Source organism: Dipteris shenzhenensis, chromosome 29, assembly GCF_047967505.1.
Source record: "Dipteris shenzhenensis isolate YYH24624 ecotype China chromosome 29, Dip_SZ_1.0, whole genome shotgun sequence".
NCBI classification, from domain to species: domain Eukaryota; kingdom Viridiplantae; phylum Streptophyta; class Polypodiopsida; order Gleicheniales; family Dipteridaceae; genus Dipteris; species Dipteris shenzhenensis.
This window is the reverse complement of record NC_141624.1, coordinates 30,837,665-30,909,753: the sequence shown is the minus strand read 5'-3', so window position 1 is coordinate 30,909,753 and position 72,089 is coordinate 30,837,665. Positions and strand designations below refer to the sequence as shown.

At 41.2% G+C, this 72,089-nt stretch overlaps 2 protein-coding genes across 6 annotated transcripts in view; both read right to left on the bottom strand.

The window, feature by feature from the left end:
- The window catches only part of LOC147882696 (uncharacterized), a 2,346-nt gene extending 711 nt beyond the window's left edge, over positions 1-1,635 (bottom strand). Inside the window, exons 1-2 of the mRNA XM_087401146.1 lie at positions 1,519-1,635; positions 1-1,014 (exon numbers count right to left, since the gene is read on the bottom strand). The exon at positions 1-1,014 is cut by the window's left edge and continues 711 nt beyond it. Of these exons, the coding sequence (XP_087257272.1) occupies positions 1-941 (941 nt within the window). The 5' untranslated portion in view covers positions 942-1,014; positions 1,519-1,635. The remainder of the gene's footprint in view (positions 1,015-1,518) is intronic.
- A 36,771-nt stretch (positions 1,636-38,406) lies between these two features.
- LOC147882695 (bifunctional 3-dehydroquinate dehydratase/shikimate dehydrogenase, chloroplastic-like) lies at positions 38,407-67,254 on the bottom strand. Of its 5 annotated transcripts, XM_087400737.1 has the most exons (10): positions 66,568-67,253; positions 65,783-65,888; positions 65,368-65,586; positions 64,375-64,721; positions 55,797-55,860; positions 40,594-40,702; positions 39,456-39,593; positions 39,190-39,338; positions 38,918-39,080; positions 38,407-38,811 (listed from the first exon to the last, which is right to left on the bottom strand). In XM_087400737.1, the coding sequence occupies exons 1-10, from the start codon at positions 66,771-66,773 to the stop codon at positions 38,759-38,761; spliced, it is 1,554 nt and encodes a 517-aa protein (XP_087256863.1). In that variant the 5' UTR covers positions 66,774-67,253; the 3' UTR covers positions 38,407-38,758. The 5 variants fall into 5 exon arrangements, with proteins under 5 accessions (XP_087256863.1, XP_087256862.1, XP_087256864.1 ...); XM_087400736.1 differs by having other exon boundaries at positions 38,759-39,080; positions 66,568-67,254; XM_087400738.1 differs by having other exon boundaries at positions 38,759-39,080; positions 65,783-65,893; positions 66,568-66,707.
- Between the last annotated feature and the right edge of the window lie 4,835 nt (positions 67,255-72,089).

Sequence of the window (72,089 nt, the reverse complement as noted above, 5' to 3'; positions counted from 1 at the left end):
GAATAAGGGGCCGATGCTACAGCACCTGCAAGATTTAAAACCCCATTTCTTTGTAGTAAAACTGGAGGCCTTGCTGGGATTGCATCATTATATCTTTCTTGAAAGCCTTCTGAAGTCTGAGAAGCACCAGCCTGAGGTGCAGAAAGCACCAGCTTGGGATCAGTTTTATGCATTGGCCTTCCATCACTCTGTTCACTTTGACCCTGTGCTTTATCTGCATTTGGCACACCTCCTTGATGTTGTGTCAAGTTACTTTCAAGAGGGGGAGAGCCGGTGGAGACCAAACTTACCTGTTTATCAGCTTGACTCCCATTCTGCCCGCTAGACCTGGGACTAACAGAGCTAGTTTGATCTCTTCTAAGAAGGATTTTTTCACAGTCAGACTTCTGATCCGGAGATGCAGTACTATTAAGCCTGTGATGTATTGGACTCACCGACTGGGGGCTACCTTGAAAAGACGGCCTGGCCTCCTGTGTGGTTGTCAGTGACGCTTCCTGAGCCGATCCATTGTCTGCAGTGCCTTCAGGCTTAGGTCGCTCATCTTTAGGAGATAAGTCTCCCCTAGGAGAGAGAGACTCATCATCATCTCCATTCTCCGCTTCTGCACTTCGCCTCCTTGTTCCCTTCCGCTCTTTCTTAGACTTCTTCATGGAGACCAAGAAATGACAGTCTTTTTCCCAGATCGGATTGTGCTGATTCAATATAATATTGAAATTCGTATTGTCGTTGATAGGTAGCTTCTGCCGCTTTTCAGTATCTTTTGCGGTTCGTCTGCATACAAAGACGGCTGATAACTGATTCGCTGGGAGGCCTATCTTCTGGCTTAAAAGTGCCTGAAACCTTTTGAAGGTAAGAACAGAATGCACGCCAATCTGCCCCTTATCATGCTCGCGTTCACCATCCTGGAAAATCACTGGATACGGGGTAGCAAAGCTTTCCATGGCTATTGCATGTATAGACTTGAAGACTCCAATTCAAAATGAAGCACCGCTAATCATCCGACTTTTCCGCACCCTGCATCATAGACAGAAGGCCAAACGAGATCAATCAAGCAAATCCAGCAAGCCAACAGGAGCCCGCCCAAGGGAAATCCTCTGCCGTGATACTGTGCTAGAATCCAGTGCCCTAAGTTATGAACGGACCGGCTGTAATGGCATGCAATATCCTTCAAGGCAGAAATCTTCACGCCAATGCAGATCTACGATCCGCAAAAGATATAGCGGAGAGCGAGGCGCGAAAGCCGTAAACAAGCACGCACACCGATCGAGCCTTCAAACGGCAAATGCCAGATCCCCAATGCGGGGGGAGCGAGCTGCACGGCGCTCCTAAAGCACGAGAGGAGCAAGCAAAATGGATCTAGGGGGCAGATCCGAGAATTCAGCAGATCGGGGGAAGCAAAAGCGCAAGGATGATGCAAAAGGAGCGTGGCGAATGAGAGATCTATACCGGCGATGCAATGAGAAGGCCACGAAGAGAAAAAAGATGAGGGAAGGGAAGAGAGGGAGGAGGAAGAAGTACCTGGGGAGGATATGGAGATGGGGAAGGTGCTCCGGAAACGGCGATGGCGATGAAAGCTATGGAGAAGGAAGGTGAAACTGCAAACTGAAATGAAAAGCAAAGCTATGGCGATGAAGGCGACCTCATATATATATATATATATATATATATATTTATATATTTATTTATATATAAACAAGAAGAAGAAACATACAAACCCAACAAGGGTTTCAACACACATCCCCTCACTTCTAACCTCCCCTTACATTTCCACTCTTCTTGTTTTGATTGGCCTCTTGCTCAGGTTTGCTCCCCCCCTCCTCCCCTTCCGTTTTCTCACAAAACCCTCCACACTATATACAATGCACCTCTAACATTTTCTCATTCTCACCTGTAAAAAAATATTTTCTCAATCCTGTAACATCTGCGGGATTTCAGGCAGTTCGGTTATATTTTAGCTTTAAAAATCGGTAAATTCTCATGAAAGGCCTTCGAAATCTGAAACCCCGAGTTTTCTGATCTGCTGAGAAAATTGTTTCTGTGACCATTGCGAGTCTGCTCCCCCCACCCTCGTAGTAGCCATCGCTCCCACTGCGGGATCGTCGCCCACGTCCGCCATCCTCTCACTCACATGTTGATCACTTGACACCTCACCGAGATTTAACCAAGAAGAAGAACAAGGGTTCCGAAAATACCCCCAAGCTTTCTACACGTAACATGTACCCTCCTTTTATACACATGCCTCCCCCCCCCCCCCAACCCTAATCCCCACTTTCCCTTCTAGTCAATGCTTGTTGGCTCTCCTACGAGTGCATTCACCACAGCTCTGGCAGTCCTACCCGAGCAGCTTCCCTCGTTTGAATCCTACTCAGAGAACCTGAATCCCAGGCAAATGTGCCCCTTGTAGTGGTCCACGGGTATGTGAGTGGGTAGGTGGGTGGAAGGGGAGGGGATAGCATAAGGGGGTGGTTCACACTTGTCGAACGGGTGACGTGAGTATCCCCATCCAGCCAAGTGTTCCGTTCACACGTAGGTGAAGGGAGGTGGATGGATGTAGAGGTAATGTCACAAATTTTTTAGTTGTCCATGGCCAATTGATATCATACAAGATCTTGCATAGCGGACAGGATTGTCCTTTTGACAAACAAATGGGATCCTGCCACAATAGTAAGCAACCGTACAACACACACTCGTCCTAACAAGTGTGAAACTAATCTGAATACCACTTTCTAACAATGTTTTTGAAACCTTGCAATGGTCCCACTAGCAGCCCCTAAAATCAAGGTGCCACAAACCAGCAACTCACTATCCCACGGTGGGAGACACGAGCATTTCGAGGCCAACTTGTTATGATGGCAAGTTGAAGGTTGATCTAGGCCTATTGTAGCAAGAAGAATGCTCACAAACATTGCTTGAGCCTTGCCAATTCACGAGGAGAATGGCAATTAGGGGAGATAATTAGTTTTCTGTCTTCCATGGTTTTAATTTGTATTAAATATATTTTTTTAATGAAACATAAATCAACTGACTCATATTATTTAAAAAAAGAAGAATATACAAACTTGGTCCCCCAAAATGAGCAAAGTGCCCGAGACATATGCCACATAGGCAAAAGTTACACCAACCACAAGCTTAGTTCTCTAAGACGTCCTCCCACCAAAAAGTCTTTTTTAACAACCCACTTCCCCATATCAGCTAACAAGGATTAACACTTTCCCTAACCCCAACCCCTTCCATAAGAAGAATCCTGCCTTCCTAGATTGCGAACCTTGCCACATGCTCATAAACTTTTGTTTCCACCATGTCTCCGACTGTCTCAAGCACCATTTATGGTTCAGGTCCTCCACTAGGGACAACTCACATGTTAGGTTCATGTACACCACCCTTGCTGAGACTTTCCTCCACTTTGTGTTACCCATCATCCACTAATTAATGTTCCACAAACCGGATTGCACACAATTCGTATGCCAACCATCATCGATACCCATCTAATCCTATCATAGGCTTGATCGAAATCAAACCAGCTGCTTCAAACAACACTTGCACTCAACCAACACTTTCGTATATTGCACTTTCTCTTGCCCAATTATCCTCTCCCACTTCGTCGATACTCATACCACTACTTTGATAGCTTTATTCCATCTCTCAAAGGGGTGCAACACTCCACACATTTCCATCACCCACACCCTATTGATTTCGTCAAAAAATAATCGAGACCCCAACATTTGCTTATTAAACTTAAACGGTATATCAAAGGAACGACCTGCTTCACATGCGATAAAGAAAGGCCACTCCATAGAACAATGATCAGACATACATGAATTCTAAATAACCCTTCCCCCCATAATAGCACATAACCACCACCCTTCCCTTGACAGGTAAAACATTTCAATCCGACTCACCCTAAACTCTTTCCCCCTTCTTCTATTATTTTGAGTATACCCCTTCAGACCTACAAGATCAATCTCATAACATTCAATCAAGCCTTTATATAAATACACCTCACCCCCCAACTCGGCATCCATCACAAACACAAACCTCTCCCCAAATGAGATTTATTTGACTCATATTCACTCATATTGCAATCCTCACCAACAATAAACATCTCCCAATTTCTACCAAATCAAATTGAAAGAAAATCTAGCCGCCTCACAAGCAACTACCCCTAAACTACCACGAACATATCTCTCATCAATTTCGTTCCTTCCATTGGGCCCCGAATCTAGATAGCTACCCCTCCTAGGCCATTGATGATTTCACAAAGGCCTCATACTCCATTTTTCTGGCAACCACCCACACCCCCTCAGACTCCCCACACTTTATCTCCTGAAGCAAAACAATCTCCGCATTCCACCTCCTGAGTACAGCTAATCATACTTTTTGGTTGCCTTTGTCACACAGCCCTCAAATATTTCAAGACACTAAGGACACATCTAATTTTTGCCTCCCCCTTACACTATTATGCCAAAGCCTTCTATGCATCCCTAAGAAAATTGAATGTGTTTTCCTTGCACGTCCCAACATTCCTCATCATGTTCTTAATCCTTCTTTTATGCATCCTTCGCACCCGATTTACCCTCACCACCTTCCAACAGTGTTTCAAGTTTTGAGACTTCTCCTCTAGGAGTCTCTTCTTGTGATTTGTATCTGTTGCCTCCACCTTTTCCACTTAATGGTGGCCCTCAATGCAAACTACCAGCTTATCAACAATATCAACATGTATTTTCCATTTTTGGCCAACAATCTTTTCAAGAATTATCAGATGCGACATCCTTCACTGGAAAATCTTTCTCCTTAGACCTCTAATCCTCCCCCCCCTTCCATCATCATGAACCTCATGCATGTCGCTCACCCCCTGAACAACTTCAATCGGTTGATGCCAAAATATCAGACCTGACAACATCTGATCTAGCATTAATCGGTCCCGTCTTGTCAACAATATCAACCTTTCCATGCATGTCATCAGAACTCCGATGTTTGTTCATGAAATCATCACTTTGTGCTTCCTTATGTTCTTCCATATTCTCACCACGAGCGATTGTTGTCAGACAAGATCTAGCATAATGCCCCATTTTATGGCACAAGTAGCAAGAACACTTCAAAATGTCAAGTCTTCTTGTTATCCATCTACTCATTTAAAAATTCATTAACAGCAGGGCCATAGTGTGAATTCATGAGGAAGCAATGAGGCACATGATGTAAATCTTTATTCCAAGAGTGGTTACATATATAGGCAACTGCCTCCATGTAGGTAGATCCCAGATCCACAATCATCTCCACGATTATCTCAATCAATCACCTCCTATGATCACTCACTCATCATACCAACCTGACACACCTAACTAATGAGTCACTAGAACCTTCTAGCACACCTACACTCACACACTCCTTGCATAGGACTCCAAGCCCATAGGCACACACACACACATCAATTTGCCCCTTCATTTCCCCCCACAAATTGATGAGCTCATCCCTTAGTAGTAGTACATGGGATGCTCCATGGCTTGCCCACCATCATGTGGCAACACACATGGCCCTAACCTGTGACTCACTCTTAGGATTCTTGGTTTACAACTGGGAGATAGACAATGACTATGTATGTAAAGCCCAATGAGTCCAACAAGAAAAAAATCTCAAAAGACTAACAATCATTCAAGGATGGACTATCCATGGCAGAGAACCATTATTGACCTCACACACAGATAACTTAGAAAACATATGGATCCTCACCCTAGTCCGAATTGACTTGGGTGTTGTAAGCAGTGAGAGCTTTGACATTCTTTGGTTCTTCTTCTTCTTCAGTTTCTGCTTCCTCAACAAGATTGGCTGAACATCTCTTCTTGGCATAACATTCCTTTTCAAAGTGTCTAGGTTTGCCATAAAAGTTACATTTCATTTTGCTCTTTTCCTTGAAGTTGCTTTTGGGCAAATATGCCCCTTCTATGTAATCACTTCTTTGTTTGATTTCTCTCCTCTTCCAAGAGTGATGCTTCAATTTCTACCAGACTTTTCTCTAGAATATTGGTGAGTGTGGTTACAATAGTGTCATATTCTTCAGTGAGACTTCTAAGTAAGATGGCAATTACAATATCTTCATCAAGATTAAACTTGATGCTAGATAACTGTGTCAAAATGCTCTTCATTGAATTTAGATGTGAAGAGATGGACTCCCCTCTATCCAATTTAAAGTCAAAGAGCTTGATAAGCAAGTTAAACTTAGAGCATCTTCCCTATGCTCCAAACACATGCTCAAGATGAGTCCATGCAGCATGAGTAGTCTCACATCCATCAATGTGATGAATAAAGGAGTCACTCAAACCAAGAGCAATTGTAGCAAGCACTTTTTCATCTTTTGGAAGCCATGAAGCTTCTCCTTCTCTAGTTGTAGGTTTAGTTTCTTTTCCATTTGCTACCTTCCATATTACCTTTTTCATGAGAATAAACTTTCGTTTTGTTTGCCAAGTGTGGAACCCCTCTCCTTCAAACTTATCTATTTTCAGTTTGGAAGCCATTTTGGGAAGGTCTTACCAAATTAATGGTTGTGTCTAATCCCTTTACAAAAGATCAATCTTTCTAAACAAAAAAATAACTTCACCATATAGATGCAAATTGCAAGATAAGAATTCTGAAAATCCTAATTGTTTGGCATATTCATAACCAGTTGGCTTCTCCCACAACCTCTTAACTAGAGTCTTCTTCACCTTGTACTTTGTCTTTGTAGTCTTCTTGACATTTGAAGAGCTTTGAGAACTTGAAGTTAGCATGTTGTCAAGAGATTAACACCAATTGAACTTGGAAGAACATTCTTTAAACTAAAAGGGCACACTTTGAATTGAAACTTGGAAGAACAATCTCTGAACTGAATGTTTTCTCCTCAAGCATTTAGTGTAGCATAAAAAACTCCAAAAAATACACTAGAAATGCTTGCAGAGTACATGAAAACTTTGGAGGCTTGATACCTCACTCCAAGCATCACCAAGATAAGGGCTTTTGTTGTGCAATCATAGATCTATATGCAAGGAAGGCTCATAACAAACCATAGCTAAAATGGTGCATTATAACTCCTGGGGCAGCAGCTTCTTATTCACTTGAGGAATCTCTGTCTTCTCAGAAGTCAATTGGTTTTTTGCTAAATACTCCCTCATCTCTGGACCAAATCACTCCAAATCTCTACAGTAGGTAGCTCTAGTAGTGGAGAAGGTTGGCTTAGAGGACTTGCGAGGTAAGTGACTGTAGTGAGCAACATTGCAAAAGTGGCATAGAATAGACAGAGAGGCGGTGCAAATATGGTGATGAGATTCATCAATCCCTTTGGTCAGATAGGTCACCCATATGAGAGGAAGGTCTAGCTGAAATGGTTTCTCAAACCATTGCGTGGATGGAGAGAACTACGCTTCCCAAGTTCAAGGTAGAAGAAGGAAGCATTTGGGAAGAAGATGGAATCTATTGAGAATCTACTTGGAATCTCATTCTAGGCACTTAGATTCTAACCAAGCTCTCTAATAACATGTGTGAATTCATGAGGAAGCAATGAGGCACACAATGTAAATCTTTATTCCAAGAGTGGTTAGATATATAGGCAACTGCCTCCATGTAGATCCCAGATCCAGAATCATCTCCATGATTATCTCAATCAATCACCTCCTATGATCACTCATTCATCACACCAACCTGACACACCTAACTGATGAGTCACTAGAACCTTCTAGCACACCTACACTCACACACTTCTTGCATAGGACTCCAAGCCCATAGGCACACACACATACACATCAATTTTCCCCTTCACATACTGGTTTTGCCACCTCCTTTCATGGCATTTCCATCCCTCCCCTTTTCACTTGCACCTTCCTCCCTTGACATAAACCACCATTGTGATTGCATCGCCACGATCACTCTCACAGCAACAAAGCAATGATGCCCTCATAGCTACTACAACAATATCGGATTGAAGAAGTAGGGAAAAAGGGGCATGAGGCCTCTAAAATCATAATAAGAAAGCAGAGCCCGATTTAATTAGTTAAGATCCAAACCCTAGCCCTAAACTCTAAAGACAAATATATTTGCATTACAAACAAAGATAATTAATTTAGTAATGGAAATGAAGAATACAGTTTAATTACCTTTAAAATAATTTAAGTGGTTAAGATCTAAACCCTAACCCTAAACTCTAAAGACTAAAATAATATATTTAGTCACAATACAAACCCTAATTTTATGGTATAAAATGAGGGGAAATGTTAAAATCTACAAACATTTTTAAAAAATCCCCAATTTTTTGCATGAACTTGATAAAAAAAAGCAAAATAAGAAAACACATTTTAAAAACCTCTAATTTTTTTAATGAAATTTAAAAAAAATCAAATATTTTTTTAAAAAACTCTCATTTTGTTATTTTAATTTGATTAAAAAATAAAAAAGTGAAGATATGTTTTGAAAACTCTAAATGTGAAGATGCCCAACATAAGGCTTGAGCCTTATGTGGGCACATAAGACACACGCCTTGTGTGTCTACATAAGGCCCATGGCTTAAGTGCCCACATGAGGCTCAAGCCTTATGTAGGCACATAAGGCTTTGAGCCTTATGCACATAAGACTCCCTTATGTGAGGCTTGAGGCTTATGTGCCTACATATGCTCACATAAGGCATGCATCTTATGTGAGATGTGTGCCTGCATATATATACAATTAAAAAAAAAAATCTCATTGAAATTAATATAAAATGTATTTATTTAGTATTAAATTAAGAGAGAGATATATATAAAGTATTTAAATTAGGATTTAAATGCAATACTTGTTATATTTAATAAAATTTATCAATATTTTAATATATCAAAATATATTAAGATTAAATTATATTTATTTAGTATTAAGTTAGGATGTATTTATTTCAAATATATTAAGATTTCAATATATTAGAATATATTAATATTTAAAACTTCCATTTGAATTCAAATATATTTTAATTATATGTATATTTAAAATATATACAAAAGTCTACTATATCCTATCAATATTATGAAACTTAAAAAATTAGCTTAATAAACTTTTGCTAGGATTTTATATTAATATATAAACAACCTTCGATAAAAATATCCATGGTCACAATTTCAACCACCGGGCTCGTTTAGGGCATGTTTAGGATAGTCACAATTTCAACTACTGAGATGGTTTAGGACAATCACAATTTCAGCCATTAGGACATAGTCATAATTTCAACCATTGGGCTAGTTTAGCCTGACGGTCTTAACTTCACATATTAGACAATAACAAGTATATTGCTTTTCATTTCTAAATTTTACAATTAGAAAATAACAATAGATTGCTTTTCAATCTTAAATTATGGATTGTGGAGAATGGCATTGGTGCCATTCTCCATTCTCCATGTGATGAATGGCACTGGTGCCAATCTCCAAATATGCCTATGATGTTGTGGAGAATGGCATTAGTGCCATTCTCCATGACTTCATATGATCTTTTGAAGAGTGGCATTGATGCCATTCTCCATGTGAGTTTGTGGAGTGCCATCATCCATGAGAGTTTGTGGAGAATGGCACTGGTGCCATCTTCCATGATATTATAGAGACATTCATCACATGAATTGCACAGAATGGTACAGGTGCCATTATCCAGATGTCAAGGTTGTCACATGAGAGTTTTCTCATATACAATTTAGAGGAACCTAACACATAATGATTTGGTAATGGCATTGGTACCATTGTCCACAACACCTTATAATTATTTGGAGAATGCCATTGGTGCCATTCTCCACAAAATCATATCATTACTAGGAGAATGACACCAATGCCACTCTCCAATCTCCATGTCATGAATGGCACTAGTGCCATTCTCCTAGTAATGATATGATGTTGTGGAGAATGGCACTAGTGTCATTCTCCACAACTTCATCTGATCTTTTGGAGAACACCATTGATGCCAATCTCAATGTGAGTTTGTGGACGATGGCACTGGTGCCATCATTAATTTCACTGGTGCCATTCTCCATGAGAGTTTGTTGAGAATGGCACTGGTGACATCCTCCATTATGTTGTGGAGGATGACACTAGTGCCATTTATCACATGAATTGCCAAGAACGGCCCAAGTACCATTCTCCATATGTCAAGGTTGTAACATGGAGTTATCTCATAGAAATGTCAGAGGAACCTAACATATGATGGTTGGAGAATGGCATTGGTGCCAACACCATATGGTTATTTGGAGAATGGCACGAGTTCCATTCATCACATGGATTGTGGAGCCAATGCCTTTCTCCCAATAATCATATGATTATTTGGAGAATGGCACCAGTGCCATTTATCACCAGTTCCATTCTCCCAATAATCATATGATGTTGTGAAGAATGGCACCAGCGCCATTCTCCATACTTCATTTTATCTTTTGTAGAATTGCATTGATGCCAATCTCAATGTGAGTTTGGGAGAATGGTCCTGGTGCCATCCTCCATGAGAGTTTGTAAAGAATGGCACTAGTGCCATCCTCCACTATTTCATCTGATCTTTTGGATAATAGCATTGATCCCAATCTCAATGTGAGTTTGTGGAGAATGACACTGGTGCCATCCTCCATGAGAGTTTGTGGAGAATGGCACTAGTGACATCCTCTATGATGTTGTGGCACTAGTGCCATTCATCACATGAATTGCAAAGAAAGGTAGTAGTGCCACTCTCCAAATGTCAAGGTTGTCACATGAGAGTTTTCTCATAGAAAATTTAGAGGAACCTAACATATGATGGTTGGAGAATGGCATTGATGCCATTGGTCACGACATCATATGATTATTTGGAGAATGTCATTGGTGCCATTCTCCATTCTTCATGTGATGAATGGCACTATTCTAAATAACATCATATTATTATTTGGTGAATGGCATTGGTACAATTGTCCACAATACCATATGATTATTTGGAGAATGACACCTATGCCATTCATAACATGGATTGTGGAGGATGGCATATGATATTATTTGGTGAATGGCATTGGTACAATTGTCCACAATGCCATATGATAATTCCGAGAATGGCACCTATGCTATTCATAACATGGATTGTGGAGGATGGCACCAATGCCATTCTCCATGTGATGAATGACACTAATGCCATTTTTCGAGTAGCCATATGATGTTGTGGAGAATGGCACTAGTGCCCTTCTCCACAACTTCATCTGAGTGCATTGATGCCGATCTCAATCTGCGTTTGTGGAGAATGGCACTAGTGCCATCCTTTATGAGAGTTTGTGGAGAATGGCACTAGTGCCATCCTCCATGATGTTGTGGAGAAGGGCACTAGTGCCATTCATCGCATGAATTGCAGAGAATGGCACTTCATCAAGCACCCTCTCATAAAGTGCCAAAGGTTCTCTTGAAGACCAAACTATTGGTAGTGTCATAAAGTGTACCATTGTGGCGAATGTACCATTTTTTGAATTCATGAGAGCTACATATGGGAATATATTAATTATACGGTATAATTATTACCCTATCTCTCTCCTATCCTCAAGCACTTCCTATTACATCAATCCTATCCCTCAATCACTTTATTCCAAATCTATCACCCAATCTCTTTATTTCAAGTCTATCATGTATTTTATTTGAACGCTTTCACTTCACACTAAGAACTACATCATTCTCCCTCCCTCAAAGTCATTACTTAAGCACTTCCTCTCTCATTCCTTCTTCCATCTCCCCTTCTCCCATCGTCCTCATTGTAAACTTTTCACAATCTTGCATTCATTTCTTACACACTTCCTCTCTCGTTCCTTCTTATGTCTCACCTTTTCCCACCCTCCTCATTGCAAACATACCCCAGTATTTCTCTCTCCATAGCATTGACTCCTAGCCTAGTCTTTGAGTTTTTTGCACATTAGGGATCTCTTGGACGTCATATCTCAAGTGGTTTAACAAATTAGTGACAATTTAAATTGGATTGCAGAGAATGGAGCGAAGAGAGTGGAGCGAAAAGAGTAGACAACGTACCGAAACATTATCACAATTCAAAAAAGACGAATTTGCGACTCAAAAGAGACTAGAGAAGGAGGAAAGAGACAAAATAAGAATGCGCATGCAAGAAATAAAATTTTATTATCACTTAGATGAGAGGTAGTATCTTTTTAAACTGATATTTCTCATCATAGTACATGTTATGGATAATATCCAGCAGATGAAAAAGAAGCTATAAGGAGACGACAAATATCTTTACAGGATAGAATCTCCAATTCCTTGCTTGTCTTATGTAGTCGTGAGTACATTAATGGTGAAGAGATTCACTATGCAGAGGAGTGGGTCACTTCATGTATAGAAAGAACTAATATGCAGGCCTTCCTGGACCCATGTGTATTATGGGGTTCTAGTTTAGGGTTTAGGGATGCAGGTTTAGGGTTTAGTGCTTGGGTTTAGCATTAGGGTTTAGGATCTAGGGTTTAGAGGTTCACAAATTAAGGGTTGAGGGGTTAGGGTTTAGAGTTTAGGGATGAAGGTTTAGTATTTAGGGTCTAGAGGTTTAGGGTTTAGGCTTAGGATTTAGGGTTTATAGGGATACGATTAGTGTTTTGGGTTTAGGGATAGGAGGTAGGGTTTAGGGTTTAGAGTTTAGAGTTAAGGGTTTAGGGTTTAGAATTTAGAGGTTTAGGTTTTAGGGTTAGGATTTAAGGTTTAGGGTTTAGGGTTTAGGGTTAAGGTTTTAGTGTTCAGTATTTAGGGTTGAGGGGGTTTGGATTAGGGTTTAGGGTTTAGGATTTATAGGTTTAAGGGATAGGGTTAGGGCTTAGGGTTTAAAGTTTAAGGTTTATGAGTTAAAGTTAGAGTTTATGGTTTATGGTTAAGGGTTTAAAGTTTAGGGTATAAGATTTAAGATTTATGGACTTAGAGTTTAGGATTTAGGGTTATGGGTTTAGGATTAGGGTGTAGTGTTAAGGGTTAGGGTTTAGGGTTTAGGATTTAGCATTAGGGGTTTAGAGTTTAGGGTTTAGGATTTAAAGTTTAGGGTTTAGGGCTTAGGGTTTAGGATTTACAATTTAGGGTTTATAGGGTTTGGGTTTAGGAAATTGCTAATTGGTAAATCCTAAAGCCTTTATTGAAACCCATATTTCGAAATAAGACCCTCATAAATTTCTATCACTATGAAATTTAATATAAAATGAAAGTAATTTGGTAGAAGATATAATTAATAAAGTAGATTATTGAAAAGAGACTAATGTTCTTTATTATTATTGCTACAGCTTGCTTGCAAAGGAAATTCATAAAAGATATAATTAATAAAGTAGATTATTGAAAAGAGACTAATGTTCTTTATAGTTATTGCTATAACTTGCTTGCAAAGGAAATTCATAAAGGAGATGCCTACAATATTATTCTGAGGATGGAGGTGATTTTATGTTGCAAAAGAGAAGTAGTTGCATTTGCTACAATCCATGAAAGTGATCCAAATTCAATTTGTCACTTTAGAAGACTTGTTGATATACAAACATGAGAGTCGAGCTTGCTTTGTAACATGGATCTTTCTACAAACCCCATAGGGCACATTCAACATTGATAAGGACAAAATTATAGAGCAACTTAAAATGGAGAATGCAAAAACCATAGCATTGATGTAGGAGCTGCAAGAGAGCTTCAATCTAAACAAGGATGCAGATCGGCGGGCAGAGAGTAGCCATGGTGGAGGAGACAATGATAATATGCAATTTTGGAAGGATATGTACAAGTCCATGAAATTAGATTGCACTAGAGCTCTATAAGAGCTTGCCATGGCTTTTGAAAGTTTTAACAAGTAATCCATCTTGTTTGAATCCCAACAAAGAGTTGATCTCTTGGAACATGCCTATAGAGAAGCTGCTACACAATTTCAAGCCATTTGAATACAATATTCCTTTATACAAACCAAGCCATTGTAGGATCTTCCTTTATACAAAAAAACAATTTCAACTAGCGGGCTGGTTTAGGACACTCACACAACTAATTAAACTAATCAAGCTACTAGAAAACAAAACAACTAAACAACTAAACAACAATCACATTAACCAGCTAAGTTATGTATTATTGTTCCAACCACTGGGCTGGTTTTGGGCGATCACAGTCCAAGCATGACCCAAACCTAATAAGGATCTTTGAGGTACAATTTCTTTCAAATTAATGGTGCAAATTATACCATCTCGATAGGGAAATAGGGATAAACCCTAACCTTAACCCTAAACCTAAGGGGTTCACATGTATATATTCATGTTTTTGTTCAATACAACATAGTGTATAGGTAGCTATATCATGACATGCACTCCTCTCTCTCTCTCCTCTCTCCTCTCTCACACACACACACACACACACACACACACACACACACACCACTTCATCATGGTATCAGAGTCGATGGTGCTTCCACTCCCTTCATGAGTGTCAAGCCCTCCCTTAGTGTGAGGCATCCTTATTCTTCGAGAGTGAGATTTGTGAGGTTCATTGTTTGTGCGAGAGATTTTTCATTCAAAAGAGAGTATAATCCCTTGCTACAGTCAAGGCACAAGCCCTCTCTTTGAGGCATCTTCATTTGATCTCTAGCCCTCATTGTAGAGTTCCTTCTCCTCTCCAATTCTGTTTAGAAAGTTTGTCATTCCGAGTTATGGAGAGTGAGATATGGGCATTTTCATGAGAGGGTTCATTTCATGAGTTTTTGAGCTCTAGATTTCTTGTAAGGTTTTTGAGTGTTGTAAGGTTTGGCTTCTTTACTCTCTGTCCATTATCTTCTTCTTGGTTTCCTTGGGCCACATGAAAGACTAGGATTACCTCTATCTCTTTGTCGCTCGAGAGATAGAGGTAATCCTAGTGGGAGACATAGATATGTGCTTACCAAAGCTCCATCTAGAAGGCGGCTATTAACAAGGTGGCTGTCAAGTAAGTGACCATGATTTGAACCTTGGTACTACACCAAGCTCTTCATTGTATTCTCTAGCATAGTCTTGGATTGAGAAGATGTTTCCTCATGAAGAGAGCTTACCTCGAGCCCATTAGGATTTTATGAGCTAAACATGGTGGGTTCAAGGCCAGAAATTTGTTCCAAATTCCTATCCTTCGGGTGTGCCAATGATAGGTGGATAATACCCGGATAAGTGTTTTATTATTGTTTCCATATAGTTATTGCTTACAGATGCGAAGGGTCACCACTTATTGATTATATTCCTTCACATCCACACATGGATATATATCAAAATTGGAATGAGATTGTGTGGTTGTTGTTGCAATGATAGATTTTACTATTTCTATAAGCAAGCCTATTCTCTTGAATTATGAAAATGTCTATTACTTTTGATTTCATTTTCATTAATTTGTTCTTATCTAATTACAATGATAGTTTGAACGAGCCTCAACCTATGTTATTTTAAGTCCCTCACAAAGTATCATGAGCATCGAGTCCCATTTGCATGACTAAAAGTTTGAAGACCATCGAGGCATTTTTTTGAACCTGAATAGAAGATGCATCGGCAAAAACATGGAAATGTTCATTCTTGACCGTGCCAATGGGATCTGATGGCCATGACATTTTGTATAGGACTCAATCTAAGTAATTTTAATTCCCTTGAAAATTATGGCCATCATGTCCCCTTTGAACTAATAGGGTAATATGGAAATGGCTTACTTGGCTTGGTGGAGTTGGATCTCCTCTATGGTTCTGCTAGTCTACTTCTAGTTTACACATTGAAGCACAAAATGCAGCAAATGAATTTTATCTTGATTCATTCTAAGTGCCGAGTATGCTATAAAGGATCAAGAGGCATTTTTGATGATGAGGATTTAATGATCATGACCTATGGACAAGTCAAATAGTAGATTTGAGATGCTCACTGCATAGAGCACAATCTAGCAATCATTTTTGCTGTTGGAACACCTCCAAATTCCAAATGGATCAAAAGTTATGGGTCCCGAAAGAATAGGCCAAAGTGGTCACAATAATGAGGTGTCTTTTGGTGAGGTGGCAGGCTGAGGTGACCTGTAGAAATGCATTGTGCCTGTGAAGAGGCAACTATGCTCGACTGGTACTCTAATGGTGTAGCTGCACAATCAGATGATGCCATGGCAAGAAGACGATGTATTGACATGGAAATTGGGGCTAGTTGATGACATGGCTACCTATGCATGTAGTTGCTAGGCAAAGCTAGAGTCACTGGAGTCTACAAGTCGATTGTTTAAGGAGGGACTTGGGTTGCAAAGTCCATGTGATCATGTGGCATTGGTGACACCAGGGACAGTAGCATGGGAAGCTTGGAGAAGCTATTGAGGTCATAGGTTGACATGGGCACTTAGCATTGTGAGAATTGATGGAGTCCTTTGTGAAGCCATGATGGAGCACAGCCTTGGTCCTAGCTGAAGTATGCTAGAAGCTCATTGTCCTGCATGTTGATGAGGCATTGTGCTTCTGTTTCCTGTGGACTAGCTATGGCCGCTATTGGAGTCATTTGTAGGCACTTGATAGTTCACTGTTAGGAATCGGGCTACTAGCACCTAGCTTGTAGGCTCTATGTACATCTATGGTGGGCTAGAGTTGTCAAGTGATCATTGTTGATACTAGAAATGGCTGAGTGTTGTTGTAGGAGATGCGCATTGTTGAAGCTATGTGTCAACATAGGGGCTAGCCGAACGTGAGGCGCTACTATTAGAGTCGAGAGCATGGGCATTGTTTTTGCTTAGAGAACTACCATGGGGTCATGGAAGACGTGGTACATGTGGAGGCTTGGAACCATTGCATTGGAGCCTTGGAGGTGCCTCATTTGCTCATTGTGTCATGAGGTGCTTGTTGCAATGAGAGAGCACTATAGTTCGAGCTTTGGTACCATTATTGGTGAGTGCTGAGTTGTGGCATGTTGTGTGGAGTTCAGAGGAGTCTGTGCTGCTTGCTTGGTGTTGTGGAAGGAGCCATGAGAATTGTAGACAGAACTTAGAGGTCGTAGAATAGAGTTGGAGTGAAGAACTTGTTGGAGACAGCTATTAGATGCTACTAGGCTAATGGAGGTGCAATTCATTGTTTGGAGGCTGTCTATTAGGGCTTCTAGAGATCCCTACAAGTGCATGTGCTGGGTGTTTATAGCTTGAAGAGCTAGAGCTTTGCTTGAGCCGATTGCTTGTGAAGTTGATGGAGGAGCTTGGGCTGAGCTAGTTTTGAGAAGTTGCTATTGTTGGAGATCATGAGAGTGGTAGTAGTTGGCTAGAGGCAAAGACATGGCTGTGGGTTCATGAAGGCTTTGGGTTAGAGGCTGTTGGAGTCTGAAGGAGCTGTTACCTTGTTGTTGAGGTCATCCCATTGCATGAAGGCTTCTCTATTGTTGGCTAGCACAGCTTTGGTAGAGCTGGAGCCAATGTTGCATGAGTCGAGCATGGCACTACTGTATGTTCGCATTGCTTGCAAGGCTTGGTTCTTTTTAAGCCTTCTTTTCTTGTTGGCTATGTGTAGCCATTCATAGATGTTTTGGAGAAGTGGTTGGAAGCTTGTTGTGGTGACCATAGTGGAGCTCTCTTGCAGTTCGTGAAGCTTGCTAGCTGCTTCGTCATAGGTACTAGTCTATGGGCTACCTTCAAGCATGGTTTGACCCTCTTTGAAACAACACAAAGAATCATGTGTTGTTGAATGCTTGTCTCTGTGTGGAACTCTCCACCTAGGAACTTGGTTGTAGGGTCCCTTTGGTGTAGAGGTTGCCAACCGCTTCCTTGGGTTACTTGAGACTTAGAGAATCTTGTGAGAGCTTGTCTTGCTGCATGTATTAGAGAGGAGCATGTGCCAGGGAGGAGAATTCACTGAAAATCTCCTAGAAAACCTTACAAGTAGCCTTCACCAGCCTGAAAATCTCTCCTAAAAAACGAATGAATTTCTCAACGTTATATCTTGAGCTCTAGATATCAAATCTAAGAGATTTATGAAGTAAAACAGAGAGGATAAGGAGCTCGACAAGAAGAGGTAGAGAAATGAAGAAGATACCTCAGAAGGAGGGCACTCTATCATAAAGGATGAACCTCACAAATATCACTCTTAGAGAAGGAGGATGCCTCGCACATGGAGGGCTTGGTGTCTTGACAAGAAACAAGGGATTGGGAGCACCAAGTGCTCTGATACCATGATAAACTAGGGGGAGAGAGAGAGAGAGAGAGAGAGAGAGAGAGAGAGGGAGGGAGAGAGAGGGAGAGAGAGGGAGAGAGAGAGAGAGAGAGAGAGAGAGAGAGAGAGAGAGAGAGAGAGAGAGAGAGAGATTCTCCTTTGACACTATACCCTTCCACTCATATAGTACACCTTCTTGCTCCACGTTAAACTTTCATTGATCCTGTAAAGTTACAAGCTCCCATTTTGCTGTAGACGTGCCTACATCACGTTTGTAATTGATACACATGCTATCCAAGCTAGCCAAGCACATATTCATGTCTCTATGTTGGTCAAAGTCATCCCAATCCACATCTACTCCATGAGTAGATGTAGCGAATGCTCGCGCCAACACTGTACCAACTCCATTGTTCGTGACAGTTTTCGAATTGTAAATCCTATAGTAAATCTTCATAAAATCGTTTAGCAAAATGATTTCTTCAACCGACCTATATGAAAGCTACGCTGGCTTTCTTTGTCATTGTTTCCCCATATTTCTCGGATCTAGGTGTCCAACTCTAGATATGAGTCTGGCTTCGCTCTTAAGAAAAATCTCCATCCAAGACTGCTGACTCCAATCTGAATTGCTATTGGTTTGCTATCCTTAGTCTTTGGCTTCTCTTTGGTTGGAGTCAGAATAGAAGCTGCTTGATGTCTGTAGCCTTTGCCTTCTCTTTGGTTGTAGACTTCCTGGATGGAGTGTTTATTCTTGGAGAAAGGACATCGAGCTTCTTGGAGGCCGGAGATATGATGCTTACTTGGCTTGATGGAGTGGATCTCCTCTATGGTTGTGCTACAAGAATTTAAATATGGGTATGCTTGTATTACTCTATACTGCTAAGTTGGAGCCTATCAAAACCAATTTTAAGCTGAGGTGGAATGGACCTTATTGGTTGGTGAAAGTGCATGACAATGGAACAATGCAACTCATGGACTTGGAAGGTAATGTGTTTTTCGACTTGTATAATAGAAGAAAAATTAAGCCATATTGAGCAGTGAGTTTTTCATACATAGGGATTTCAGAGGTAAATCACTCGGTTGACAATGCCTTGGTGAATTTTTCACAAGCCAGCATGCTAGCTAGATGTTTAATTATGGTGGATCAAATGCATCATGTGTCACCACATGACATCTGCACTTTAGTTCTCCCACCTTCACTCATGCATTTTCAGCTTCCTATCATCATCAAGCCAATCTATTCCTTGCCTACAACTTTCCTCATAGCCTTTTGTCTTTGTATTTAGCCTCATCATCTTCGTCATGATGGCAGATCATCAAGCTCACTAGAAGAGGAAGTGCCACTCATGTGGTGTTTCTCCTCCACACCCCATCAAAGACTTTTGAGATGATGTCCTCACCAACATTCTTGCATCGAATAGGATCCTAAAATTTGCTCAAGTACTATGGAAGGATGTCTACAATGAGGAGGAAAGCATTGCCATGTAAATGGGTCTACAAGATGAAGGTAACAGGTGATGATTTGCCTAAGTACAAGGCCTGTTTGGTTGCTAAAGGGTTCAAGCAAGAGAAGGGTGTGGACTTTGATGAGATATTCTCTCCTATTGTGAAAATGACCACACTTAGATGTGTACTTGGACTTGTGGTGGCAGTAGAGGATATGGAGCTTATGCAAATGGATGTCAAGACTGCATTCTCGCATGGGGATTTGCATGAGGAAATTTACGTGGTACAGCCAGAAGGCTTTGAAGAAACGGGAAAAGAGAATTTGGTTTGTAAGCTGAAAAAGAGTCTCTATGGACTTGAGTAAGCACCTAGAGAATGGTATCAAAAGTTTGATGCTTTCATTTGGTCCCAGGGTTTCAGAAGAATTGAGATTGATCACTACCTCTACACTAAAAAGGCCAAGGATAATAGCCCGATACTCCTGGCACTTAATGTGGATGATATGCCATTGGCTAGCAAGAGCACTTATGAGCTAGATGCATTGAAGTCCAAGTTGCATGAGGCCTTTAACATGAAGGATTTGGGACCTGCAGATCATATTCTTGGTATGCACATCACGTGTGATTGGACTAGGAAACTCCTTTGGCTTTCACAGAAGGAGTATGTTACAAAAGTGTTGTAGCATTTCAACATGGAGGGGAGGAAGGTAGTAAGTACTCCAATGCATCCATATGTGAAACCGAGTCATGCAAATAGTCCCAAATCAGATGAGGAGAGGGCCATGATGGCCAAGGTTCTTTATGCATCACCAGTTGGGAGTCTTATGTATGCTACAATAGTTACTAGAGAGGGCATTGCATTTGTAGTGGGAGTTGTTAGCTGGTATATGGCTAATTCAAGAAAGAGGCATTGGGAGGTAGTTAAGTGCATCATAAGGTACATGAAGGGTACCAAGGATATGTGTATCTGCTTTGGTAGAGAAAAGATGCATGTACTTGGGTACACAGATTCATACAATAAGAGGTGAAGTTGATTCTGGGATATTGAGCTATTGACAAGTAGCGATGGGCATGCCAAGCATACACTTAATTTAGAACTCGATTCTTTAGGTAGTAAAAGTTGTAACAGGTAAGGAAGAGAAGGGAGAGAGTAGTCCATTGAGTTCTCTTCCTTTGATTTGAGTTGATAGGCTAGGGGTGCTCATTGCAAGCTAAGGCGGCTTGGTTGTAAAAAGTGACTTTGATTCAATAAATGAGTAATTGACTCTCTCCTTGGTTTTACTAGTTTTGATTTTCCACTAAGTGTTAAGTGTGGGTTATAACTCAGTATCCTTTTGTACATAGTTTCCTCCCATTGGCTAGCCCCGACCTCCAAGTGTTATTTGTTGGCACCTATTTTGCACTCAAGCACTCCTATCTTAGGATTGCAAAATTGAGAATCTTCACTGAGCACAGTACCGAATTGGAAAAAAATTGAGCATTTTGAGTTAGTAGGGTAATTGAACAGAACCATCAACACAAAGAGCCCCCATCCTTTAATTATAAAAGGATTGATGTGGGAAGGGGGGGGGGATAATTCTTATACAACCACCATGCTCTTGTATATTGCATGATTTCCCATTGCTCCTTCTCCTTTAATCTCTATATCATTCTTCCTGATTTGGAGGTGATCCAAAAAACAAAAATGATTTCTAGATCATGATCTAGAGACTGAGCACCTCACATAAAATGACCGGACTAACATTCATTTTGCTGCATTTTATGCTTCAACATGTAGTCTAGTTATGAACTATCACAACCATAGAGGAGATTAAATGCCACCAAGCCAAGTAATCCATTGCCATACTACCTGATTAGTTCCCATAGGCATCAGGACCCAATCCCATTGAATCTATCATCAGTAATTCATATTCATACATTTGACATCAGTATAGTACACTTGGCATTTGGTAGTTCATTAGACTTCGTGACACTTGGCAGTGATCTTCCTTGGATTCAAAATTGTTGCATTCTTCTTGCATGCACACATGCCACCCATGTAAAGTCATACATTGTTTACTATTTTTAGCATTGGTTCCTGCTGCATGCATAGATGAGCTTGTACAGCCTCTTGGCTACTCCCAACACACAGTTGTCATCACTTTGTTATAGGCTTGATCCTTGGCACACACAATTCTTCCATCATGACTTGGTTTTGATAGATTCAGTGTAAGCCCCAAGTGGTAGCTCTCACACATTATTCTCACGGGTAGAGACTCTTGCCGGTACATGGATAAGCCTCTTGCATAGAGCACTAGACCATCTCCACACCATCGAGTTATCCACATACATAGTTTGATGACACACTAGTCATGATTCCGAATGAGATCTATGAGTGGAAAGAGAACATGCATCGGAGGTCTTCCTCTCCCCACCCACAAGGAGGAGTGACCACCTTTTGAGTATTTTGATGTTGCATTTGGGTTTTGTGTCCCTTTTGAGCAATGAGTTATTTGTATTTGATCTAAGACATGTGGATATGGCATTAACACCATGCCTTGTATTCAATTGTGGCAAATTCATCTACACTTTGCCTAGGCATGGAGATGTTATACATTCCATGTTGGGGGGGGGGACACATGACCAAGGGAAATGTCATAAATAAAAGTGAGAATGTGTGTGTGTGGTAGTAGTAGTATAGAATATGGTTTGGAAAGGGCCCATGGTTGAGGTGGTGGGGCTCGGTCCATGTGCCACCCTTCTAAGTTGTTGGCTGCATATGTGTGAGATGTGAGTAATCTGGACCAAAATAATTCCTCTATGCCGATGTGTAAGGGGATCCTTGTATGTGAGCCATCCTTCCACGGATGATTTCAATAATTAGAAAAAGTCAAAGGGTAAGGCAAATTAAAATTGAAAAGAATCTCTAAGTAGGCAAGCATCTTTTGGCTTTGAGAGAAAGGGATAGAGGAGAAAAGAACGAGGAAGCTAAGCATCATTGTTTTCTTCATCCAAAAGATTAAAATATCCAAAGGGTCACCTTAGCCTAAGATGCTTAAGCATGACGTATCTAGAAAATAACAAGCCAAGCTTGTTGCATGCGATGGAGGATGCATACTCTACAATCCCCATTAGTGCAAGCCTCTTTCACACTAAAACTCAAAGGGATACTTATTCCTTTAACTATAAATGGATGGGCTATTCCTTGATCTTGGGGGGGCTCATGCATGCACCACCCATAGTTCATTGCACCAAGGGGTACTTCATTTTTCTTATACAAGCATTACAATAGCACTCACTCCATTGTGCAAGCATGCTAGTGCCTTCTTCATGTATGATTCCCTGCGAGAGCAACCATCTCATAGATTCATTTTGTTGTAGATCAATTTTTCAAGCCTTACATCTCACAACTACACCTGGGTCCTCAGCCTACTTTGAAGATGTGTTTTTGTGACTATTGCTTGGATCCTTCGTCTCTTAGTGAACGAGCCCTTGTGGGATTCTATCGCTATTTTTCCATTGTCTACCTCTACATGGCCAATTCAACCATTCTTTGTTCAAGAACAATAGCATGGCCACAAGGGTTCCACAAACTTGTTCAAGAACCCTTCATTGCTACCACATCTCTCCATCTAACTTTCTACACCGTTCTTGACTATTGTTTGACTTGAGAAGCTTGATTTTGGTTGACAAGATTTAGGCAAAAAGATTTGATAAGGCTTACTTTGCAGGGAACTATGAGTATGGATATTTGTTGACTCTCACCTCCTGGCATGTCAAAGTGTTGAGGCAAGATTACCTCAAAACCAAGCAATCATATCAAAAGTGTGCAAAGATTGTATATCCTTGACAAGCTCCCAAGTTGGGGGCATCAAATCCCATAACATGTTGAGAGTTCACGCTCAACATCATGTGATCATATGTGCATAGCACTAACCTAATAGAGTGCTATAAAGGAAAGGGTTAGATGCCCTAACCCTAACCCTAAATGGGTTTGTATATATGCTACATTTTTCAACTAAATATGTTGTACAGTTAGTCATTTGTGGTGTGCTCTCTAGCTATGCCCTCTCTCCTCATCTCCACTCTTCTCCTCTCCCCTCTTCATATTTCATCATGGTATCAGAGCTCCCTTGCCTTCTGCTGAGGCATTGCAATCCTTGAGAGTGTGAGAGAGTGACTGAGAGTTCTTTGTGAGACTCCATTTCCGTTGAGATTTTCGTGAATCTCATCCATTTCCATCCATAGATTTCTATTCATTCCAAAAGAAAATTTCCGTCTATTCCATTGAGTGAGAGAGAGAGAGAGAGAGTTTTCGGTCATTGCATGTGAGTAATAGAGAGAGACAGACTTAGTTCATTGAGAGAGAGAGAGAGAAGTGACATATTCTTTGTGAGAGAGAGGTGTATTTTTTGTCCATTCTATTCTCTAAGTTTGATGAGAATGAGGGAGAATGGTTTCATTTGGTAGAGAGCTGGAGAGATTGCTTCCAAAACGTCCACTGCAGTGTCAAGTAAGGCTAGCTCTCTAAACTCCTTCAACAAGGCTCCTAAGATGAGCAACTAAAGCTCCTTCATCAATAGCTCTACCTAACGGCCATAGCTCCAATGACCCCTATGACCTACAAGCTCCAAACAAAGCACACAAAGCTCTGCATGCCTCTCGACCAGCCTCACCTTCAACAACAACACTTTCAGCTCAAGCTCCACTGGCCGACTAGTGAAGGGAGCTCCACCAGCCAATTAGCCTTCCTACAACTACAACCAGACATGAAATCAACTCCAAAGCTCTAGCCATGAAATGGCTAGCAATACAGCAATTCCACAAGCAGTGCCAATGCCAGTGCCAGTGCCTCCATGAGCCCCGTTAACCTCCAATGCCAGCTCGGACTTCAAACGATGACCACCCAATAAGCCTTATGCACCACGGCTCCTTTGCCCATGTCCATGGCTCCATCAATGCTCCCATAGCAATGAGCAACTGCCAATGACACATAACCTCTTCAACAGTGCATACAAGCCTCTAGCCAACCTCACGGATTGCTGTAGCCAATGGGCCATCTTCATCGTAGAGCCACCAAGTAGCTTAGCATCCACGTGCAAGACGACACAGGTGCTCGAAGAGGTGTAGATGTAAAGCCTTTGACACTTAGACAACCCTCCTATAACAAAGCTCCAGCAAGCTCCAAAGCGCCCTGCAACAAAGGCCTCATGACCCTCACGACCCTCAATGACTTAGAGCCCACAGAGCTCGTCCACGACTCACTATCTGTGCATCCACAATGGACCTCCAACATTCGGCCCTCCTACAATGACAAGGCTGCTTTGACTCTACAAAGCTCCAATGAAAAAGCTTCATAGACACCCATGCTCAATCCAACCATCTAGATCTTAGACCCTTCAACTCCGTTAATGAAGATTCCATTCAAGTCCAAAGATTTCGTCCCTCCAAGCCTTTGACACATGGCCCTTGTGCCACATCATCTTAAGATAAGGCTCTCTCACATTTATTGACACATGGCACATCTTATCTACAAGCCATGTCAGCAGTGGCCAAGAAGTGGCCATGTAGGCACCATGTCAGCATATGCCACATCATCTGCCATGGTGGTAGTAGCCACATCAGCTTTGACTAGTTAGCACTCCATGTCTACAGTCCATGTCATTAGGCCACATTAGTAGCTAACATAATCAACTGATAGGTCATCAATTGACCTTGGTCAACCTAACCTTGGGCTAGTCAACTAGACCCGAGAGTTAGTAAACCAGACCATGGTTGGGTCAACATGACCTTGGGTTAGGTTAGCCAACGCCACATCAGTAGTAGTCAGTACTGACTCTCTGCAAGTACACATAGTGCTCCACAGGCACTTCATGTGAACACAGGTGCCACTTAGGCATAGGGCTCCACTGGCACATCCCTTGCCATGCACAGTCACTGCATGTGACCCCCTGACTACCACATCATCATTGAGCACATTTGCACTCCTTTTGCCCCTCCACCTATATCAAGTCGTATCTCTTGATCCATGAAGAATTTGAGGGTGCTCCCAAAAAGAAAAAACGATCAATTTTTTGTGCTCTATGCGCTCTCACATGACGCACACATTTTGACGCAAGTATCACTCACTTTTGAGCTTCGTTGACAAATCCACTTCTTATACGCACATCAGCCTCTACATCAATGCATCTGACCTAGCACTTAAAAGGAACAAAAGAAAAGAAATTATTTGTTGTTCTTTCATCGATCGACGATTGGTATGGATCTAGATCAGAGTAGAGTAGATCATCATAGAGGGGATGTTTTGAATCTCCCCAAGTTGCCAATTTAAGCCATGCTGGAAATTCCCGACTAGAACCTACTCAGAGTCAGTCCATACGCTCACATACGGTTTCACATTATTACATTACTTGAAACTTGATGTTCATCAGTTTAGTGAGCAGACTTTAGAGTGTTTAGAGGCATTGCCGATTGTTCAATAGGCAGATAGCACAAGATTTGATTTCACACACACATGCCACCATTGTAAAGCTTGTTCTCACGGCATTGTGCACATCATTTCAACCTTGTAAAGCCTCTTGGCTATTCTCGACATCATTTGCCACAAGCCTTGTAATAGAGATAAGATTTTATCTATTGCAGTTCTATCTTCACCGACAGTTCATATTTCACTTGGCACAGTCAGTGTTTTGTAGTTGATTCATATAGTGATTTTTACAACACTTTGAGTACATTTCTTGCACCATGTCTATGCAACCTCAATCTGGAGGCATCTGCTAAGCTAGACAACTCCAATTATGGCACATGGAAATACCGAATGGAGACCATTCTTGTACTTCAGGACAAATGGGAGTATGTCGATGGATCTACACCTAGACTATTGGATGATCTAGCCAGTAGTAGCTCTACTCCACCTATTGTCATAGCTCCAGCAGTGGGATCTATAGCTACATAAATAGTTTTCGCACCTATAGTAGATCCCGCCATTGCCCAAGCTCAGGCAGAATGGGATAAGAAAGATGCGTGATAAAGCAGCATGTGCAAGATGTCATGCCAGGACAGCTCAACACTGTCAAGACATTGAAAGAAGCATGGGATATGTTTGCAGCTCTCTACAAGTCCAAGAACACATCCAAGATTCTCGCACTGAGAAACCAAATCAACCAGATTTTTCACAACAACAGCTGCAAAACCGGTCATGCTTATGTACTTCGGATTAAAGACTACAACAATTAACTCGCAATAGTAGGAAAGACCATGAATCCAACAAAAATGGTTCAAGTCATCCTGATTGGACTAGGAGAAGGATACGAGAATCTAGTCCAGAGTATTACCATCCAACGGCAAATTCCCACATTGGAAGAGCTCCAATCAATCCTACTTGGTGAAGAACTCAAGACTCAAGCCATTCAAGCACACAAAGGTCATTCTAATGATTAGGCATTCATAGCTCAGATAGAAGCAGAGGCAAAGACAGAGGCAGAGGTAGATCATTCTAGAAAAGTGGTCATCATCAGCAAAGTTACATTAGCATTAGCATCATCAGAATTAGCAAAGAGGAAATCATTCCAATGGAGGAAGATTTTAAACAAGGATGAGGGAATGCATCCACCAATGGGTCAAACATCCAGTGCAACTACTATCATAAGTATGAAAGAGATTGCCGCAAAAAGTAGTACGACCAAGGCGATCAATCTAGCAATAATTGAGGGAATTTTCGTGGCAGAGGAAATCATCGTGGTGGACATTCTAGTTACAGTCATTTTGCAAATGAACATGGGAATATGTTTCTTGCAAACGAGGAAATGCAGTAAATTGATATAGTGTACCTAGACTCTGATTTCAATCCAAAAGAGGATTTTTGCTATCAAGTCAACCAAGCAGAACAGGATCCTTGGTATATTAATAGCGGTGCATCATCTCACATGACAAATCATCAGGAATGGTTCATAGAGATGAAACCATTAGAAGGTCAAAAGAATGTCATCTACACAGCAAATAATGCATTGAATCCAATTCAAGGGACATGTGTTATCCCTATGAACAATTTCACTAGTACAAAAGGATTGGTGAAAGATGTACTCTATGTTTCAAAGCTCAACAATAACCTCTTGTTTAGTAGGTCAAATGACAGAACACAATTATCGAGTCATCTTCGACAGAGATGAATGCACTATCAGAGATAAAAATCCCTAGTAGCAAAAGGTGTCCAAGAAGGACACTTATATAGAATGCTAGCTACAGTACCAAATAAGTATGCCATGTCAGATCAGCTACTATCTGCAAAATGGCACAAGAGATATGGTCATGTCAATTTCAAGTACTTGTTAGATCTTAGGAATTAGAATATGGCAATCGGGAATCCAAAGCTACAATTTCTTGGAAAAATTTGCGAAGTGTGCTATTTCGGCAAACAAAACCAGACCAACTTTGGCAGAAGTACCTCTCATGCATGAGTTATTCTTGATTTGATACATACAGATGTATGGGGTTATGCCCAGACCCACAGCATTAATGGTTCACTTTACTACTTGACTTTCATCGATGACCACAGTAGATATTATTGGGTCTACTTTCTAAAAGAGAAATCTGAAGTGTTTTCAGAATTCAAAGCCATGGTAGAAAACTACACAGGCAGAAAGATCAAAGTCATGAGATCAGATAGAGGAGGTGAACACATGTCTTTAGCATTCATGAACTTTTGCAAAAGTCATGGCATACGAAGACAATTCACTTGTGCAGATACTCCTCAGCAGAATGCAAGAGTTGAAAGGAAGAATGAAACTTTAGCAGACAGTGCTAGAGCAATGCTTAGTGAGAAGCATCTTCTCAATCAGTATTGGGCAGAAGCAATAGCCACTGCGAACTACTTGCTTAATCCTTATGAAACATTCATCGGACATAAGCCACACATTGGGCATCTCCACATAGTTGGTTGCATAGCATATGCCCACATACATGATGATCATCTCGCAGAAAATTGGATGTGAAGTCATGCAAATGCATCATGGTTTATTTATAGTGAAGAAAGCAAAGCATACAAGTTGTATGATCCGATTCCCTATGGGGAGTAACATGGAATGAAGCACCAGAATCCAAAATCCAATCCTGGGAATATGCATCATCAACAGTGGTAAGCAACTTTGCAAATAAACTAGACATGAAGAGAACGTCATTGTCACTATCATGTGTGACTGCATTGATCTCCTCGATTTTCACTTTTCCTTTGTCTTCCCTTGGACTCTCTTCCTTCTGATTTGCACCCCAATTTGCATTCTTTTTCTTATCCTTTTGCTCTCTTTTCAGCTTCTGGCAATCCTTTTTCATATGGCCCTTCTTGCCACAGTGGTAACACTCAATGTTTCATGCCCTAGATTTGCTACAAGACTTCCCTCTTTCTTGGGACTTCCCCCTGAACTGTGATCTGCCCCTTTGCACATTTAAGGCTGCATCCTACTTGTTGCCATCCATAGACTTCCGTCTAATCTCCTTGGCCAACAAGCTACCCACAACATCATCAAATTTCAATACTCCACCAGGTGACAACTGTACGGAAGGTAACCCATGAGGATGGCAATGAACATAAGAGAAATATTACCTTAGTCTCCACATCAAAATTCATCTTTTGAGCCTAAAGTTGGCTGAAAATAATATTGAATTCATTCAAGTGAGAAGAAATGGAGACCCCTTCCTTCATCTGCAGCTCAAACAACCTCTTCATAAGGTAAAGTTTATTAAAGGCAATTTCCTTTTCATAAGTGGCACATAGTTTCTTCCACAAATCTTCTATAGTCTGCTCATTTACTACTGTGAAATAAATTGACTCTGCAAGATGAAGTCTAATAGTAGATTTTGCTAATGCATCCAACTCATTCCAATCATCCTTAGGCATATTTGCAGGCTTAGCTTCAATCCCTGCCAACGGTTTAATCTGCTTCTTTTGAATAAGCACATCCCTTATTTGTTCTTTCCACAAAGAAAAGTTTGTCCCATCAAACTTTCTAATGCTGAAAAACTCCTTTTCAGACATGGAAGAGGATGCCATGATGTAAATAAAGTAAAATCCCAAATGCTAGTGCCTGTAAGAGAGAATCACACCAAATACCAGGTGCACCCAAATGTGTATGCCACAATAGACTGAAATATCACCAAAACTCAAAAGCATCAAAAGATGGAGCTGACTCACTATGCATCCATATGAGCAAATCTGGCCCAAAAGAAAATGCCAACTACAATGGTAATCCAAAATGCCAATAAGTGCCAAATGGCTCAAGCATAAACATTGTCCATGGGATATGCATCAATCATATCTCATCCAAGAGAGCATAGCACTATCAGTGCATCACCTGCAATGTGTCAAAGCTATCTCTTGGCATAAAATAGCATCCATGTGCAAAGCGTTCATAAAAATAGCATCCCACAAGGTAATTTGGGCCTATCAGCGCATCCAATAAGGACTGCAATGCATCCAAATGGCCTATAAATCATCCACTGCAACCCAATCCACACCACGAATGAGCGCACACTGCTAATAACCAGAGTGATTTGCATAAGGTATGCTCAAGAAACCATAGTCCCACAGTAATGACCACTACTGAAAATAGAACCTGAGATGCCTCAAAACATGGGCGCGATTGCTTAATCGGACTCAACAAAAAAATCTGCAAATATCTCCCTTCTGCCGAAACTCCAAAATCCCAACCGATGAGTGAGAAATGGGAGTCAACACTTATCCACTGCCATGTGGCATAAATCTAAGGTCTCAAAACCTTAGAATGAAAAATGCATAACAGAGAGACGAAATTGCATACACAGAGATCTATAACTCTGAAAATCCTCCACCAAATCGCATAAGAACTGACAGGTAGGGGTTTTTGAGCGTCCGAAACGCAATGGGACAGACGGTTTTGGAAAATGTGGTCTCAATCACTGGGTCCAAGAAAGTGAAGTGGACACCAAAAGCAAGCAATAGTTGCCTCTACAAGTCAATACGGAGTCTCTGCCATCGAACGGAACATGGAAAAGCTCAAAAAACGACTTTTTCTTTGAAAACACTTAACAGGCTCTCAAAACCACTTCGCAAAGCCAAAGTGACTTTTCCAAAGGTTTCTCCAAGGTCTCTATACACTCGAATGCAAGTAAAGTCACCCACAAAGCTGCCCACAGAGCTTCTCCTTCCTCCCACAGAGCTGCTGAGCTTCCAAGCATTCACACACGCTCAGCTAGATCACCCGGGCTCTGATACCAGTTGAGAGTGCTCTCAACGGAAGCAAGAACGGAAGAGGGAGAGAGAGAAACAGAGAGCTACACAAGTTTTGGTGGGTGCAGAACCACCCTAATCTTCTTTTTCATTCATTTATATATGTGTTTGAGTATTGTACATAACCGGGGTAAAGGCACAGTGACCTTTAACCCCCACAAAAATCCTCCAAACTGATCATCCACTTAGTAAGGCTTAGAGTATTTGAAGCTTTCATAGCCTGGGAAGAGACTGATTACTAGTCAAGATCACAAAGGGCTTAGTCAACAAATATGATTTCCATTTCTTAGTGGCAAAACAAGACACCAAACCAACTCCTCCACCTCATGCCAATCAAGCTCATTGACTCCCATAGAACGGATGATGTAATGAGCCGGTCTCGTGTATGAGCTACCCTTCCCCTTCTGCATCAACATGATAGGGCATGCTTACCCACACTCAGACTGACATAAAAAGGCTGATCGTAGTTCATGAGGCATCCATATCAGCAAAGTGCTCAACTTCTACTTAATATCTTTAAAGGCGGTATCCTCCACTTGAATCCAATGGAACGGATCCCTCTAAGATGTCTTTTGCCAAGGATGCATGTATTCTGCTAGCATACCAAATGCCCAAGTCAAGTACCTCAGCTTATGCACAAAACTCAAAAGGGCCTTGATACCTGACGGAGGATCTTGAAGAAGGAGAGCCACCACTTTGCTAGGCTCCGGTGAAATACCAACCTCTTGTCCTAGAAGAACTACCTTCTCCCATCCCACCTTACACTTCAAAGGATTAGGCTGTCCCCATCTCTATTGAGCCTTCCAAACACTTCATCCACCTTTACCACATGCAAAAACCGAGAACTGTAGATACAAAAATCATCCATAAACACTCTCAAAGACTTACCAAGAAAAGGTGCAAACAACCAATTCATCCACCTTTGTAAACTAGCATAAGCATTGTGCAACCCAAATGGCATGACCCTATATCTAAAGCAGCCCCATGGCATAGTGAAAGTGGTTTTCTTCTAATCCTCTTCAGCTGTCCATATTTGGAGGTAGCTAGGATATCCATCACAAACACTATAGCACTCATGACCTACCACCTCATCAAGAATCTCACCCTAAAAAGGAAGGGGATAATGATCCTGCTTAGTCCACGCATTGAGTGGAAGAAAATCCACACGAATTCTCCACTTGCCATTCTTCTTGGATATGATAACCACAAGTGAAACCCATTCTGAATCATCCACTGGATAAATAAAGTCAGCCTCTAAAAGTTTCACAATCTCTTCTTTAGGGACCTCTTTCTGAATAGAAGTCATCCTCCTTAACTTTTGTACAACATGCTTGGCCCGTGGCTTAGGATCAATATGATGGACAATACTTTTTAGTACCTCTTAGCTGATGATATTTAGTAGAAAAGAGCTTAGGATACTTTTGAAATACATGTAGGTAATTATGTCTCTCCTCCTCACCTATTGTCCGCTCTAAGAACTTCTGTAACTCTGAAAGTGGAACATTAGGCTAATCATCCTCCTCTCCATGTGGTGCGATCTGATCCATCACCTTAGAATCTAAAGCACCAATTGCAGACAATCCAAACAAATCAACATCTCTGGTTAGACAGTCTGTTTCCCATTCAGCATCTCCCTCATTCACCATAGAATGTAATGAAGAGCTATAAGAATCCTACTCACTTTCCATTTCTTATGTTCCACTTTGGACAACCTCTCCTATTTTCATGTCAAACACCACCTTATCCTTGGGTGGACAGTCCATGTACATCTCCAACAACCCGTTATGCCAAGCTTACTGGGCCTTCATACTAGTGAGCCAAGGATGACCCAAAATGACTAGATAGGCATCAAATCTTGCTAGCATGACACGAAAATCAAGCGTAGCCTTGTGCCCTCCTACATTAACCTCAATATCTTTAATACAACCCAAACAACATACCTTTGCACTATTGGCCATCTTTACTGGCAAATAAGAAGTTGCATTCATCTTCAGCTTGAGTTGCCTCATGGTGGCTTCAGTAAGCACACAAACCTCTACTCCTCCATTTGCATAAGTCTGTTCTACTGGTTGGCCCTACAACCATACTTCTAACACTGGGGTTATGTCCCTCACATGAGAGATATGAATCCCACCTGCTCTACTGCTTTCTTTTTTGGATGCTTCATGCTTACCGCTCCATGCCATTGTCTTCTAAGGGATGAATTGAGTCATAGCAACTGACCATAAGTGATGTCCACATTCTTTTGCTTCAAGTACTCTAAAAGGTCATAAGTGGGCTGATCTCGTCCTAAAGCATGATCCTGCATTTGGATCTTGTCTCTGGTCTTCTTCTTCCTAATACTAGGTTATGATCCTTCTATGACTTGTCCCCTTTTTAGCACGGGTCTCCCTTTCTCCCTGTGGCTCTCTGGCCCTCTTTTTGGCCATCACTTCAACCTCATCATTGGATGTGCTGATTCCAATCACACTTACATTACTTCTAGTTATTGCTAAGGAGTGCAAAAGAGAGTATCTGGGCTCCAGGTAACCAAAGAGGTAAAGGGAACCAAGCGTCAACACATAGGTTCCTCCATGCTCATTGGCAATTGGAAACATACAATTTTTTTCAAGCTCAATAGTCCTCTTGAGCAATATAGTGCACCTATTTCCTTTGAACTTGTAATGGCACTGGTCTGGGCATTATTATGACCTTTTTCTCTAAGGACCTTTGAGGATTCCATAGTGAATACTATGGCATTTGGTACATATGAAGAGTGGACCTCAACCCATGGCAATTTCACATTCCGTAGCTTGAACCAAGATTTTTGCAAAATGGCGTATCTTTGAAAGATGTGATATTTCAACCTTTCAATACTTTAGAAGCACTAGTTGGTACAATAAGTTATCATAATCTCATCGTCATAGAACCAGATCCACTAGGCTTTAGCTCCTCCTAGGCCAAAGGGACACTATTCTAGGAAGAAACATGGAGCCACTACCCCATGCGCAGTTTGATTGGTATACAAATCACACTTGGTCTTCTTATATACTAGCCCAAAGCTCTTTAACTTGGAATTGAGTGTTGCACCTTGTATTTCCCACATTGAATGGTTGATAGCCTCGTCTTTGATGCTAAGATCAGCTCTCTATTATACATATGACTAGAGGGAAGGTTATTGCATCAATTTGCGAGAGGTTGTGACCCTCTTTAGGCATTTCTAGGGGGTCACACAAAAGTGATACCAATAGTGAAAGCACAAACATTCTCATGGTCTACCTCTTACCAATGGGCTAGACTTAATTCATTGTAAATTTTGTCTAGTTGTAATTTTAGGTATACATTTACACAAAAGAAAACAGACACAAGTAAACAAAAGTAGTCAAGAACCTGTAGAACAATTCACTCTCACTCACAAACTGTTCAAACATAAGTCTCAAAAGGACTATAAAAGAACTAGTGAAAGAGTTCATCTACAAAGAATAATATCAAAAAAGATATTCTCTGAATTTTCTATGGCCTCCAAGGTTCTTGCTACTAAGCCAAAATTGATCAATTACTAACAACTCTATTTGTTAAATATCTCGTGCAGAACAATAAGAATCCAAAATTCTCATTTCACAATCACCTTGGGTGCCACTTTTAACTCTCATATTATCATGTGGTGTTCCATCTTTTGTGCATTCATACCCTATACATTGTATAGTACAACTCCCAAACACTCCTTGGGCTAAAGATGTGTATCATAGCAAATGTTTGAGACATTTCGTATATCTTCAATGTTGGTCTATGGATTCTATTACCCTTGATTTGCTATGAGTACCTAATAGAATGTCTTATGAGGCAAAGTTAACCTGAAAATTACAGTCTTCATTTATCTTCTTTTTACACTTGTTGGTCAACTCTACTAGTTACTAGTCTAGGTGTCTAGATGCAGGGGCACATCATGCTTTATGTGTGCACATGCATGCACATGTGTGTGTGCATGCGTGCATGCGTGTGTGGGTGTGTGTGTGTGTGTGTGTCCTATCAACTACCCCGCTTACAACACTTCTCACTATACTAGTAAAGAAAATACAACCATATACCATTGCCCTTAACATCGCATAAGTGAGAAGAATAATCCATTACCATACCATCCCTTTTGACAAAGTGTCAAAGTGGGAACATACTCACATTCATGTCAGTAAATTGCAAAAAGTACAACAATACTCCTGACTAGTCTCCAATAGAAAGTCCAATCTTATTTATCAGTAGTTGGAGATCATCCACCCTAAAGTACTCCTTGAAGTTGCCAACAACGTATCTTCATGCCTTATATTTTTTAATGCAAACCCAATGGAGAGGTATGCCTACTCACCTGGCACCATCACAACCAAATGAAAGTTAGAACAATTCATTTAAGTCGTGGAAGCCAGGATTCAATGTCGGCACACATTTGTTATTCGTATCACTCAATCTAGATTAGCACAATCAAATCTTGGCATTCTACCATTCAAAATTGGCAATTAAAGAGTTGAAGAAATGCTTATAAAATGTCATAGAAATCCAAGTAATAAATGGGAAACTCAAGTAAGTCATAAATTTGGGTGTTCCAACCAAGTCCAAGGGAATTCCCAAGGTCAAAAAATCCAAATACAACCTTAGTGTACTTATATCTTCCCTTGATCTCATGTTGGCATTTTCCAATTATCACTATCATTATATGCTCCATTAACTCACAATCAAATTGAAATTGAGTAACTTAATAAAGTCTTAATGACAAATAGTCCAAGACCACTTTAAGTGCAAAACAACTAGGGAAATAAAATCTTCTCCCACAACTGGGGAAATATACATAGATGTAAGGGAAGGACATATCACCAAAGTGTAAGGGGAAAAGCATTATCCTAATAATCACATTTCCATCATATACAATTCTTAATAGCACCAAAATATCCAAACACCCCTTGCCAACCCGAAAAACTTGACAAGAACTAAATGTAATAGCAGACTAAAAGGTAGGGAGATCCAAGGCAAATGCAAGTCTCCAATCAAATTTTGAAGCAATAGAACTTGTAAAATAGTGGAAGTAAGTTGTAGTGATCAATATACGTCTCTTTTTGAGACAGTCTACATGAAAAGAAAAGGATAGCCATAGCTAGCACATTGTCATATTTTGAAAGTAGATTTCCATAGTTATTGGGCATGTCTATCTTCTCTTAATATGCCATGAAATCTGCACTTCATAATATATAACGTATACAGAATATGAAATCTTGTTGACACCATGATGCTATCAGTGCCACGCAACAATTCCATTACCTCGCGAGGGAGTAAAACCTTTAAACACATGATGAGATACAACTAATGTGCCCTGAATGCATAGAACACTTTGATACTTCAAGCATCTCAGAGATCACTCAATAATGGAGAGCAAGGCTATTGTTAGCAGTTTAAACAGTCGACTCTCCCTTACAACATTGCATCTGTAGTCATTAGTTATATGCGGTAAGGTGACTATATGAGGCCAAAGCCTCTGTAGTGACACACATCTCTACAGGTCAGTAAGCGCATGTATTTAACACACTTGTATTTTTCCTATATGATAACACACGGTAGCCCTATCATTGTAGGAGCAAAAGCTTTCTAGCTTTGCTACAATGCACTTCACTTGTGCATGCTTGTAGAGAGACACAATCATGTGTCTTTCCTGCACCCGTGCTGCTTGTTCTAAAATTCTCTTTGCAATAGTCAAACAGAGTGTAGATAGAGAAAAATAGCATTATCATGGCAGTTCTAAGTATTGCACAACGGATGGAAATCATGAGCTCAAAGGAGTAGCTGGTTGGAGCAGCAGGCAAAGCCCAAAATGGCGATCTTCTTGCCTGAGACTGTGTTAAACATGGAAGACACGCTATGGCAATGCAACCACAATGCTTCCAAGAAACAAACACAGGGACCTAGTTGTTGTCAATTTTACATCTCATTGCATAGTAGTGGATCTCTAACTCATGTATGGATTGCTGCTCACAGGTGCATCATATGTCACCTAAAGGCCCGAGTAGTCCGAGACCGTGTGCATTCAGAGTGGCGAGCCGATATAGATCTGGGGACAGAGTCCATTAGCCTATTACGTTCGAGTGTCGCCCCTATTACATATTGTCCCAACAACGTTCGGTCTATGCCAGAAGTTATGATGTAGGGTGCAACACCTCTGTTGTCTATGTAGTTCAAAGTGTGCCTTTCTCGTAGACCTACATCTCTCAGTTCAATAGTCCTAGAAGACCTTCACGTAGGGGCGCCAGACAATAGTCCCATAAAGTCTTCACGTAAAGAGAAGGTTGTGCACTCAGTTTTGGACTGTGAACTGGGGAGAAAAGAAGTGTGGTTTTTTCTTATTGTAGCCAGAGCAAGGGCTCTTAGGACCTTACGGAAGCTGGCAATGGAGTCTTGGTTGTATGCACGTTTTGGGGAACTGCTCATTATGCAGCAAACTACATTTAGTGTCTCACCTATGGGAGCTCCATATGATGTTTTCCATGTGTGGTAGCCCATTAATCTGCTATGTTGATGCAGGCAACTATTCACGTTTCTTACGAGCTTCTTGGAGTGGTGGAACCATCCTCCTTCTCCACTAACATGCATCTGGTATCTATGTATGAAGTCTTCAATGAGCTCGATCTTGGGAGAAGCTGGCATGCACGGCGAGAGGAGAGCCATGAGCTACAACCACCAATGGTAGGAGATGAGAAGCAAGGCTGCTAAGATCCTAGATGTGGAGGGGGCCAAATGTTTTTTAATTTCTTCCTCCTGTAGAGTAATCAATGGGCCATCCTTCTCAAGGCTATAGTGCCCTTTCATCACTGGTCCTATAGAGTAATGTGAGATGTAGAGAGTGTCAACCACTCTTTTTCTAATTAATGATGTAAGACGATGTTGGCCATAGTACTTCCCAATGACTCTAATTAGTTCCATGTTTCTCATGCATGGTTCAGCTTGTAGGACTACGACTGTCCTCTATGCTCTTGACATTTTGCTTGTAAATTCCACCATTCAAGTCACGAAGGGACCAGTAGTGTATTACTAGTCTCATAAAAGTTTTGAGTGGAATCCTCACTCTATAGTACACCTCTTCCACTCCAACGTGCCAAGTACCAAGGGGGATCCCTAGCATAGGATTCCTTGTCCATAATCTCCCCCTACTTTCAAGATAATAAGGGCCCTTTATTAGAAAATTATTAATGTGTCCCATAACTTAGTATTATGTTCAAAATTTGGTCACTATTCAAAATGGGTACTTGTTTTCTCATAGTGTCAATTGTCCCTATTATTGCAACAGGGGTTAATTAACAAGAGACATGATGGTTCGAATCATCTATACATATAGTTTCCCGTCAACTCCATGGTAAATTCAGTCAACTCCATGATAATAGACTCCAAGGATTACAATGGCCAATCATATTTGCATGGGTAACAAACTTTTGCTAGTTACACCCATTAAAGTGTGTAAAATTGTATTCACACCCGTTGATCACAAGGATCCCAAGGTTGTGTGTGTGTGTGTGTGTGTGTATGTGAGAGAGAGAGAGAGAGAGAGAGAGAGAGAGAGAGAGAGAGAGAGAGATTATAGGGAACAAAAGAAGAAGAAGAAGAAATAATCAACTTAAATGACATAAGGAACATAATTAACCACTTTTCCAAGTGGGTTAGCTTCACAAAAAGCGACCAAAAAAGAGGGCATCGACTGAGATTAGCGAAAGAATCACCCACTTTCCATAGATCCTGAGGAGGGCGAGAAACCCTTGGAAAGTTACACTCGCGAAGTCGGGGTAGAGGGTAGCAATGGCTAGAGAGGAGATTTTATGTAATGGCTATAGGACAAGGGCAATGGCTAACGTCACCATAGATAACCATAGATTTTATTTATAACTAGCGTTGGCAATGTGAGGATGCCACGTGTTCCGATGTGCCACGTCATCGAGCTCCAACCATTTAAGTTCCAGCTCCAACCCAACACAAACTCCAAGAACCTCATTTATGTTGAAGCTCCCAACAATGTCAAAATTTGGCTTCTGAGCTTCATGGGAGCTGAATCAAATGCACAGGCAACAGTGCAAAGATCGTTAGCGTCTTTGAGATTCATCTGAACGCTCGACAGCTCGATTCGTCAGGTCAGTTTCCATGTTTTGCTTACCTTGATTGCCCGTGAACAGCTCGAACTGTGCGACGGCTTGCCTCACGAACATTTCTAGTCCACTCACCGCGGCTATCCTCAATTCCTCAGCTTCTCGAATCAGCCTTGTCATCGCTGGTGTGTAGACCGCATCAAATACCAAGCTATAGCCGTTAAGGTTGTCCTGCAGACGTATTTGCTCAAATGTGTGTGAGACACAGAGGGAGAGAGAGAGAGAGAGAGAGAGAGAGAGAGAGAGAGAGAGAATCCAAACTGTGTATACATCTGCCAACCTTGGAAACCGGAGTCTTGTGCACATTTGGGTGCATTCCTACAGTGGAAGCGTTGGCCAGAATCGTTCCGAATTCAGGTTTCAATCCGTGTAGAGCGTCGAGAGTCATTGCTTCGCCACCCACTGACTCCGCAAGAGCTTTCGCTCTTTCTGTAGAGCCACTGTCATTTGTTAGAACTAGCTCATACGGCTCATAACAGTAGCGCGTGAGAGAGAGAGAGAGAGAGAGAGGACTTTGTGCTGGAGAGCTGTAGGAAATAAACTCACTATAATTACGATTAGCTATGATGACGCGAGCTCCTTTCTGCTTTGCACCGAAAGCAAGTGCTCTTCCAGCTCCTCCAGCTCCTACTACCACAAAAACTCTACCTTTGAGTGGAGACGTACCTCCATCGGTGTGTTGACCTGTACAAAATGTCCGAAAATGTTAACCTGATCCCTGTTGCAGAGAGGATTAGGTTTTCATCTGAATTCTGAACATCTGAAGCTATCCATTGATTAGAAAACAAGGCGAGTGAGTCAGATTTTGAGTTAGCGTTGCCAAAACAGCCCCCAGCTATAAAGCATTGGAGGGTTTCAATTTCAATGTGACTTGACTTAGTATCACTTTTGAAGCACATATAATGGCGATTGGAGAACATTTAGTACACTGGGATAGGTAGAATATAAGTGAGGTCTACCTAGTAAGATTATGGCTGCTACATGTATTCTTTTTTCAGGGTAAGAGAGTGCAGTAAAATTTTGTTGACACGATACGAGACAAGTAAAATTTGCATCGTTGTTTATTTGAATGGGTCTCTGTTGTATTTTCTTGCCAAACACAAAGTACAGTGACTTAGCTGTGAGTGGAAGTATGGTTTTGGATGAAACAATTCAACATTTCTAGCCTGCAAAATAGTGTATCAGTTTATTTTTGGAAATGAACTTTTTTCGGGCCTACTGTGGAGGATATTCTTCATTTTCTTAACTAGGTATTGCATTTACAGCAGCAGTCTTTGCAAGGTTTTTGGTGCTCTTGTTTTTCTCTGAGTATATTTGAACTGCATGTTTTGGTAAAGCCTCATATCTGCAAGGCTGCAGATTTTATTCTCTTCTGTTTCTATGTTCATGCATGCATAAATATGTGTTTGTGTATATGCATGCGTGTTCAAATCCATGAAAGAAAATACTGCCTATGGTGTAATGGGACTACCACACATCATTTAACAGAATAAGGCAATGATCCTGCATATGCTCGAGTATCATAGAGAAGAAATTGGCATGTTGCAAAGTGACGACAAAATTGCTGATTTGTTCAACTGAACACCACAAGTCAAAGCTAAGTCAATCAAAGAGGGTTTGATAATAAATCTCATCTAAATTTTGTCAAGTTGGATCATGTAAGCGACAAAGACTGATAGCATACCTGCTAGTTTGTCTTCAATAGCTGAAATGGAAGCCATGCAGTCTGTGTTGTAGCCCATCAATTTCCCATCACTGGGCCTTCTTACAATAGTATTGACTGCACCAATGACCTGCGTATGAACGTAAGAGCCATAAAGTGATATGATAGAAGTTCATTTATATGGACTAGCTTGTGTAAAGTTTGTATGTTGTTAAGGATTGGCTATTTCAACATGCTTGCCTTACTATGATGCTGCCAGTGGGGATGCCATTTAGCTAGTCCCTCTGCTATGCGTGATGGAGTTTATGGTTTTCAGTCTTGTGGTGAGTGTCATGAAATTGAAACTGCACTACGTGCTGTGCTTTCAGAGGATGAGTTTGGGCATTCCATCTAGAAGATATAAATCAAACTTTGCACAAAGACGGTTGTGTAAATTTATGCTCTTTAGTGTGAATATGGGGGCGTATGTACATGTGCAAGAGCATATTCTGACAGTCTGTCTACAACATTGTTCCCAGTATTGTAACTATGGGAAGCCATAAGAGCTAGCCGCTGCTATCCCATGGTGGAGTTGATGGTTTGTAACCTTCTTGGTTTGTGGGAGACTACAAAGTTTCCTTCAATGTGATGGTTTGGGTTCTCATCAAGACATGTAACACACATGATTATACATACATGCACATGTGAGTGCAAGCGCACACACTCACTCGTGCTCTTGCCACAATGTTAAGCTTGATCCTAAGGCAAACACAAAACTAGAGGAGTGAGAGAATGGCTTGCCACAATCTTAATCCCCTATTTGGCTCATCCTAAGGTAGACACTTTGCAAGGGAAAGAAAGGTGGTCATGCCGATCCTCTATTTTGCTAGTCCAGAGCCAGACACATTGATTGAGAGAAAGTGAAACAATGACGATACTTATTGTGGATGCACAACTTTACCAATTGTACTAACATGTACAGAGATCCAAAGCCGACAACACGACACACTCAAGATGCATGGATCATGCTTAGGGACATCCATGTTCAAGACCAAAGCACGAGTGACAGGAGTTACCATGCCCCTTGTCAAACGTAGAGCCATTGCCAAGAGGCCATGGTGGACTGCATCCATAGATAGCCACCAACATTCTATCTCTAACCTCATACCAGTACAACCCCGCCCACCATCGGGCCCAACATGACCTTCCCTCTGGGGTTCTCCATTAATGGTTCTTATTTATCTGACCAAACTTGGCATTGGTTTTGATTTCATATGATGATGATGATGATGATGATGTCGTGACTATGTAGTATTGATGATGTTATTACTATGTAGTACTTAGCATTTCACATGGGTAATGATGCTCTTTTAGTAGCTCCACCATTTTAGCTTATTATATCAGCATGGACCCTTTACCACTGCCCTAATGACACGACAAAGAACCACCTCTGTCCCTTTAATGACGGCTCACAACCTGGGGTTTGTCCTACTAGTCTATCCATGCACTACTTGACAAAAGCTTGCCACAACATTTGTAGGAGATGGATGTGACATCCCCATGGACTTAAGTTGTAACATAGTAAAAGATATTGCCTCTTTATACTGTTTGAGAACCTTTGGGTATTTGCAAAAAACTCTTCATCTAACCAAATTGCCTCATAACATGCATGCTTGTTTGAACTTGGTTGAAAACATTTATTGGTGCTGCTCCCATTGTGGAGTGAGAGATTCCAATGAACATGCAAGAACTACGGATGTTTATGGGCATCTATCAAGCCAAGATGATGCTATGCAGTGAGAGGTAAGTGCATATATATACTTAGGATGACATCTTGGTGTTTTCCAGGACTTGGAGCTGCATAAGTAGGACCTTTACCAAGTGATGCAGGTTCTCAAGTCTAGCCATGTGTATCTAACTCCAAGGAGTCATATTTTTTCATTGAAGAAGCTCATTACCTAGGGCATATTGCCTCAGGAGTTTAGTTGGATCTTGCCAAGGTCAAAGAGATCATGGAGTGAAAAGTTTCAATGAACGTGCAAGAATAATGGATTTCAATGAGCGTGCAAGAATTATGGATTCGATGGGCATCTATCAGCATACCACGAACATGGTAAGAATCTTTCGAAGATTGCCATACCCTTGACATACTTGCTTGAAGGCATCAAGACAAAGAAGCAAAAGATCATGATGACTCTGGCAACTTTTTGCAGCCTTTGCCTACCTAAAGGAAGCAATGACTGGCAGTCCTGACTCTATGGGACCAACCTTTTCAAGTAATCAAAGATGAAAGTAGTTATCTGGTTGGTGGTGTGTTGCAACATAATGGACATCTCATGGCATTTGAGAGTGGGAAGCTTTGTGGACTAACTTGAATCAACATAGGATCTGTTCAATTTACCACCTTTGGTTCTCAATTGCCTCCAATGGGCATCCAACATACTACTCAGAGGAATGGTAAGGGCATTGTGGCATTGACGCTCCATGAGATAAGGATGCTAAGACTTGATGTTCTTTCACAATGTTTTCTCAGTGTAAACGTCCCTATTCTGACATGGTTGGATAGCCTTCCTTCCATCAATTTTTTGTCTATCGTTTCCTTGTTTGCATGGTCTTGGTCTCGTCCATCCTCAGCCTTATTTGTATGTTGTTTACCCTGATTGGGCTCTAACTCTATTGCCTATAAGCATTTATTGTTAGAGTTGGCCATGCCCTTCCTCAACTCCTTGGACTTAGCTATGCCTTGATTATTAAAAGGTTTCTTCTACATGCGCTTTGGTATTTAATGCATTTGTGGTTGCAGGGTCCCATTGCGAAAGAGAGGCAGGGGTCGACGTCTGAGCTGTAGCACAAAGAAGAAGGTGGCTGGTCCGAGATTGATGGAGCTGAGGGTGAGGATACTGGTTGGCGGACAGGATGTAGAAGATAGTCTTATTGAGCGTGTCAATCAGTTTTTGCAGAGTTACTGTGAGGCTGGTTTGTGTTCCGTGGAGAGGGGTGGAGCGAGAGACATGACAAACCCGTCAGTGTGTCGCTAGACCAAGAAGACTACAACAGACCAATCTGACCGATGCCAGCGCCTCCTCGCTAGTGGTAGTTCAAAGGCCATCCTCAGTTGTGGCATTGGAATGGACAAGGGATCCTGGATGTCATGGTTAGTTGTATTCTTGAAGGGGGCCATTGCAGCAAGGGCATCTAACAACTATTGTTAAATGCTCTTACTCTAATGGACAAGGGACTTCTCAGAAGGGGCCATTGGAGTAAGGGGCATCTAGCAACTATTGTTGTGCAAAGATAAGGCATAAGCTACAATAGCCAATGGATTGGAAGGAAGAATGTCTTGGATTGATTATACGGTCAGGGAACCTCAACTAGTGGTGAACACATATTAGTAGAGAATCAAAACTCAATGACTTAGTTGTGGTGCACTAGAGGCACTTTGAGTAGACCAAAACAAAGTCCCTATGTGGTAACTTGGTACAAGAGATTGTTCTTAGGGTGTGCGTTGAGCATGATGCGACGCAAGTCACCAAGTGAATGAGGTCACTTAGGTCTTTAGCCTTTGAGAAATTTTGAGGGTGCTAATCATGAACTCAAGGAATCAAATGCTTGAAGGAAATAAGTACCTTAGCCTTCTCACTCCATTCTTCATTCAAGGGGTTAACTTAGACCTCAAAGTCACAGTGTCCCTCTCGATTGGGGGTATGGCTAAGGCTATTGGGGTGGCATTTCGCCTCATGTCTTTTTGCATTATTATATCTAGCTTTAATTCCTCAAGTCTCTTGTTTTGGTATTGACACCACTTCCAATTGAAGCTACACAATGGTTTGTACAATCCTCGTGATTTTTGGTAAATCCATTAAGTTTGTCTTCGTGGTGTAGGGCTATAGTCTTTGCTTGGTTGAGATCGATTGGCAAAGCTTGGCATTTGGCAAGTTAGGTCTCAAGATGAGCCCTTAGATCATTGAATTGCTGAGGCATTCTATTTTCCTCCAACTGCAACATTCCTTGACTTGTGCCTTTTGTTTGGTCTCTTGTTGCTTCACATTGGCTTTAGGTACTCCATCACCTAATTGGGTATCCAATATTGAACTAATGGTATGCCAATAGTCTTCATTTCTTCATACTATGCTTCTCCCAAAAAATTGCATGGTGGTCTTCTAGAGATGAAGGTGAAGCTGGTGGGTGGGGTAAATTTGTCTTCTTGTTCTTTAGCACTATTGGCACCATTTGTAGCCGAAGTTTTGTAAGCCGTTATAGGAACATCATGGCTTGGCCATGTAGACTTGCATGCTAGGACATTCATTTGTGTGTCGGTGTTAATATCTATTAATGCTTTTCCTTTATCTTTGCACTTGAGAAACTTGATGCAAATGACAACAATGGGCGAGAGATTTGTAAATGGCGAGGTGGATTGAGAAACGTTAGAATTCTCAAAGGCTCTAGTCTTAGGCTCTTTGGACTTCTTAGACTTGGAGATTAAGTGGAAGAAAGATTCGTTGGAGTTGGATTTCCTAGAAGCTCGAGCCAACCTTTATGACGATATGGAGGTAGTTCTCCTCGGAGGTCAAATGCCTCATCCTTAAAAGATACGAATATGGAGGTAGTTTCCACACAGAGTCGAACACCTCATCCTCTAGTAGTTTTCCTTACAGAGTTGCCCTTGGATTTCCTCCTAGGAGTCTCATCCTTAAAAGATACTACTATTAGGGTGAAATTCGTCCTTTGTACTGAGGTAGTTGTTGCTATAGTCTCTATGGCCTCAAGTGTTTACCAGGGGATCTCTTGTGAAGCTCTTGGAGGTGGCTCAAGCCAATCCAACAAACTTATATGACCTTGTCTTGCAATAAATACAAATGCATGCTCATGGACATGCACTTTTTAGTTGTTCCCAGAGGGTTTGACGAAGGCATCTTGCCCTATTTTTGGGCTTGCCCTTTGCACTATTCAAAGCTTTGGTAACAAAAGCACAAGAAATAGTGAAAACGCTTTTCTTAAATTTAATATTTTCAAAGAGGACTCTAAAGAATGATTGCATACCTTTTCTTAAAGTGTTGCTTATAGGATATTCTTGCAAAGATGTGGAACTACCTCATTGGAAGAGCTTTCTAGGGGAGGTAGCATTTCATCCTTAGTGGCACCAGCCACTGAGGATGAAATGCATTGGAAGAGCTTTCTAGGGGAGGTAGCATTTCATCCTCAGTGGCACCAGCTTTGTGGACTAGTTGGTGTCAAGGAGGCAACCTTGTTCCCATGGATGTGCAAAGTATTGCCCTCAATATTATAATATTAATGACCTATTGCACACCTATCGCACACTAATTCAAGCTTTCACAATTATAGAGGTGCAACTTCTGCAAGAACACTAGGGACTCAATGGTTCAAGTGAGGAGAACCTATCTTCTTTGTGGGCTTCTATTCAAGACATCATTTAGGAGCCATGTGTAAATCATCACTAGCCAACAAGCAAAGTATAACAAAGCTTGGGAAGGGAGCTTGCTCACATAGAGTGACACTAAGGACTGTGTTAAAGTGTAGTGTGGCATATTGATAGCTATCACTTCCATTGAAGTGATTGCATGCATTCATCTCCAACATATTTGCACAAGGAAGCTTAATTAGATCTTTCCATATCAAGTGCTAAAACTTGGCTAGATTAATTAACGTGTACTTGCCGATTACTTGTGACTTCAACCAGGTCATATGTGTGACTAGCATGTGGTGTATGTAATGAATCTTGAAGCTGTTAGGAGATGGAAAGGAGATGTGAGTAAACTCGCACCTATTCATGATCCTCATCGAATTCTCTCTTTTCTATATAGAGCTCCAAAATCCAATGGAAAATCATGTACTCTTAATGCTCATGCTCATTTGCATTGACCTCTTTTTTCTCAACCTTGCATATTCTAAATGATAGCAATATTCTCCCCTCTATAAGATTAGTTTGACTTTAAATGAAAGTTAAAATATGACCTTTCTTTTCTAGGTAATAGTGGAGAATGGCTAAGCATAATTAGTTTTATTGATTCCTAGATAAATACCATAATTTAAACTTGCCTTGATCCTTCATTATTCCATACAGTTTAGTGGACATAATTGAAGTTAAGCCCATCCAAACAAGGTATTAAATTTTGCTACATCATCACCAAACCTAGTAAAAAAAAAAAACTTGCTAAAACATTTCATTGGAACTATTCTACCTTGCATTGCCCTGATTCTCTTTCTCAAAAATTATCAAACTCTACTACTAGTGCTTTATTTTAAAGTTGTTACAACCAAAACATTAACAACACACAAATGCCCTTCTTTGTTTTGTTTCCTTTGAAAATACTATTTTCTGTCTACTTTTTCCCCCATCCTAGCATGATACTAGTTTTCTTAACACACATTAAAACATTTTATTGAGTATTTTTTCAAGTTTTCATACTAAATACCATGATACACCTATGATCTATGTAATTTGGGGCCATAACCTAAGGACCATCCTGGCCTTTTAAGCTTCATACTAGTCTGGGCTTTGAGATTATTATAGAGGTTACAAACATGTGGTGTTGCTCTAGGGTTGAGCTTAAAATATATCATGAAAGTATTGGCAATTGTTTGAAGGAGTGTTTATCTAAGGGTGGGGCATTCATGTTGGACTCAAGTAGTTTTATTTAATACTCTTTTCGATTTTTCTTGTTAGAGTGAGCTGTGGTGTCTCTTTAAGTATATTGTTGTGAGTATTTTTTTTTAGTGATGTCTTGCGAGAAACAATTATTGTGTCTCAATGTCATTGTTAATATTTGATAATTTTTGTGCAATTTTTGGTAATGGTGCTTTCTTATAAAAGGAGGAGAATCTTCCAATTGGAATGCCTCTCCCCTCACATTGGATGTACAACTTACGGGTCAAATGCTTTGAGCTCTAAGGATAATCCTTTTATGCTTTTTGATATACTAAGGATGACAAATCAACTATTTGCAAATTGCAAACATTGCTACTGGGTTGCTAGTTAACTAAGAGAGCCTAAGGGATAACTTTAACCAACTATACTAAACAAAACAAAGCCTTGGTAGTGCTTTTAAGAAGATTATGGTGCCGCAGTAAAGTTTTACTTCCACTTTCTAATACTAAGATCATAGAACAAGTTATGTGTTGCTTTTAGAAGATAATGAAATCCATGGCATGGGATAAAATTTGGAGGAAATGGAAGCCTTACCATGGTCTCAAGGTACAAAAAGCTTATATACCAATAAGATCAAAACTTTCACTTCAGGACTTAAATGAATACACTTATGAAATTCAAATGTTGACTAAGGGAGACCCAAAAATTGTAATGAATCCACAAATGGGCAAGCACAATGACCGATTCCCTAAAAACTTTATGTGAAGGCGACTAGGTTCTTAATTGATTATTCATTTTGATAAGATCATGTAATATTCGTGAAATTTCCATAATCTAAAAGCAGGAATGAAAAATGGGTCAAAGGTACACACTCGATTGAGGGTCTTTTGGATGGCTTACTTTGCCATATGTCGTCTGATTGTGCATCCATGTGTAGCAACCTCAAGGTACTATCTCAGTGGGAATAGGTAGTGGTGAGGGGCTCAGTGTCCAAAAGCTCCTGCTCCTACCGGATAGGTAGATGAAGGCCCAAAGTGCCATGACTGGTAGCCTGCATAGAGTAACCCATAGCCTCCGCTACGAAAAGGAAAAGGTAAGGTGCAAGCAGGCATCCCTATCGTACCGCTGATTTGGATAGCTGAAAAGCCCATCCTCTGCCTCCACAGACCACCATCCTGCTAGAAGAGTGAGAGTAAAGTGAGGAGACCCATAAAATCCATCTATCACTGAAGTCTAGCCTCCTCATAGTGCCCTCCAAGAAACCCCAGTCCACCCTATCATAGGCCTTCTCAAAATCGAGAAGGAGAACTGCAATCTCCTGCTGACTCTCCTTCGCCCAGTGAGTGGCCTCCCAAAAAGTGAAGATATTATCCAAGATACTCCTACCTTGGACAAATCTTGTCTGAGTAGCTCTAATGATATCTGGCAGCATAGGCTTTAAACGAGGGGCCAAGGTCTTCGCTAGGATCTTGTAGGCTATCCCTAAAAGTGTAATGGGTCTCCAATTACGTAGGACTGTCTTGTCTCCCCCTTTCGGGATGAGACAAATCATACCTATGCATAATGCCTCACCCAAAGATCCTGTATTGAGAGCCTCTGAAAAGGAAAAAAGTAGATGAGGCCCAATCGTATCCCAGAGAGCTCTAAAAAGAAGGGGTGACAGACCGTCCTCTCCCAGGCATCTGTCTCTAGGTAGCTCATGTAACGCATCCGTGATCTCCAGGAGTGATAATGGGCTATCCAAAACATGACTCATCCTATCTGAGACCATCTGGGGGACATGACTCCAAATCTCCTATCTGGCTCTGATCATCTCCTCAGTGACTCAATCAGTAGTGTAAAGAGTGGAATAGAAATCAGAAGTAATCTCAACAAGATGATGAGGATCCGTCTGAATAGACCCGGCCTCATCCACAAGTCTACGAAGAGTGTCCGAAGAGTATCTCTGACCCACTACCTTGAATAACTCTCTAGAGCATCTATCCCCCTTCTGGATCTAGAAGATCTGCTGGGAGTAAAACATGAACTGGGCCCTCCTGCCCTGAATCTCCTCTACTCTCTCCTGAGCCTCTGAAAGCTGCCCTCTGATGAAAAGAGAATGAGGAAAGCTTTGAATCAATCTCTGAAATCTGGATACCTCTGCTCTTGCATTCTGATCTCTTATTTTGAGCTTTTCCTCCAAAGGGGACATGGAGGGGAAGTGAAGGTGAGGGGGCCCATAGAATATTTGCAAGGAAAGAGTAGCGAGCGAAGGTGAGGGGGTTGAGGGAGCAATTGGGACAACGGGGAGGGGAAGGGAGTGAAGGTGAGGGGGCCACAGAGAGCAACCCATGAGGAGGGGGTGGTTAGCAAAGGGCAAGGGGTAAGGGAGAAGCCATGCTGCAAGAAGGGAGGGAGATGTGAAGCAAAGGTGAGGGGGGCTTCGAGAGCAACTCTACAAGGAGAGGCGAGCGGGAGGTGGAGCGAAAGTGAGGGGTGCCAACCGGCAAAGAGAGGGGAGGGAAATTCAAGGTTTGAGGGAGTAGCCATGAGGACAGGGGAGGTAAGGGAACAGCCACGAGTAAAGGGGAGGTGAGGGCCTGAGGCAGCCATGAGGAGGGATAAGCTGAGGAAGTATCCACAAGAAGAGGGGATATGAGTAGGAGAGGGGAGGGCAAGATGGAGCAAAGATGACAGGGGTTGAGAGAGCAACTTTGCTCTAAGAAGGGGATGAAGGTCATGAAGGGAGAGACACTAGAAGGATGGTAGAGGGACCCAGAAGCTGCGAGGGAAGATAGGTAGAGAGCAAGGGGTAGTGAGACTAGGAACAGAGGAGAGAAAGTAGAGAGGGGGAGAGAGACCCTAAATACCATCGTGCCAAGGGCAAAACAAGAGAGGTCATAGGTGGTGATGCACTTTAATATCATCAAGGATAGACATCAGGACAACACGTGTCATATTTCATGACAATGGAAAGTTTTTGGAAAAATAGTTCATCATATGAGGATGTTTAGTGGATGAAAAAAGAAAAGGGCACTAAAAAACGTTAACCCATCTATGTCTATCTAAGGTTCCTTGCCTATCGACATGGGCCATGGTACTACTCATATTCAAAATGTTAAAGATCTCTCAAGATTTGATATTCTAAGATGTTCAACCCCTAGATCCTGAACAATCCACCTTGTGGATTACTTGTGCAAAATGATTAGCAATACGAGGTGGGGAGCATCATTCATGTTGGGAGTTAAACCTTTTGATGATAATACTTTGAGCAAGAACTGGAAGGACGTGAATATTTATAGATATTTAGGATGGGATAACTGTTATCTTTACTCAACATTAAGTGTGAGAATAATTGACATTATCATCCGCATATGGTGTTTAGCAAGACATGCTCTTGGGTGTAGAATGATGATTAAATTGATATATAGATTCTAATAAGAAGAAAGACCAAGAGAGATTAGAGGCCTTAGCCCTTATTCGAAGCATGGACATGCTATCAATATCTACAACATGCCCATGTAGGATTGATCGTGACTCTAACCCGTCACATCAAACTCATCAACCATCTAGTTTTGACCTTGAGGTGAATGAGATAGATAGGGGTCTCAATCATTGACACCTTGCCTAACATCATAATCACCCACATGTGATACCAATAATGGCATCTCATTCATTCAATGATATCATGTATTTGGAGCTTCCATTTAAAGATAATAGATATAGAGATGGGATGCACAAATTAATCGAAATAGAGATCTAACGTTATAATATGCTTCGCTTTAAGTCCAATTCATTGTTTTAGCCAATATCACCCACTAATATATGCATCACGAGACCAAGAATCACCTATTATAGTTCCCCTTTGAGTGGTTTCGTGTCAATGATACAATGAAGCCTTCAAACCTTATTATAATAAATACTCACTGAATATGAAAAGGAGTCGATTTAAAGCTACAATGATGTCTCCTTTCCCACCATTATCTTTTGTGAATTGGCAAGTGCAATTGGACTAGCTTTAGTACAAAAGATCACTATATGTTCTTCTTGAATTGAGTAAGATCACCAAGACGCATGCCTAACCAACTTGCTTTCGCATACAAATTTGGAGAGGAAAAGAGCTCCATCCTCAATTGCCATGTTGTGCATACAAAGTTGTGCCATATTTCCTAAGTTACACAATGTAGAGATATAGAGTGAATACTCAGTGGTTGGTTTACCTTACCATCGCTCGAACCTACATTGTATAGCCTTATGGGTAATGGACCCTAATAATATCCTCCAAATAGGAAAGTTTGTGGTTTATTTCACGTTTGAGTGACCTAGACTAAACCATCCATTAATGCTATCTATAAATTGAGTAACGAAGCCAACTCCACAATGAATCATCATAGCAAGACTTTTATTGGATAGATTAATGTGCCAAGTACTTTTCTATGTAAAGTAATATTAATTTCTCTCAATCCAAATGATGTTATGCAATGTTTGTATCGAAGATATTTCATGTCTAACTATCTGATTATTTCGTCAATAATGTATTCCCTTTTTTTCCTTTCTTTTTTTAACACATACCCGCCAATGGTCAAGCTCACTGCCTTGGATGGGCGGGTCAACATCCAACCAGGGGTTAAACTCATCCACACCCACACACATGCACCCGCTTAACCACCGGGCTAAGACACTAAGTCCTTAATGTATTCCTTGAATTAAGAAGATACAAAAAATTTACCCTCTTAATCTAAATCTAGGAAGACAATGTATATATCATGGATTTCTCATATCAAGTGCTTACTCAAGTCTACATTTCAATCATATATATGTAAATACTTACTAAGATGAGATCATCCACAGAAATTACAATGATTATTAACTCTCTATCCTTCCTCAAGAGGCATAACACATGATCACGTTGCCTTTTAACAAGATCTACTTGATATTTCACGCTCTTGGCGCCTAATGTGGACGTTAAACGACTTTTCCCAACTTGCATACCAAAGGCATATTTCCTTCCTTGAAACTTGGTAGCTACTTATTGCATAGGTCTTCCCATTGAGAAAGGTTGGTTTTGAATCAATGTGACTAACGTGAAAGTTCAACTTGCAAGCTTTAAATATCAACACTATAATAATCTTCATCTTTACCATTAGTGCAAAAGCTTCTTCAATAATGCCTTCTTATAACGTTCTGTATGATCAATCTTGTCCTGCATCTGGTTCAACTTTATAAACCCACCTTTGTTCAATGCTTTGCTTGTTTGATAGTCATTTGGAAAATTCTCATGATTGATTTTTCATGATGCCATCATTTTCCTCATTGCATTCCTTCAATGTTATGACATTATGGTTTCATCAATCTTTTGCATGCCTATACCTTTTCTTCCGAGACCTCATTTGCACTCTCACCTTTGAATTTCCCTTATGCTACTCCACAAAGTTCACAATCAATAAAAAGCAAAAAGTGCCCTAGTTGATTAAGAGATCATGATGGTTGATTCTTGGTGTCAAGTCTAGAAGTTGCATAGACTCATCACATGACCCCATCGTTATTTTTTGAATTGTTTAAGTAGACTTTTTGAATGGATGTTAACTTTTTCAAATGCGAAAAGAGATGCATTGTGACAAACCATACAAACTCTAACTCATCATGAATGGGCAGCTTAGTAGGCCTTGGGCCCATAAGGAGCCAAGTCGGAGATGGATGTAGGTGAGCTTGACATTAGATTCATGAAGTACCCATTTATGAGGGGTGTCTTTATTCTCCAGCCGAGTGCCCCTAACATTATCCAGGTTCTCGTGGAACAGTCATATTTTCCTCGGCCTACATCTAATGTTCATACCATGATATCATGGCTTCACAATTAATGATATGCATACGACACACCATGTGTTGTGTTCACCAGTGATGCTTTGTTCCCCAAGATTTCGAAGGATTATGGACCCATTTTAGCTTCCATTAGAGGATGTTTTGATATATTGCTAGAGTCTCTAATAGTTATTGCCTCGTTCCTTACATATGTCAGGGTTCCATGGTTCAAGGTGATTGTGGAGTACCCAGAGTTCCTACCCAAGGAGATCCATCTTGACATCTTGGATAAGGGTCAGTTTCGATAGAGCTCAGCTTAGATGCTTGGTACACACCTTCTTGTGGGTACGATCAAATGGTACGAGGAACACTACAGCTATGGTCGCTTGGTAGATAATGATCCTATAACAAGCAAAGGAAGGACTCGGCATCATAAACCTAGAGATGCAGAGTGGATCCTTGCTGGTAGTGTGCAGGCTTATCCTGAGATTGAAGCCCTAGAAGGTCTTGCTTTAGAGAGGATTCTCAGGAATAGGCCTTGCATAGGAGGTCATTGGCAAAAGTCTCTCAAATGCCCTCCTTCACTGGGAAGAGCTAATCTAGGGGATCCATCTAGGCCCATTCTCGATGTCATGAGAAGTGAGCGACATCTCTTCCATTGGCAACGAGATGTTGGCAATCAAGAGAGCTACATTTTGGTGTAGTAGAGGGACAGTGGCACATTAGTAGGTCGTAGTGGGACAATGGCTTGGCTAGTTCTTTTGGAGCATGGAGTAAACTCCTCCATGAAACAGAGGCATGTGCGAGAAATTGAGGGGGACGGGCACACAGACTTTAGAGAGACTCCACTATCCCTTAGTCTTGGAGAGTTAGTGTACATACAGACTCTACTCCCCCACATTAGTATGGGCAGTTTTTTCAAGACAAGGACACCCTTGAGTATTTGGTATATGCACCGAGCACTAGACACCTTCCATCAATGCATTACAAAAGTGGGGCTGAGGGGTCTTCTTCAACCAGACACAAACAGAGACCTGGAGCTAGATGGGCTTTAGAGATGCTTGAGTGGCAATAGTAAATCAGAGTAGTGGACCATGTGGGCAAGGGATGGACCATTAACTAGCACTAGTCACTTTGGGACAGGACAGTGGCGGTTGGTAGCTTTGGTTGTGGGAGGGCTGCTCTCTTTAAGAGGTGCAATGGGATCCGGGTGAGTGATCCTTGCTATCCAGACTAGGATACTCGAAGAGAATTATGGAGGTTCTTTTCGTACATGACATGCATTGATCATCGTCTTTAGCTTGAGACGGTGCTTAGACCCCTTGAAAAAGCATCCAAATTTTAGGACAGAGGGTCTCCCAAGTTGAGGTGCAAGACACGACTGCTCCTTCTCGACAAGGTCTCATAACTTCACTTGAGGGCAGTGTTTGGAGATGGTATCTAAAATAACCACTTAGAACATTTGGGTGTCACTATAATTTGATGACGGGAGGCCATCAGGTCCCCCAAACATCCACCCTTGTCATTTAGGAGGACGTCATCTATACCTTACTTGCCATGGGAGTGAGGGACAATAGGTTCTCGGACAACCACAGAGAGAGAGGCACAATTATGCAAGGCTTAGAATACACGTAGATTCTACAGGTTCACAGAACACTTATTGTACAGATCTTCACCCTTGTTGTTGGTCCTAATTTCAAAGACTCCCTAAACAATAAGTTGATTCTCTATAGAACATTGATAGCCATTGTGTGTCTTTCTTGTTTTTTCTTCCACGATTAACACAACACAAATAGCTATTTGTATGGTTGGCCTTCTTTCTTTGGGAGGGAAGCTATAAACTCATATAAAATAAACTCTCCCAATGTCATTTCACCTTTTTTTGTGTTTGAGCTTCTACATTGCTTTGAAAAATCAAGCACTTAAAATGCATCTCTTCCTCATAAAATAAATAACATTTCTTGCTTGCACCATCCATGACAACAAATATGATGTACCAATCATATATGCTCTAGTATAAATATAAGCCAAATTTAATGGTCCTTTTCCCTTCAATATCAAGAAGGGTTCTTTATGCAGCTTGCAATATGCACATGGTTTGCAAAAGTCCCATTAATTACCTTAGTACATCATGTACAAAGTTTGTTTTTCCATCAATGGCATGTATGGAAATTAAAATGTCTAAAAAGAAATTATGCCACAAATTTGACTCACTATGTGTGATATCATTGATCTTTATTTTTTTAGAACCTTGACTACTAGTCTCTTCATTCTTGTCACTAAGGTGCCTTGCAATTCATATATTTGTTCTCACCTTTTTCTAAAACCAATAGTACAATATCCAATACGATTTAACCTTTGGTAAAACTTGCAAAGCTCATTTTTTCATTAGAATTTACTCGACATCTTTGGCCTTTCAAATTAGAACCAAGTTTACTGAAATTTTCTTTTTTACATACTATACATTGTATAGTTATTAATTTTCCCTCATTCTAAAATACATGATATCATACATTCTTAGCATGTTAGCCTTGCGGTCAAAGCTCATGCTTGCAATGGCAGCCATAGTCATGATATATTCTCATTACATACTACTAGTAGAGAACATTTTCTAATTTGTGTTGTGTCTATCTTTAAAAAAAGGGAATGATATACACATCATCTAATAAATGTAAATTAATCTTCTCATTCACGACTCTTGAGAATCTCAAAACCCTATGAATTCAATTCCCTATTTCTCTACAAAAATATCACTATGATTACTTAATGCAACTTGACTATCTTAGAGAATCTTTGAAAAGACATGGTACTATGATGGCAATCATTGGCCTCATCCACAATAGAGAAGGTAACTAACCTGGGCAAGAGGATCCACATAATCACAACATCCCACGGCAGCTTCTTTGTGAGGAAGTCCAACACTGAGAAAAACAAATAATGGAGTGCGTAAATAAGGATACCAATCTGTAGTGTTGCTCAATCCTATTGTTTATCGTGGATATGCACAAACTAGGCTAACCGTCCATGTCTAGGCTAGGGTTCCATCCATTATTTTCATACCTTTTCAAAATTATGTATGTTAATTCAATAGATTTCCACTTCTTTCTCTTGGTTAATGCAAATCGAATAAAGAAACCAGAAAAGATTTGAGAAAAAGACCCAAGAAATCCCAATGAGGCACTATTATGATGGCTAACTAGGAAAATCTTGTGCTAAGCAATAGGAGGGTCATAGTTTCTCTCGATACTATTGATTTCTTTTCGCTCTCAACGCTTATGTGGTTTCACACAATTGTACCTCTCATTTTCCTAATAGGACGGATCTCTTTACATGTGTACTTTTATTTCAAAAAGAAAAATGTGCGTGCATTGTACATGTGTTTTCTAATTTGTTGTGAGCTGTGTGAGTATACACAAGCATTGGTATACGTACATTCCCTTGAGCTACTACACAGAGAAATATCATGTTAAATCTCAATTAATTGTGAGTAGAATATTCATGTATTAACATTAAATTAATGATTTATTCTCATTAATTCTATGTTTCTTTATAAAAGTAACAATAATATATGAAACATTCCACACATTTCATGTATTAAAGTTGAATTAATGTTCTAACAAAATTATAGAGTTCACTTATATGATATACCTAGATGAATCCAAAAACATGCCCAAATTTATCCTCTAAAAACACAACACTTAGTGCACTTTCAATCTCATGAGTCACTTATAAGATTGAAAACCATAAACTCCATCATGCATAGCAAGGACTAGCTACTATGACATCCCCACTTACGTCCTTAGTGCCCATAGTGGGTATAGACCATAGTTTACTTATATGTTGATATTGAAGGTTTCAAAGTACAAGTAATAGTTTTGGTTTCTTTGCCAAAAAAGAAAAGTAATAGTTTTGGTTACATAATTGCTTGTGCTTTTTATTTTTTGCCCCCCATATTTAAAAAAAAAAAACTGCTACATTTAGATGTCTAGGTGTACTTCCCTTATTTAAGGCAATCCAAAAAAATTTACGTTTTTCTCATGTTAGCTTGCGTATTACACATTTAAAAATTTCAAACTTAAGGTCTTCTTTTCTTATTTGCGGTGTTTATATAAGGCTCTCTATTAACGAAAATTATATTTGAAGCAATTATATTCTCTACAGGGGGGTTACTTGATGCACCTTCTATTCATTATAGAAGTAGAAAGTTTTAACTTTCAATATTCAACAACCAATGGCTATGATGTGCTAGCCTCCTCATGGTTGTGATTGCCCTTTCTACTTTCCTATACAATACTACAAAAGGGTAACTACACAAAAACTTTGAGCATTTAGTACCCACAAAGCTTTGAACTAGCTAGGAGAGCTGACCTGATTATGTCAGCATGGCCAGATTATTTTACGAGTGTGACCCGATTGCATCATCATGACGGATTATTTCATGAAAGGGAAAGCATGGTCATATTATGGCTGTAAAAGGACTCTCGTGAACTGCTATAACAACTTCTGCTACTATAACAGGTTTGCACTGATTAACACGCAGAAGTATCAAACCTGTATTAGCCTAGGTGCACCCGAGGAGTGGATATACATCTTGACTAGGCCAAAGTCTCTGCCAATGCTTCAAGAAAAGTTTTCCAGCTGCAAGAATGCCATTTTCTACAACATTCCTACAAACGTGCTGACCTCATCAATTTCCCAACCATCATGGGCCTTGGGGATCTGACTTGAGTATGTCAGCATGGCCAGATTATTTTACGAATGTGACCAGACTGCATCATCATGATGGATTATTTGATGAAAGGGAAAGCATGGGCATATTCTGGCTGTAATCTCTTGTGACCTGCTATAGCAACTTTTGCTGCTATAACAGGTTTCTGAAGCAATGCACTGACTAACACGCAGAAGTATACAACCTGTGGATAGCCAAAATTAACTAATTAATGTGTTCACACACACAAAACGTTGTAACTAGGGCTAGACTACTCTGATTTGTTGACTAGGCCAAAGTCTCTGCCAATGCTTCAAGCAAAATTTTCCAGCCTGCAAGAATGTATCTGATACTTGCATTGGAAAAGGACGCAGTTCTCTGATCCTCCAGCACAAATAGCTGGTTGGTTGTTCTGGGCCAAGCACACGAAACAGAATCTAATTGGAAATAGTGCTCCAAAATGGCGCTTTGCCTGAAAGAGAATCCAGACATGCGACCTTGGATCACTCTTCCCAGCACTGAGAGGTTTGATGTCAAAACACAGCCACTTGGGGGTAAAGCAGTTTGGTCGTGTGGATGTCTGAAAAGCACAGCTCTGTTGCTCCAGCAGTGTGCGGCTTGACTCACCTCGACTGCAGTATATAAGATTTGATTAAAGCAGGATTGTCTGGCCACAGATTCCCCTGCTCACATGGGTAATGAATTCAAGGAATGGATGCATCGTTGTGCTTTTCTTTTGCCATGTGCTGTACGTACATATATCTGGGTACAGCTTCAAACTCCAGAAAGTACATACAGACAATTCTTGTAGGTTTACCCTCCTCCATAATTTCTCATCTGACATTACCACCCTCCCACTGTATTGCCACCATGTCAGAGACTCTGCAGTCCAAATGCCTAAATGGGAAAGACAAAGTTCCGTATTCAGGTAAACATAGGAACTCACCACCCCTAGATCAGAGATTTTGGAGGGCTGGGGTGGAAGACAGATTCTATATGTTAACATGTTTGACTTGGAATGTGGGCATTTGTGTCCACATACTCACTGGACAAATTTGTGATACCTCCCCTAGAAAGGCATGCCTTCGTTAACTACTTGCTGGTGAGCTAAAAGAGTGTCTTTCAAAACGATTCTTTTTTTTTGGGGAGTGTTTAAGATAGAAACAGGGCGAGGGTGTTGACCCAAATAGCGAGACGCGTCTCCTTTAAAATTGCAGTCCTTCAAATTTAAGGGCTGGCTGGCAATCGTTAAGCCTCAGCTAGTGGCCCCAGAATTTCACAATCTCCATCTACACACATGCATGCCTGCAATCAGTAGGATAAGAAATATGATGCTCCATCGTCTTCACTCTCTTGTGATGCTTGCTGCCACTACGCCTCTGTCAAGTGCAGGGTGTTGTAGGTAGCCCTTCGATCCTTAAAGAATTATCGAGGGCCTGTTGTTCAAAAACCTCAGCAACAGGTAGATGTTGCCCAGTGCTTCATGATCTTCCATTTTAAAAAAGGTGCTCCATCATCATCGGATCAAGGTCTACAGCAATTAATGCCACCTTTCACCCTCACTCACTGTGACATCCAGCTAGCCCTAGCATTGGCTAACTGCTGCGATGCAAGGAAGGTCGGCTGCTTACAGAGATGTAGGAGCAGGCTGGGCTGACCCTACTCTGAACCAGCCTTGTAAAAGGAGATCTGTGAAGCCACTTGGGGCAACCATCAGCCCTTAGCATCCTCCAGCATTAGCAACAGGCAACACCCACCAGCAGCCCATTGTGGAGGCAACCTAGAAAAGTTATCTCCAGCAGCTCCCCACTTACATGATTGCAGAGTTAATGTCCCTGCTTCTGCATTGTATATCATTAGGAGCTCCCGAATCCACTTACATGAATGCAGAGTTAATGTCCCCGCTTCTGCATTGTATATCAGCAGCTCTCATTGAGGAGAGTACTTTCAGATGATTGCATACTTAACGTCTGTGTTTCCACATTGCAGATCAGTAGCATTCATGCAACTCTGTGATCAGACAAAGTAGTAGTTCACACGGTTGTTACATGAGAACATCATACTCATGATGGAGCAATGTCCATAGTTGCATGGTGAAGCTGTAAATAGCATGGATCTGTGAAGGCAAGCTCAGGTCATGGCTGCTGATCCAAACATATTGAGCAATCATGATGGAAGCTGAGGGTTCAAAGGAGCAACGCTTGCCAACTCAATAAGAGGGCATATTCCACTGGTGTTCCCTTATATAAGTTGATATGTCCAATGAAACTGCCTGATAGTCAAGTGTTTGGCTAAGCCACAAAGCTTACTTGTTAGTTCTGACAGGCTAGCCATATAAAGGGAACAGATTGATGACCACGGAAAGAAAAAAATAGCTCGTTAAGTGAACCTAGCTTGTGTTCTCATCAGTACCTGTTATGCTTGCGAAGGATTCCAGAATCTTTTGGGTAAACAGGATATCCCAACTCAAACAGTACCTAAGCTATGCTCTAGTGTGAACCTCAAGTTGGCCAAAAAGATGGTCACAATCTGTGCAAAAAAACCAAACTGACAGAATGGAAGATGTGACTTGGTTGCTACTTGGCTGGCACATGCATTGGGACTAAAGTAGCCCAACATGTGGCACTGGTGACTGATGGTAGCAAACATATGGCCATTTTGTCTGCACAGACTTGGAAAATTCAATACTAGCTTACAAGATGAGAAAGCTGGTCATTGCTCCTTATATATACCTTTGTAAGACTAGAATAAGTCCAATCATACAAATTTAGATTTTCTGTTGTTCTAAAGATAAAAAATCTACACAGAAAATAAAAGAGAAAATAAAAGAGAATATGAAAGAGAAGAAAAAAGAGGTAAACAAAAACTTTTAAGAAAAGCAAAAGGAAGACATACTTAGCAAGCAAAGCAACACTTATGTCGTCATCAGTGCCCAAGCATAAGCAGCTATACTGGGTTTCTAATGACCCGCGGAGTCTCTTAGTCATTGCTCCTTAGTTTTTTCTACCATTTATCAAAGTACATATTTTTAGGATTCCATAGAGAGTGCCACGTGTAGTTGATGTACACACCCACATGTATACCATGTCCAGGGGCCTCCCATAGCCTGCACAACCTCTGTAGGGCCCAGAAATGGCGTTTCTAGGCACCCGATTCGGTTTGCCATTTCGGCACTGTTTCCGAAACCAGAAACGGCATTTCGGGAAGGCAATTTTATTTTTTATTTTTTAAATTTTTTGTGGTTTTGTGCTTTTGCAGTGCCTTTGGAATTTAGCCAAGGAAATGTATATATAGAGCAGCAATGTAAGAGCTTGTAGACACCAATGCTCAGCTAGCTATAGAAGCAAAAGTACCAGCACACAGACACACCCGCCTCAACCATCAGGTAAGAAGTTAGAACCCCATCGGCGGGTAGGGCAGTTTTTGCTCTCCCTCTCCAGCCTCTCCTCTTGCTCTCCTCTCATCCTACAAACCCCCTCTCAGCCCGCTGCCCCTCCTCTGTGCTCTCCTCTTTAGCATATCCTCCTTGCTCTCCTCAGCCCTTGCCCTCTCCTCTCAGGCCTTGTTGTATGACATATGCATTAATAATCACATATATAATATATATTTTATTCACCTTAAAAACTGAAACTCTATTTCCACCATTTCTTCTGGTGACCGAAACTCCGAAACACCGTTTCCGTTTCCCCGTTTCCGAAACTCCTGGGAACTATGGGCCGCCGCAGCACAAACCCCATGCGAGAGATGCTTCACAAACATACATATATTCAAGCACACATTAATCCACACTTGGATATGGAACCCATTGCTTCCCTCCATAAGCCGCATACACCCTAGGAGGGCAAGGAGCCAATATTGCCATATTGCACTGGCCCAATCACAACCTACTACATCACCCCACGCCTAAAGATATCCGGCCACCCTTGCCTACATGCATATAGGGGACCTGACCAGCCATGTGCTACCAGCTCGAGCAATCACCACATGCCATTAATCCACAGGAGCTGCCATTGCCATGTCACATGCGCCATTGCTGCACAAGACGTGATAGCTTGCTGCCATCAATGCACAAGCCATGTGCCTAGCCATGCACCGGCCAGTGCCTGTAGGTGTCAGCCCGCAGCGGTAGAGACCTTCTTCGATACTACATTAAGTCCATAGGGAGTGCCACATGTAGGCCCGCACACATAAGTCCATAGGGAGTACCACATGTAGGCCCACACACACACACCTACATGTGCACTAGGTAGGAGACAACCAGTCCCATAGCAATACACCACATCTGAACACCTGCTTCGATACTACATTAAGTCCATAGGGAGTGCCACATGTAGGCCCGCACACACACACATAAGTCCATAGGCAGTGCCACATGTAGGCCCACACACACACCTACATGTGCACTAGGTAGGAGACAACCAGTCCCATAGCAATGCACCACATCTGAACACCCCAAAGAATCCCCGGGGCAAGATCCTCTAGAGGCCTTCACAGACACACACATATATATATATCTAAGGCCACATTAATCCACCACTTGCATATGGTACTAACTGTCCCTCTCCATGCCACATGTCATCGGAGGAGCCAATATCTCCATTAATTCAAAAATCATGGTGCAAGGCAAAGTTCTTTCATGGAAGCTAGCTTGTTGGACTGGTTGGATTAATGGATAGGGTAGACAGTAGTTTGCCTCTGGGTTCTGCTCAAACTATGAAATAATACTGTCTACAGGTGCTGATTATGTGTCCAACAGTGAAAGGCCTGCATGGGATGTGCTGTGGAGTAGTGTTTCTGTACCATATCTTAGAGCTTAAGCCATAAGCATGCTATGGTGTACAAAGCTAAACACCTTTTCCTAGGCTTTAACCTGAACTAATTTCCTTCTGTTGTCAAATTCAAGGAACAAAGTGTGTCCTAGAAGCTATGAATGCTAGGAATGAGGATCTTTCTCTTGCCACAATTGTATGGCTCGTGTTTATATTCTATCAGTGTGCATCTTCAGTTATTCCAAGCTGATAGTGTCATGGACATCTACAGGCTGCCATCTGGCAGCCACAGGGCCTTCAGGGCATTGACAGAAGCGCCTAGTCTGCCTAGGCCTTACACATGTGGTCACGCAACCAGCAAGGCAGAAACGTAGGCAGCTAAGTGGCCCAATCCAGTCCTATGGGCCTGCCACGTCAGCTCTACGGTCAGGTAGACAACAGCCAGGGCCCACCAAAGGGTCCACACAGACTCCATGCATGGACCCCCCAAGGGGTCCATGCCTCCAGCCTGCGTCCACCCTGGCTGTCACATCATCACATCAGCAAATGGGGCCTGCAACCAGGTCCATGGCAGCACCAATGAGTCACATTTCAGGTTGGGGCTGCTCGGGGGGGTCTATAGATCCTGTTGGGTTCCTACAGCAGGTCTGCTAGGTCCAGTCTGGTCGGCCGGACTCAGGATCAGTTGGCCAGCAGGAAGGGGGTGGCCAAAACGCCCTCCTCCTCTCATTTTCAACATCAAACCCAGAAGCTCCTTCAGCAGCAAAAAGCAGCAGTGACTCAACAGCCAGCGCAGCACTTCAGCCATCAGGCTTTTCAGCAGCCCCTGCAGCCAGCCTCACGCAGATAGCTACAGTCTACAGCAGCCAGCCTAGCCTCAGCTGTCCAGATCTAGCCTTCAATGAGACAAAGATGAAGCAGCTCAGCTCCTTCAATGAGGGAAACCAACAGTTGTATGCCAATAGGTATCTCATGATTGCCAGGCCAAACCATATAAATAAAGATAGTAGTTAGGATAACAACAATGATGTGATGTGTCTGATGCATGTACAGTGTCTCTCTCTCTCTTTTCTCAGTTATCATCATGCTTCTGCAACCAGAAGTTAGTACCGACACTTTTAGTAAGAGAACCATGTAGGCTTCTTACAGTATCTAGAGATTCAAACCTTTTCTTCCCTAAGTTAATTCTGAGAAGTAACCGGGGGCCCCCCTCTGAAACATTCATTACAGCAGCTGGTCTACCAGGTCAGGATGTCAAATCTCTACAGCAGGTCGGCCAGGTCCAGTCTGGTTTGCTATACTCAGGGTGAGTTGGTCAGCAGAGAGGGGGTGGCCAAAACATGTAAAAGGAGGCCTTCTTATCCTCATTTCACCATCAGCCCCAGCAGCTCCTTCAGCAAGCAGCAGCATTTCCTCAAGAGCCAGTGCAGCAATTCAGTCATAAGCCCCAGCAGTCCTCAGCCTCCCCTCAGAAGCGCCTGCAGTCAGCATAGCTCCTTATCCCCTCCTTCCCTGGTCACAGTTACCCATGGTTAGCTACAGTCCACAGCAGCCGCCTAGCCTCAGCCCTACAGCTCTAACCTTCAATGCGACAAAGACGAAGCAGCCCAGTCTCCATCAATGAGGGAACCAACACTTGTAAGACAGCAGGTATCTGGTGTCGCCAGGCGCAAACCATATGACTAAATATAGCAACTAGTGTAACCCTTAGTGCCACAGTGATGTGATATATATATATATATATATATATATATATAATGCATGTCTGAAGTGTCTCTCTCTCTTCGTAGTTAGCATTTGCGCTTGTACACCCAGCACTGTCAGTGAGAGAGTGATGTAAGCTTACTGCCCTTTACAGGTAGCAATGATTCTGCAACCTGCAAGCACACATAGAGGGGGACCTTCATTTGACACTAATGCTACTTGCCTAGTAAGGGAAGGGGTGTCAGAGTACGTGCCTGAATCCCGCAAAGTCATGGGAGCTGTATATCCTGAAAAACTCTTCCAAGTCATCAACAAGGAATGGGACATATATTGCATTGAATCCAACCTCCGTGAATGCAGCATTGTGTAGTATCGGTCCTTTACTGTGTCCCACAGGGTTGGAGACCACACCAAAAACTTTCGTTTCTCTGTTTACCCGATGTATCTTGTATACATTTGTAAGGTCTAGCAACGTCGGGTTGCCAGGATCCAACTGTGAATCCAAATCAAGTGAGCCAACCGTTAGATATGCTCCAAACTTGGCACACAGCAGCTGGCCAATTAGCCCCTGAGTCCCTGTCACTGTGACGATTGTGGGTACCTGAGTTTGCCACAATAACAAAGCATTCTGTCAAATGTATGTTCTTGTTGTCGTTGGTCTTTTATAAAATAAAAAGTTTGAACTAATTTCTCTGCTATTACCCAGTCCTTTGAGTTTGCATCCTAGTTGAAGATGGAAAATTGGCAAAAACGGGAGTCTACAGAAAGAATCTGTCAGTCAGTGCACAAACGGATTACTACCAAAAAAATCCTCTAGGAGAGCGAAAAAGGAATAAAGTGATTGCTGTGTCTGAAAATCACCCACCTTCAACCCAAACCTTTATGGCTGACCACGATAGTACTGCTTGCAACCAAAGACATAGAAAGCTTGACTATCAACTATTCAAAGTTGAAGGAAATTTAATGAATATTCAATCAAGTGCTCATTTCGCTATACATGAAAAGGGAAAACTCATCCATGCACGCACATCTTTTTGACGTACTTTGCTGCAAAATTCTTAAGGTTGTAATCCTAAGGAGTAAAATGGCCATTCCAGTTACCAGGTTCAGGAAACGTAAAAAGTGGGTCATATTATTTATAAGGGCTCTCAAAGCAAAAGAAACATCTCATGTTTTTAGGGGGAAACCTTGAGTGGTAACTACTAACATTTTTGGGAAAAGGGCGAAAAGGTAGTATGAGACGTTACTTGAGTGAATGAAAGAATTTGAAATGCAGGTGCAACGTCGGTTATTTTGGCGGCGACTGTCACTATCTTTACAATGTCTGCCCGTGTAGATTGGATCTCTGCAATTCGATTCCCGATATCCTCTACTGACAATGGCTTCTCGTAATTGTGGCTGGAAACTATGATCCGGCAGGTTTTAGGCCTAATATTTTCCACCCGGGCAAAAAATTCTGCTGCCACCTGCACACCTCAGTTGCACAAGGTTTAACGAGGAGAGAAGACAGCTGAAGGAGTGCAAAATCTGTAAGAAGGATCCCTGCAAATAAAAAGAGCGGCAACTCGAGGTGCATGCAGAACAGAGAGTTTGTTGCCTTTTCCAGAGACACCACCTTAACCAACATCTATCAGATTTGTGAAGCGGAGGTCGAGAAACGACCTGAAGTTCAACATCGATGAAATCAGCTCCCAAACTCACTGCCATTTCTAGAACATCAAGTCGTAGAGCATCATTCCCTTCGAATTCTCCTCCTCCCCATTTTGGCCTGGGCTGAGAGTGCACCATTGCAAGACGATTGGGCTGCAATTAGGATAAGTAGCTTGCAAAAAGACTTCGGCACGACTGCAAATGGAATTCTCAGGCAATACCAAAGGCGCAATGAATTACAGTTCCAGTAAATCAGTATAGAAATCCGACGACAAGCTCGGCAAGACTGCAAATGGAGTTCTCAGGCAATACCGAAGACGCAAATGAATTATCGTTCCAGTAAATCAACGTGTAAATCAGCCAGAAGGTAGCCTAAGCTCTGAACTAAACGCAGCTCCTATGATGCATATCTTCCGGAATAAGCGATATATGCAGAATTAAGCCGGTTCATGAAGTGTAAGGGGGTGCTAAGAGTATCTGGGATTGGGCACGGAGTCTCGGTCCTATAGTTAGTCACATCTTGAGCAGGTACGGAGTGCGGCTACTTGATGCCCACACGTGAAAGAATCAGCACAGAGAGCTGGAAGGACTCCCAGAGGTCAGTCGTCGGACTGGACTCGCAGTGTGCAGGGGGACAATCCTCTGGCGACTCGAGGAACCACCCGGGTACATTTCCTAGCTTTCGCTGTAGAGCACGACCCCAATGCTTATTGCGGATTGCAACTGCTAAGAGAGAGCAAACGGAAGCTCGCTAGGGATGCAGAGAGCAGTGTTGGGAAGGTGAAGATTGGCAATACCTGTAAGTGACAATGGTGGGCAAGATGCGAGAGGGGAGGAGAGCGGGGAGGTCGAGGAGGGGGGAGAAGGGGGAGAGTTTGTCGAGGCGGAGCTCAACGATGTCAGCTCCGGCGGAGGCAGCGGCCTGCATATGGGAGAGCATGTCGGAGACAGAGGAGGAGACGATGGAGGCACAGACGAGGCAAGGGGAGGGAAGAGCAGCCATGCAGCTAGTAAACAAAGAGAACTCTCAGAAAAGCTCTCAACAGAAGAAGAAGAAGAAGAAGAAGCTATGGCGATCTCAGAAAAAGCTCTCCACAGAAGCAGCAGCTATGGCGAACTCAAGAAGCTTGGATATTTTTCTGCACTCCAAGCTCTTTTCTTGTTTGTTGTTGTTGTTGAAGAGCCAGAAAAAAAACCTCAGACAGAAGCTCTTTCTTTTGTTGTTTGAGTGAAATCAGCTCTTCATTCCAAGCTCTTTTTTTTGTGTTGTTGACACACCCCAAGCTTGGATTCCTATCTCCCCAAGAAGCTCTCTTTGTTGTTGACAAAAGATTCTAATCAGAGCTCCCACAATAAAGCTCCCTTTGTTGAGAAAAGATGGTAATGAGCTTTTGTCTAGAAGCAATACAAAGAGAAGAAGCTTGGATTTGGATCTCCACAAGAAGCTCTTTTTTGAGGAAGCAGCTCTTTTATTTCGGAGGATGGCAATGAGTTGCTTCTGGAGGAGCAATATGGACTTGGAGATGAAGAGCTTACTTTTATTGAGATGCAGAGCTGATTTTTATTGAGATAAAGAGCTTATTTTTATTGAGATGAAGAGCTTATTTTTATTGAGATAAAGAGCTTTCTTTTATCCCCCTCTCCTTTCATTGAGTGTAGGACATACAACTTTAAGTGTTTGGCTACTTACTCGTGACTTTTTGCCTACTTAGTGGAGAGTCCCACATAGACTTTTAGCTAGTCTTAAATCTCCATTAATGCACAATAAACATCATTAGATGGAATTTAGACTTCCTTCTCAATGGTTCTTGGATGAAAAAGTTTATCTGGCTTCCATGAGGATGCGCAAAAGTTCGTCACTTGCACAAGACCCTCTATTGGCTTAAACAAGCTTTGTGCCCTCGAGATATTAAGGTCAATGTATAGTCCCTTAACAAAGGCTTCACTCAACTAGTATAGGCTCAGAGCTGTACATTTACAAAACTCTTTCTGCTAATCCCAGTCTATGTAGATGATATCATGTTCATGTGTAATAGCTAAGAAATGCTTAATGCATGCAAGGATGATTTGAGGGGTTAATTCTTCACGACTCATGTATGAAATTTGAACACTACATCAAGATTAAGGTCACACGTAGTGCTCGTCACACTTGGATACACCAACAATGATATGTCATGCATCTAATTAAAAAATATGGGATGCTACATGCCATAGTATCTTCCGTGCCACTTGATCTTAATGCTAGACTCAGTTTTAAGATGTATAGCCTGTATCCGTTGATGAAAATAGAAGAAGAAATATACAAGTCCCATATCATCACCTACTTGAATCCTAACGTATGCCATCATGGTGTGTTCACCCATTGTGACATTCCCACTACAATGACAAAGCTAAGATAATTTATGGTCGCGGGCTCATGGGCCGCACCACAAAAGGAACAAGCATATCAATATCAAGTATCATTTTGTTTGAAGATTTGTCCAAGATGGACTATTGTTGCTTGAAACTATACATCTCTATGTAGGAGATGCTAGAAAATCTCTTTACGAATCCCTTTATTAGCACTAGCTCTCCTAGAGACAGTGCTTTAGGATTGAGTTGAGTGGGAGTTTTGTGATTATTCTTAGTTTTTTAGGAATTTTTATTAGGAATTTCTAAACCTACTTTTAGATGGCTATTGGATTTTCAACTTTTAGCTTGTGTGTGGCTTGTTGGCTTTTCAACTTTTAGCTTATGTGTGGCTGTTGGCTTTTCAGCTTTTAGCTTGTGTATGCTATTTACCCCCTCCAACATGGCTATAAATCAATTCAGGGGCTCCACTCTCCCTCCATGCTTGAGCTCTCCCTAGAATGATTATCTTGGCTTCCTCCAGCTACATTTTTCTAAGTCACTTCAAGCTTTCCGGTCGCTCATCTAGGTCTCACGTGTTTGTTTATGACCAAGGCGCTAAAGCCGATTCACCTGTTAACTATTGAAGCTATTCCTTGGAAAAAAATATGCTATCTAGAAAGCCGTTTGCCAAAAAAGCAGGTTCACCTATGAAAAAAAATATGCTTTCCTATTGAAATGGGCTTTATGCCTGCCTAAGGGGCTTTATGCCTACCTAACGGGCTTTATGTCTGTTGGTGAAGAGATTGTCGTCTACTGGATCTGTTTATAAAAATAAAGCAAAAAAAAACCCTAGAAAGTTGACATCAAAACTTTGCAAGTATCATTCATAAAACCTTCAAGGAAAAATAACGATGGTTTACCTTTCAGTTTTAAATTATTAAAAAAAAAAAAGGCAGTGGCTTTGCAATCAGTGTGAGAGCATGCAAATAACTATAGAACCTTGGCAAAGCCTAATGGATCTTGCGAGCCCTCAAAGCATTCCTTTTTTATTGTCTCTTGCTAAACAATCGACAATGTCTAAAGACCCGTAAAACCCACCGACATACATGTACCCTTGTTAGGATTGGTTAGTTTTCTCTACCAATACATTGGCATGATCAAACATTGTGATTCGCCACACTTCGATTGAGTGGGGGATTTAGAGCTCAATTTAGTGCGACACATAACCATGAGAGTTGCCTTTGTAAGTCCACACAACCATTAGAGATTTAGTTGGATGTAGATTCATTAGTCACGCTGGGGCTTACCCTCCTTAATGCATCCCTTTTACTTCTTTTTAATAGAAGAGTTCTATGTAGTGTTCCGTTACTACTTTTAGCTTATTTTCTCTATTGCATCCTTTTTCTTCTAGCTCTTAGCTCTCACCTCCTCCTTCTATTCTCTTAATACAATAACAAAGCTAAGCCAATTTATAGTCAGGCTCATTTGTAAGAATGATAGCCACGACAAAAGGAACAACCACATTCATTTTGTTTGAGAATTGATCCAGCATGGACTATTGTTGCTTGAAATTATTCATCTCTGTGTAGTAGATGTCTTTACTATGGACCTCTATTGCGATTGGTTTAGATTGCTCTACCAATGCCAATATTGGCATGGTCAAGCATGGTGATTTCCAACACCTGAATTGAGAGGGGAATTTAGAGCTCAATTTAGTGCATGTTATGTAAGAGTCGGCTTACAAAAATTTCCTTTTCAAGCCCACAACAACCATTAGAGATTTAGTTGGACATCGATTGATTAGTAAGGCTGGGACTAGTAGCCTATGACAAAAGTAGGAGCTACTAGAGGCACCCTTCTTGATGTATCGCTTTGAATTTTCTTTAATAAAGGAGTTCTATGCTGTGTTCCCTCACTACTTTTAGCTTACTTGCTCTCTTTCATCCTTTGTCTTCTAGCTTTCAACTCTCACCTCCTCCTCTTGTGCTCTTACTTATTCTTCTTCTTCTTCTTCTTTGGTTGGTCACCTCCTTGGGTTTTGACCACTACTAAAGGAGCCAATGGGTGTGCATGACATACTGTAAATGTTGGAGTTTAATAAGCAATTGTGGTAGCAAAGCACAAAGAACTGACATTGTGCCACAATCATTTCAAACATAAGAAAAATTACATTTGAAACAATGGTGTTTGGTTCATGACTAGACATAGCGTTTGCATGCTCTATTGAGCCTTTTGGGTGTCATCTCTAGACCACACTGACCTTCTTTCTCAAGGGTTCATACATGAGGCAAATGAAGGAACTTGTGAGCAAAACCTTTTATGCTCTTGATTAACTTATAGGAACTCTCTTCTTGAATGATCACAAATGTCGTACCTTGATCTCTATGATAATTTCAGAAAAGGAAAAAAAAAGGAAAAATCACATGGTTACCACCTTGAGATTTTCACGATGTAAACACCCCATATAGCACGTGCATTCAAGAGGTATTTATGAAACCCTCTATCGGTAGATTTTTATAATCTATATACACCCTTCTATTAATTTAAGATCATACAAGCACCCCTTTTGTGTCAAAATTTTCACTTTTTGAGTTTAAAAACCCTGATGATTTTTATAACTCCCAAAGAAAATAGAACCCTTTTATTGAATGGATGTGCTATCTTCCATATTTCTTAATGAAATCATTGGGAAATGCTTCATTGTTTTCCAACTTTAGCTTGTACTTTGCGACACTTATATGGTGAAAATTTCCCAAAGATTCTTTTACATACCACATATTCCAAGGTTTCAAAATATCATATTAATATTCTTTATAATATCTTTGAGGTAGGGATGAATGGCATTGTCCTTTAGTTGTAATTACGACTGTAAAAAGGATGAGCTGTCTAGCTTCATGTCCTCCATCTTAAAGCTGGATGGAATAAAAAGGTGTATAGGGTTTCTTCTCCTCTAATTGGTCATAAGGACCCGAGGTGATGATAATAATAATATAATCATAATATTCAAAAGTAGAAAGATCTTAACTTGGCTAATGATGCAAGGGAGGATAACAATGCTTCATTGCAAGTCCTTGTACCTTGAATAGGTGTGGAAACCCCTCACACAGGGGAACCCTCCCCTCACTCCTACTAATGCATCCATGTACCCACCCCTCATGTAGGTACAAACGTGATAGGGGGACAATCAAACATCTAGTTCTTATTATTAGAACAATAACCTAGCATCACAATCTAAGGCCAAAGAATATAGCATATGTATTTCCAACACACTCACTTTATGAAAACACTAGAAGTAGAATTGCTATGAATTTCATCGTAAAAGGCACACATATAAGAAGGGTTTAAAAACATTGAAAACGTTTAAAAATAAGAACCACTTAGTGACTAACTCGCATTTTATTATATGATAGGGATAATTAATTAACCAAGTGGTGGACATTGACATTGGATATGTTAATCAATCTCAAAGCATGAAGCCAAGTATCCCATGAGGAGAACTTCGTCCTAAGGTGAGAAACGGCTAGGGGGGAGCTCCTAAAGTTCTTCCTGAGTAAGATCAGCTTGATGGCGACTCCAAGCTAGAATCTAACCCCCTAGACTAGGTCATGGAGTTCATTCCAGTTAGAAGTGGGACTACAGAGGAAAAGAAGAGGGAGAAGAGGACGAGGACGAGAAGTCACCTACTAGCCAAAGGGTATGATACTTTTCCTTTCTAGTTCTTCTTTTCTCTTGGTAGATATTCCATCATTTTTTGCTTCATGGAAACCATCAAGACTACTTTTGGTGTCCTAATTCAATGATCACCAAATTTTGATCCTCTTTTTAGTTCTTGTTTTCTTGTGGTAGATATTATATCATTTTTTATTTCATAGAAACCATCAAGACTACTTCAGTGTCCTAGTTCAATGATCACCAAATCTTGAAAATAGTTTCTCCCTTGCTCTAATTTTTTTTAAAGCATTTCCCTACTTGGAGAACCACATCTATG

Bases quoted from the DNA above. Each gene is read 5' to 3' on its own strand.
- LOC147882695 (XM_087400736.1), bottom strand. From the start codon at position 66,773: ATGGCTGCTCTTCCCTCCCCTTGCCTCGTCTGTGCCTCCATCGTCTCC. The intron at 55,861-64,374 runs GCACGTACTCTG...TGTTTTTCTCAG, and splicing joins CATGACTTTGCGGGATTCAG to TGTTGGACTTCCTCACAAAG. The intron at 39,081-39,189 runs GTTGGCAGATGT...ATACGTCTGCAG, and splicing joins ACAAGACTCCGGTTTCCAAG to GACAACCTTAACGGCTATAG.